General features: G+C 40.3%; 2 protein-coding genes across 2 annotated transcripts; one reads left to right on the top strand and one right to left on the bottom strand.

Annotated features, from left to right (window-relative positions):
* Window positions 1-3,537: 3,537 nt before the first annotated feature.
* LOC139465314 (sialin-like) lies at window positions 3,538-27,653 on the top strand. The gene is made up of 11 exons (XM_071247009.1): window positions 3,538-3,609; window positions 4,549-4,676; window positions 8,772-9,067; window positions 9,477-9,710; window positions 10,304-10,391; window positions 11,556-11,651; window positions 11,831-11,964; window positions 13,827-13,970; window positions 19,246-19,378; window positions 23,119-23,363; window positions 27,313-27,653. The coding sequence occupies exons 2-11, from the start codon at window positions 4,640-4,642 to the stop codon at window positions 27,484-27,486; spliced, it is 1,581 nt and encodes a 526-aa protein (XP_071103110.1). The 5' UTR covers window positions 3,538-3,609; window positions 4,549-4,639; the 3' UTR covers window positions 27,487-27,653.
* Window positions 27,654-33,269: 5,616 nt separating this feature from the next.
* Window positions 33,270-52,608, bottom strand: LOC139465817 (sialin-like). The gene is made up of 11 exons (XM_071247751.1): window positions 52,326-52,608; window positions 45,536-45,683; window positions 44,913-45,148; window positions 42,667-42,900; window positions 41,943-42,030; window positions 41,083-41,178; window positions 40,535-40,668; window positions 39,750-39,899; window positions 39,064-39,196; window positions 38,002-38,243; window positions 33,270-36,231 (listed from the first exon to the last, which is right to left on the bottom strand). Exons 2-11 carry the CDS (start codon window positions 45,672-45,674, stop codon window positions 35,953-35,955), a joined length of 1,731 nt encoding a protein of 576 aa, XP_071103852.1. The 5' UTR covers window positions 45,675-45,683; window positions 52,326-52,608; the 3' UTR covers window positions 33,270-35,952.
* Window positions 52,609-60,948: the final 8,340 nt, after the last annotated feature.

Raw genomic sequence — 60,948 nt, 5'->3', positions numbered from 1 at the left:
CATTTTATGTTTCAACTTCGTACACCACTATCACACATGACAAACTTAAAGTAAACTTCATTCCTTGATCTAAGGGGCTTTTGTTACAATAGATACGGTTACATATCTATCTTCAGAGGTTCATGTAAAAACTGAAAGGAAATGCCATCGGACGTTTACTGGGGAAATGCTGGACTTCCTCATTGATAACATCAGTGTACATCTTGGGATAAAACATTTAGGTAAGAAGTAGGCATATCCATAGGCACCAATCGCGCACCGCGTCTTGCGGATCTGTTTCTTTGTGCACATGTATCAAAATGCCTGCTCTGATTGGCAGATTCGTATTTATGATGGAATAGGCCAACATGGACGAATCGGATTTCAAGGCTCATTCAACAAGAAATGCATCAACTTCTAAAGCACTGAAGGTTGGGTAAGGGTATGTGGCTACCGAAATCATCCAATGTGAACCTTTAAGAGATTTTATTGTTGGGAGCCAAATGGTTGTGATATCAAGACTGCAGTTCTCTCAAGATAAGCTTTACACTAACACTTGAGTATCTTGCCGAGATAATGAAATGAAATTGGAAATTTCTTCAACACTTGTGTGTGAAATGAAATCCTAATTTCATGACAAATGAATAGGTATGACCCTTTCCCTATTTTTTGTTCTTGTTCTCCCATTTAATAATTGCCTCATTGCTCAAAAACAGGTTGTTTTTGTTTCTTTCAAGGATTGCACGGGACCAGAAGTTCCCTTTACTGCGGAATAGTAAGTAGAGTGGTGACCCGTGAATGTCCGGGATAGAACAGGTCTTCAGCAACCCATGCTTGCCGTAAAAGGCGACTATGCTTGTCGTAAGAGGCGACTAACGGGATCGGGTGGTCAGGCTCGCTGACTTGGTTGATGCATGGCATCGATCCCAATTGCGTGGATCGATGCTCATGATATTATTCACTGGGTTGTCTGGTCCAGATTCGATTATTTACCGTCATATCGCTGGAATATTGCTCGGTGCGGCTTTAAACAACCTAACCAACCAACCAACCGTAGAGTAGTGCGATTAAGAGACTGAACGAAAAAAGATCCAAACTTTGTGCACATTGTGCAAGGAGACCCAGTTAACAATTTCGGTTTGGTTTTGACTCAATGAGCCCAAACTGTGCCAGGGAAGCCCTCTTGTCCGCTTTGATAATAAAGTTATTTTCTTCACACTTGATGTGTTGTAGTTTTTGTCTCGATATTCTTCTTGCTGGCACTTCACTGATAATGGAGAATGGCGAAATCTCGTTGAGCCTCGCGAGACTTTGAATTCCGCTGGTCTTGCCTCAATTATTTTTAAAATTAGGATCTCATTCGTGTTTTGAAGTAATCTCCAATTATTGAAAGTCTATCCTGACCACATCATTATACGTGTGCTTCACTCAGACGAAATTCTCGTATTGAGATGACATTCACACATTTGTGCGCCACGTAAAGAAAAAAAGACATCAGGGGAACAATTCGCTTTGGGCGATGAAGACGTTTTATTGCAGTTCATGGGACAGAGGTTTGGACGACCATTCTATATGAGAGAATAATAGTCTCCTCCCACCTCTGCCGGTATCTGCCACATGGTCAGTCCTACCATGTTTGTCTGTTTGTTTGTTGTAATATATGACGGCGGTCTGTAAAGGGATGATCTGTGCCTTGTAATGTCCATGAGTGTATTTCTTAACCTATATTTCGCTGGTCAATATCAAAATATGACATTGTAATTTTCGAAACATATGTCGAAATATATCCTCTCCTTTTCCATACAACACTGAATCATGTTACAATGTAATTATGTTTGTACAAAACAAATGTTTTGCCAGTGATTAGGGCATTATAACCGCTAGTCTTGGGTTTGGATCATAATGTGTGATTCCAGGGTTACCGTACCTAGTATGGTGACCTACCTTTGGCTATTGGTGATCTTTAGCCCATTTTTATTGTGTACTGTTGTGAATTGTTACGAATTTTATTATGATACGCTGGTTTTACAATATACACCTGTGATAGTCTAGTGTTTTTACTGTCCTTTGTCGACAGATTTTAATGTCTATATTTATGTATTATTAATGTAAAACTTGATTTAGTCACGATATGGCTGAAATATTGCCGATGTGACTATAAATCTTAACTCACTCACTCACTCACTCACTCACTCCAGGGTTATCGGCACCATCCCAGTTGTCATGGTTTCACCAAGATGGTAAACGACTCAAATATCTGTTCACTTTCTAAAGATCTTCCACATTCGAGTCGAGTCTGAAGAGGTTTGAACCTGATTACGAAGGACATATAGTACATCTTTAACAGTTTGCATGTATACAGTATTATCCTTTTTTCAAAATTTTGCCGATGTGACTATAAATCTTAACTCACTCACTCACTCACTCACTCACTCACTCACTCACTCACTCCAGGGTTATCGGCACCATCCCAGTTGTCATGGTTTCACCAAGATGGTAAACGACTCAAATATCTGTTCACTTTCTAAAGATCTTCCACATTCGAGTCGAGTCTGAAGAGGTTTGAACCTGATTACGAAGGACATATAGTACATCTTTAACAGTTTGCATGTATACAGTATTATCCTTTTTTCAAAATTTGAGAAGAGTAGAGGGATTATGTTAAACATTAATTTAGCAATAAATTCGAACAACACAATCCATCATAGTTAGACTCAGAACTCTGCGTTAAAAAGGGGATCTGTACTTAATGTTTTGGCATTTTTTCCGGTCTACGTGTATGCCTAGACATTGTGTGTTGTGACGGGTGTCAAAATGACCTCTAGACTTCGTCTTTATACAAACAGAATAACCACTAACTATCAGATTGATATGGAAAATATACTGTAAAATTACAAACAAAAGATGATTTTGTGGTTTAGATGGTTTGAACCAAACATACCAGGTCTGCCAACTAACTCGAGTCTAGTCTCGCCATTAAACCCAACTCACAGGCTATTTGCTTTCATCTGGTGGGTGCGGATTACATGCCTTCGTAATCGACCTATACAAATCCGTACGATACAGAAAAGTTGCGACAAAGACTATGCACCTCAATAACGGATAGCAAATGCATTCAACGACATTTTTTATTAATTGTACCGGGAAGCATTGTAGGCACCCTGACTAAACATATTTAGTTGTTTGAAAGAAAATGAGAAACATATTCCTTAACCGAGTCACGTACATGTCTTGCACTCACCCACCCCTGTGATGGTTGTGATGTGAATATATATGATATTATTGTAATCACCACCATACGCTCTTTCGGCTTGTCTTTGGGCTGTCACAAGACTTAGTAGTGTCCGCTCCCACTCACAAACACTCGGTTTACAAGGTAAGTTAAGTCATCCATGGAGTGTACACCAGCATAGGTGACCTTCACACCAGCGTCGTAAAGTTCAGAAGCAATCTGCTAAGATTACCAGGCACCTAAGTGACACACTTGATAGTCAGCACAAGCTTATGTGACTCCTTCACACAATCGTCATGAAGCTGAAACACGAGCGACTGGACGTCTCTCACACTCAACTCAAAGCCACAATCTGACTAAAGGATCAGTTAAGCAGTGGACATAATTCCCACGAGCACGTGAGTACAACGTGGGGAGCCTAAACGTCGTGTATCTCGCCAATGTCAATAAGATCTTCACAATTATACATTCACCACACTCCGTAGATATTATGGTTTAGAATAGATACCATGCCACAGTTTAACAAGAATACCCCACTCAGACACAGTATTCTGACCCTGAGCAGACCAGGCCTTGTTTTATCCCCTTAATGCCGAGTGCCAGACAGGGTAACAACAAGTACCACCGTTTAACGTCTTTTGGTATGACGCGGCCGGGGATCGAACCCCGGACTTTCCGCTCTCTGGGCGGACGCTCCACCACTAGACCACTTATACGTAGGCGGTCTATTATATATATGGACCACAATTATTTGCTGTAAAGCACTCGCGATGGATCGTGCATTCTCTTATTGCGTACGCACGATTTCACTACACTTAAACTGCCGGGCAAAAGAAAGTATGCTCTTGAAAATTAGTTTTGACAAAAACATTACGACCTTTATCAAAACATTACTTGGCTGAAATCGGCGTGTAGCTGCGAAGTTCACGATTCAAGCATTTCTATGGCTCACCATCTTACATTTCCACTTTTAAAACGATCAGAAGTGGTGTTTTACTAAATTCTGCACTCATCAACGAAGATTGCATAGAGTGGCATGGATATGGGAATGGCTATGTCCTTTTAAAGAGAACATCTGATACAACGTCATCAGAATATCACTCAATTCTTGTTTCTTTGAAACATTTTCGCTGGTTCAAATGCAAAACATTTCTATTATGTTTTTTAAAAGTAAACACAAGTCTACGTGACAATACCTTTTACCTCTGAGTATAATGTTACAATGCCGACCACCCGATCTCAATAGTTGACAACAGTTGTGTTTCCATACGACTCACTTTACATAGACTTAAGCTTGTAGGGTGGCCGTGACTCTTACTGCGGGATTTTCTACATAGGGACAATTCGGTTCATGTCTGGCAACGGGAAACACTTTTGATAGAATTACAATGATGAGCTCTTACAACCTGAATACCTGTGTGTGAAGAAATGGCGACGGAAGGGGAACGAAGATACACAAACAAAGGTACGTTCACTGTTCGCTTTCAGAATTACCTTGTGTCAGTGGTCGTTTCGCAAACAATTGTTGTTGGTGGGTGAGTGAGTTGGGTTACACACATGCCAGCTGACACGTCTAAGGCACAAAGCTGACGCCTCTAGGGCACACAACTGACAAGTCTAAGGCACAAAGCTGACACATCTATGGCACAAAGCTGACACGTCTAAGGCACAAAGCTGACACATCTAGGGCACAAAACTGACACGTCTAAGGCACAAAACTGACAAGTCTAAGGCACAAAGCCGACACATCTAGGGCACAAAGCTAACACGTCTAAGGCACAAAGCTGACACGTCTAGGGCACAAAACTGACACGTCTAAGGCACAAAACTGACACGTCTAAGGCACAAAGCTGACACGTCTAGGACACAAAGCTAACACGTCTAAAGCACAAAGCTGACACGTCTAAGGCACAAAACTGACACGTCTAAGGCACAAAGCTGACACATCTAGGGCACAAAACTGACACGTCTAAGGCACAAAACTGACAAGTCTAAGGCACAAAGCTGACACATCTAGGGCACAAAGCTGACACGTCTAAGGCCCAAAGCTGACACATCTAGGGCACAAAGCTAACACGTCTAAGGCACAAAACTGACACGTCTAAGGCACAAAGCTGACACGTCTAGGGCACAAAGCTGACACGTCTAAGGCACAAAACTGACACGTCTAAGGCACAAAACTGACACGTCTAAAGCACAAAACTGACACGTCTAAGGCACAAAGCTGACACGTCTAGGGCACAAAGCTGACACGTCTAGGGCACAAAGCTGACACGTCTAAGGCACAAAACTGACACGTCTAAGGCACAAAGCTGACACGTCTAGGGCACAAAGCTGACACGTCTAAGGCACAAAACTGACACGTCTAAAGCACAAAGCTGACACGTCTAGGGCACAAAGCTGACGCGTTTTGGGCACAAAGCTGACAAGCTGACGCGTCTAAGGCACAAAACTGACACGTCTAGGGCACAAAGCTGACACGTCTAAGGCACAAAGCTGACACGTCTAAGGCACAAAGCTGACACGTCTACGCAACAAAGCTGACATATATACTTACACTTAATCAGTGTTATTTCTTTCCCGAAAACAAACTCAGTGCGAATCATTTGCGTCTCATGTGAAAGACACGAGCGAGCTGAACATCCATAAATAATAATGCGGTCCACTTAGTTATCTCCCTTTGTATCACATTTGCCCCAAAAGAATTGCGTTCTCGTCATAACCATTTTTAAGACGTGTATATTTAATCTGTCTCCTAACACCTTACCTCAATACACATGCTAATAAGAAAAGATACATAAGATCAATATTAAGCCCCATGCCAGGAAATATGTGTGAGCGTGCCCTGGCATACTGATAGCAGTTGTCGCGAGAGAGGGTCACCGCTCAATGACGCCTATAAATAAAAGCGACAGATCCATTACCATACCTATAAGAAATCTCTGGACCCGTGAGCTTTTAACATTATTCCAGTTATCACGGCGTGTCAGCTTAATGTGGGAGGAAAGCCCGAAGTGATGCAGGTCTCAGACGTTTACCACTTCGGTGACCTCACGAGCACTCGTATGGTGCTGACAAACCTCGAAACATAATCGGGGCGAACCGGGATTCGAACCCGCCTTAGACGACTTGGCCACCTGTGCCCCCCTCTGGACCCGTGACGATACGAGTTAGAATAGGTCTTTCTTCAACAACCCATGCTTAAGGAAGAGAATATATGGATGTCAACTTCTTTATTATAAGGAACACAACGTTTCGGAGTATGTTTACTCCTTCATCAGTTGAATGTATGCTATGAGGCAGAGAGCATATATACTGAACCGCAAAATAACGTCACCCCAAGTAACATTTTGCCTGAAATGTTGGCATTTAAATATCTGGGTAATTTCTGTCAAAGTTTCTAAAATTTAACATTACCTTGTCAGGAAATATGAAATTTGTTGATAAAAAAACAAAGCAGATGACCGATTGCCCAAACGCATCACGGCAACGGCCATGGTAACCCGATGCACGTGAGATCCGTGCAAATTGAAATGCACATGCGTTCCCACATTTCTTGCCCAATAAAAATCCACCCAGATCGGATAACATTCATTCGTTATTGAATTTCTACCACATGCCCTTGGGCGATTGCAAGCTGGACAAACCGCCTGGAAAGTAGCCAATGCATTTCAAGTCCACGTAAGGACCATATATAGGCTCCAGCAACGGTACCAGACCACCGACACTACAGATGACCGACCACGTAGTGGAAGACCAAGGGTAACCAACCGACGTCAGGATCGTTAGATTGTGCGACAGCATCTTCAAGATCGCTTTGTTACTGCTACGGAAACTGCTCGACAGACCATGGGGACACAACAGCGACACATAAGTGCGGACACCGTGAGTCGACGAGTTGAGAGGCTCGTGGGGTGGTCCAAGCATCATGGTGTGGGGTCGGCCCTGTGGTCTTCCCGAACCTCGGTCCAGGGAGAGGCAATGGTGTCACAGCAGATCGGTACATTGATCAAGTCTTGAGACCACACGCCATACCTCATTTGGCACGTCGCCGCAACCACGAGTTTCAGCATGATAACGCCCGTGCCCACACTTCGAGAGCAACAAGAGACTTCCTCCAGCAGAATGGTATCAGAACCATGCAGTGGCCTGCCCTCAGTCACGATTTAACTCCCATTGAGCACATGTGGGACGAGATTCAAAGACGGCTGAATGGCCTCCGACCAAGGCAGACAACTGCAGCTTAACTGCGTCAGGCGTTGCACGGCAAGTTTTCAATATTATACTGACTTACTCCGGTGATACTAAGATAAAGTTATTGCCTAGGGTGAATGGTATAAAACCTAAGGAGGGACGCATAAAACTCCATGTACCCCGAGAGATCCTGCGACAACGAATTTATCTTATCGACGTGTTTTAATGTAACAGTGTAAAAGAATTAACATAAATTCCAAATTGATAGAAAATAGCTGTTCGATTGTGCTGAGGTTCAAATGTGCTATGTCATGTGACTTCCATTGAATCGCGAAACGCGAGCGGCTTTTTGCATTGAAACTAGGTATAAAAGATGTATTCTTCCTCTCAGATATCCACTTGCAGCTTGCATTGCTCGTGGCGGGGTATAAGAGATGTATTCCCCTGCTGAGGCACAGTATTTTATCAAGATCACGTGGACCAATCAGATCTCATTATTCTGACATGTTTTCTAGTAATCCGTTAATAACCACTTTTTCGAGGGATTGCCTAGTTTTGGTCAGAAACTTTTTTACAACTGGGAGTCAAGTTACACTTTCGGTCACGTACCTTTTTATTGCCTTGAGTCTAGATACTCTGTAGGTAAAGCACCTGCATTTTGGAAGGTCTAGAATGTTCTTGATCAGTCTAAGCGACTTTAGCCTGTATTAGGGCTATATTGTTTTCGTTGATCTTATTTGTTCAAGGGACAATGTTTTAGTGGTAGGCCATCAGTGCTTACATCTCCCTGTCCAACCAAGCCGAGGTTGTTCACTCATGTGAGACGTTAAGTGGTCAGAGCCAATGTCTATGTGTCTTGTCAGAGTGTTAGAATTAAGCTGTCCAATGTCATAGCTGTTATGTACAGCTACTTAGCCAAACTGCTTGTATATTTGTTCATGATTATGAACCAGTGGTCATAGTCAGTGTTAATGGGGGTCCTGATACTTTAGATCTTTAGTTACAGTTAGCTGATAATAATAAAACTGTGAACTTTAACCACGTTTTTCTTTTATTACTATATTCTTATTTAATGACACACTGGTCTCAGGAGCAGAGCTCCCCGACAGTGCTTACGTCTCATACTGCAGTATCGACTAAACGTAAGACGTGCAGTATTTTGGATAGCGGATAATATCATGTACATTGCTCCTGTAAGAGTCTTCGAGTGTTACAGTAGTATCTGGCAAACGTAAGACATACACATGTACGCTAACACACACACGTGTACCTTGTGTCGTTGTATTATTACCTCAACGTTTTAATATTTAATGGTCAAAGCACATACTCGAAATATATATTGTTCTATTATAATTCATTGTTTCAGAATGTCCACGGGGAAAGTGTCGCTACTATTTTGCCGTACTTCTGTCAGTTGGAATGGTTTTAGGGAGTTGTCTGCGAGCGAATCTCGGCTTAACTATTGTGTGTATGGTTCGCCATCCGCACAGCAACTTTAGCTACTCTCAGGATCTAGGAGGAAGACCAACAAACAGAACGTTATCTAACTTGATCACACGTCATTCAAACAATATATACCTACGCGATGATCACTCAAACTACAGCTACGAATCTGGCAATTCTAGTCAGATTGGCAGTTGGATTACCAATGATGGTGCTGAGGTAAGAATCTTCTTCAATAAGTTATATACAAGCTGTAAACGTTTAACACTTATCTTCTTATGTTCAGACACAGTCAATTAAGTCTAAATACCATCAACATTAAACATACATATGACCTGTGTATAGTAAAAAGCCAAAACCACCTGATTATTCAATATTACTATACCTGATCTGCCATAGCAGACCAGCACAGGTGTTTGTTGTCTTGCACAAGATGTCGATGTCAATCCTTGGTTGGGCCGGCAAAATAACCGCTTAAATGAAACCTGCGGCAAAGGGTCTAGCAGACATATACACGTGTCAGTCAGGTTTCTAGCAAAGCTCGCATCCTCCAGGGCATTTAAAACATGACATATAAGCATCTTTACGCCCATTTAAGCATACAGTGATGTCTTGTTTGTATTTATAGATGGGGGAGTTTGATTGGAGCAAAGACATGCAAGGTATCATTCTCGGTGCAATGTTCTGGGGATACCTGTGCCTCCAGATTCCCTGTGGGCTGCTTGCCGAACGATTTGGTCCCAGAAAAGTCATGGGCATAGGATTTATTCTGTGCTCTGCATCAACATTGTTTTCACCCGTTGCTGCCCGAAACAACGTCTACATCCTGGTTTTTATAAGGATTCTAACTGGCGCATTTGTGGTGAGAACCGTCCTGATTGGTTTGATATATATTTTAGATAGAGCTACAACTTTATAGGAATTAGTTGTGATTATATTTGTCAGCATAAATTGAGAAAAGTTTTATATTTTGATTTTAAGTAAGTCTATATACAGGATATTATTAAAACAAACAAGGCAAGTAAACCGGTTCTTGGTTCTACATCCTGATTGCTATAATAAAGTTCCTAACTGGAGCAGCTGTGATAAAAAATCAAAAGATTGGTTCTGGGTTTTTTTGCTTTTTAGAAAATAGATGCTACGTAAAACACTCGACTTATAATTATGATAGTCAAGGAAACGAAAATTTACACATGTACTCTGTATTCTACACAATTCATTATTATACAGAAATGAAAAATGCAAATAGTTGATTAAATGTATGGGCTCGATAAGCTATACCAAGCTTGAAATGTGATGGGAATTGACTAATAACACTCGAATTGTATGACGGCGGATTGTGCGTCACTGTACACGGGGCGCATACTGCTGCTCATGCTATCAACCTCTGGTAATCCTGGCCCGGGCTTGGGTTATAGTAGTGATTTCAAACATCCATGTTCATCTGTTTTTAAGTCTGTATTGTGCACATCGCTTCCTGCATTCTGGATACACTGGGCACCCAAATCAGAAATCTCAACGTTACAAGGTATAGCATTTGCAGGTAAGCAAAACGACAAAACCATGTCCATAACTATGACGGTCGCGTGGTCGCGTGGTCAGTAGTGATTTCAATCAACCCATGTGCATCTGTTTTAAGTCAGTATTGTACACATTGCTACCTGCTTTCTGGATTCATTTTTGCACCCAAGTCAAAATGACAATGATTCAAGGTATCGCATTTGACGATTAACACATGGGCATGTTTTTTTCAATTCCATAACGACTACATCAGTTTGCTTGAAGAATCTATTGTTCCTAATACGTTGGTATCAGAAAGGTATACTACATAAGGTGCTAGCCAACTTTGAAGCACCATTACCATTGCTGCTCCTGCTGATAATTAAGTGTCATTTCCCACTAGAACAATGCATGTGTTACTGCTATTCACACTCGAGAAGATAAAGGTCGGATTTGTCTTCAGCAACCCATGCTTGCCGTAGGAGGCGAATAAGGGGATCGCGTGGTCAGGCTCATTGACTTGGCTAATGTATGGCATCGTATTCCAATTTTCTTAGGCCGATGCTCATGATGTCAGTTACTGGATTGTCTGGTCCAGACTCGATCACTGATAACCATTATGTAGCTGGAATATTGCTGAGTGCGGGTTAAGCAACAATGACACACACTGCTGCTCATGAACGTCATTCGCGTCCAGTGTGTTAACACAAACCACTACTGTTCTTGTAACTAATACTGCTACAGCGACTACAACATCTGACACAACTACCCCGACTTTAAGCACATTTCCATCATTAGCTGGATGTTCCAATATTCATTCCCAAAATAACACAAACAAGAAAATCTGATTTTATACCATTTATAATGTTATGTCGCAAACGGACTATTCAAACTGACTGAGTTATTCCCTAATGTTTGTGTCAGGATCTACTGCATATAAAGGCATTCGGTTTTATAAGTAGTGAGTTTTATATTTTTCGCCGCTTTTAGCAATATTCCGGCAATATCACGGCGGGGGACGCCAGAAATGGGCTTCACACATTGTACCCATGTCGAGAATGGAACCCGGGTCTTCGACGTGACGAGCGAACGCTTTAACCTCTAGGCTACCCGACCGCCCCGGTTTTATAAGTAAATCATATTTAAATATGTTTCATGTGTTGTTGAATTTTGGTTTATTTTTGTACATTGATGCAATGCGTGCTAGGTGGTGAAGTTGGAATTGCTTTGGTCTTCCCGCTGTCTGGAATCCTGTGCAGATCTGGTATTGACGGCGGATGGCCTTCAGTGTTTTATGTAACAGGTGCGTATTGGCAACGCATAGAAGATAATCTTTCATTGTGTATTTCAATTAAATTATAACATACGTAAAACTGAAGATAAACACTACGCTTCAGGTTACTGTATGTATGTCGAAGATTGTTCAAGGAATATCACGGATACATTAGTTCAGTGCAACATTTTAAATTTTCTACTTTCCAGGGGGCCTCGGGGTAGCATGGTCTTTATCATGGATGTTTCTTTCGCGTGATAAACCACATGACCATCCATGGATTTCAAAGGCTGAAAAAACGTACATAGAACAGACTACCAAATCACGGCTCCATGTGAAGAAGGTATGCCAAATTGAAAACAAACGAAACCAATTCATCGAACGCAATTGCTCTTTATTATCACCATCGCCATCTCAATCTCCATCACCGTCTTAATCTCCATCACCGTTATGTGCATTAATATCACAAACCTTATTTATTGTGATAATGTCAATATTGATGCACGCACATTGCACGATGATCCTTTTGGCTGTTTTTATAAGAGAAGGACCCTAGCCCACGTTCACGCAACAAATTTAGCGAATTGTACTCACATATATACCAGTAACAAGAGAAACCTTTCCCAAAAGATTTAGGTTTTCCAAAAAAAGGCCACCCTTTTCATTGTGGATACTTTGAACGTGTTGCTCTTCCTAGCACCAGGCAAACGCTTCAGATACCCCAATAATTTTGACGCATCACGGAGACTTGGTCCAACTACCTGCATGTTCAACCTGGATTCCGCCATAGAGACACTAGTTCTGTTATCAAACACCACATTTGTCCTCATGGATGAGTGACCAGCAGTAGTGGCGCGTGTCGATTCGAAGTCAGGTAATGAAATGAGACCATGTATAATTATAATAAAAGCTACACAATTCTTTTCATAATCAGAAAAATAAATTCATGGAAGTCAAATGAGCCTTAGTCAGTTGATGAACTTTCAGCGAGCCTGACCCAGTATTGAAGCAGTGCGTAGTTAGAGGTCGCAAGGTCATGGCTCATGTTGCACGAAACATACCACCGATGTAATCTGAGCACTGATTGGTCTGAGGGCCTGCTTGGGTCCCTATCGCTGTAACCAGCTTTATTCGGTCGTTATAAATACAGTAAACTACGGTTATAACGAACTCAAATGGACCACTATTTTTAGTTCGTAATAACCGTAGTTCGTTATAAGCATATATACAGCATATAGGCAACAAATGACCGGGACTAAAAAATAAGCGTGTTCGTTATAAAAGTACTTTAATGTAACGACTACTTTAAGGTATTACGGACGGTGTTTTGAAATAGGCATTTAGGAACATGGTGTTTACAGACTCATGATATACTGACGATAATTTCATTTTAACCATATACTAAATCGGACATACTAATTACTAAGGTGAACGTATCCTACCCCTCAGGTGACACCCGTCACAAACACACGCTAAGGCAAGTTGAATTAACAAAAGGTACACGTCAACATAAAGAATTATATCGGACATAATTTGTGTCACTCATGTTTCAAATTTGGAAATGTCCACCATAACATTTTTGAAATCTTTACTGAGGCCTTCATGTTGTCACCTTGATTAAATAACTTCTGAGCAAGAGTCGTCCGGGTCTTTTAATCTTAGTGGAAAGAACAGGCTCCATCGTACCTCAAACGTTGTAAAATCTTGGCACCAAAGGCTGGAACTGCAGGAATAATGCTCGACCTAATGGAAAGTTGAAGTAATCCCTCTTATCTTATACTGGAGAGTGTTTTGTCACACTCTTTATGCATAGATCTAAATATGAAACGTGAGGCGGTCTCTTATGTTTAGTTCAGGTACATCTTTGTTTGTTTGTTTGTTGTTTAACGCCGCAATATTCCAGCGGCCTGTAAATACAGCGGTCTGTAAATACAATGTAATTGAGACATGGCCAGACAATCCAGTGATTGATATCATGAGCATTGATCTACGCATTTTGGATACGATGATATGCATCAACCAAGTCGGCGAGCCTGATCACCCGATCCCGTTAGTCGCCTCTTACGACAAGCATGGTTTGGTGAAGACCTAATCTGATACGGATACATCAATGCCATGTAATAAACTTCAGCCTTCATTTCATAATGTACGTCATTCACGTGTTTTCTGATGTACTAGTCCCTTTTTCTATGTCTGTCTGTGCAGAAGATGCCATGGAGTGATATGCTGAAGTCGAGGGCGGCGTGGACGTTAATCTGCACCCACACATTGTACAACTACGCCTACTACATGCTACAGCTTCAGCTTCCAAGTTACTTCAATGAAGTCATGCATTTCGACATACAATCGGTAGGTGGAAATATTATACACGACCTTACAAAGATGATGACTGGCAACCATAAAATGACTTAGGAATATCATAAAACTGTAAGTAAAAGAGATGAAGTAGTGTTTGGGAAAACGAAGTTTGAACTCATTTCTGTATGATCAGATCTGTGTATCATAACCCCCATGGGGTCCCGGGGTAGATAACAATCTGTCCTCAGCAAACCATTGCTGGTCGTAATTGGCGACCGAATTGGGCAACCCGTTTGCTGTGGGTTGTTGTGTCGGGATTCTTGTGGTTGAGGGCACTGGAGCCAGGAACAGTGTTCCCTTGCCCAACACACCACTTTGACCCTGACTTCACCTTGACAGGTGGTAGAACTGGCCCGGTTCTATCAATCAGCTTTTCATGTCAAACCCTGTGCTAGAATCTTCCTTGTTTAATTTTCTACATGATTTTGTATTTGGGCTTTGAATGTTAAACTTTGTATGAACACGTTTGCCTTGAGTCCTATGCCAGAAGGCGGTCAGAAATGACAAAACAAGCGTTTAGAGGCTGATCATCTTTCATTTCATGATGATGTTTCAGTTTCAAAGCAAAGAAACTTGGACAAGGTTTATAGCTGTGAATCTACAAATGGAGAGACACTCGAAATCAATCCTTTTGTTGTATCAAAGACAATTCATTCTATCTGTCTTCCTCCAAATCCTGGCCTGATTGGCAAAGCCATCTCCTACTATTATTTACAAAGCTTCTGTCACAAGAAAACCTCGAACAAGTTCTATTTCATGATCAACTGATTTCACTTGGATAAAGTCTGAACAACCAGTGAACACAGTTACCATGGAAACTGATTTTGACAGTCAGTCTACTATGACAACATCTTCCTCCCAGACCGTTTGTCAGTCACAGTTGTTCAACTAGCGGTTGCTGTTGATGTACATGTTGACATGCCAAAGAAACAGCGAAAACGACTTAATCTTAAACAGTCGTCCAAGATCTGATCTCCTGTAGAGGTACCCATAACTGTTGAGGTTCATAGCTCCTTTGAAATCTTGAGATGGAGATGACTCCATCTTCAGAACACAGGAATAGGAGTCCATTATCCTCACGTACATGTGAAAGATACCCCACAGAATACCCATGAACCATCACCTAATTTAATTCAGTGGAACTGTAGAGGACCCAGGAATAATTTTAATGAAGTACAGTTATTAGCACAAGATTATATATTTGCATTCTGCAACTGGAACATACTCCAGCTTTAGTTCTGTCAATCACAGATTCAAACAGATATAATGAATTTGAATGATCGGTCCATGGTGACCTTTGTGGGAGTGACCATTACAACTGGAAATCCCACTGATGATCCACCTTCAACACGGTGGAAATTTTCCAAGGCAAACCGGCCATTATTTTTGACCATATGTACTGACAAATTGAAATCAAACCTTTTCATGGATGTTCCTGACCCAATTCAAATGTCCTCTGACAAACTGAAACCACATATTCGGAAACCATGGTTTGGTGACGAATGCAAACAAGCTAGAAAGCGTACTAGGAAGATGACAGAGAAATAATCCTGTTCATAATTTAAACAATGTGAAAATCAGTTCTGCCAAGGCTCGATGAACTTTTAGACACAATAAACGTCAGTCTCGGAAGGATATTGTTTCCAAAATAAAATCACGCACGCCTATGTCAAAGGTATGGAACATGATACAAAAACCAAAGGAAAAGGTTCCAAAATTAGCATTCATCATCATTCATTCATAATTTATTGATTGAAAATTTGATATATTTAAATAAATTGGGTGAAACTTTAGCTAAACATTCTTCTTCGTCAAATTACAATCCAAAGTTTCAGAAGAATAAAAAAAACAAGAGACAAAAAAAAGTTAATTTTAATTCTAACAATGGCGAAGATTATAATAAGGTACTTTCTCTACATGAACTACACACTGCTTTAGCACAAGTTCATGATACTGCAACTGGTGCTGGTAATATCCATTATCAGCTCTTAAAACACTTGCCTGAAAATTATATCGCAACACTACTAAATATGTTTGATGATATTTAGACAACAGGACATTTTCCTCCTTCGTGGAGAAATGCCATAGTTGTACCCATACCGACGCCTGGCAGGGATCATACAAATCCATCAAATTATCTACCTGTTTCGTTAACTATCTGTGTTTTAAAAAAACATGGAGCGCATGGTTTTTAATAGATCAGCTTGGTTTTTAGAAACCAACAATCTGGTCAATAATTACCCAATGCGGTTTTCGTAAAAACCGACGTACAATTTACCATTTGGATCGTTTAGAATCATTTATTAAAAATGCTTTCGTAAATAAACAACATGCTGTATCTATCGTTTTCGATCTTGAAAAAGCTTATGATACCACTTAGAAGCATGGTATTTTAAAAGATTTACATGACTTTGGTTTAAGAGGCCGCTTGCCTCAATTTGTGTCGCAGTTGTTAACAGACAGACAATTTCGTGTTGGATCTACCCTGTCTGATAATTATAACATTATAATCAGGATCAGGGGGTTTCCATGGGGCAGTATTTTGTATTGTTTCGTATAAAAATAAATAGTTTATTTAAAGTGTTTATTTTTTATTTTTTATTGTTTAGTATAAAATAAATAGTTTATTTCAAGTGTTTTATGACTCAAAATGATGGGTCATTGTTTGTGGGTGATTTTAATATTTCATGTCGTTGTAAGACAGTGACAGTTGTGTCTAAATAGAATTCATGAATGGTGGCTTGAGAATGTTTTTTAGTTTTCGCAGACCAAGATCAATTGTATATATTTCTGTCATAAAAGAACCCATAGAGACTTTAGATGGCACTCCAATTACGGTTGTAAAAGAAGCCAAATGTTTTGGATTGATTTTCGAAGATCCATTTGACGTTTTTGCCACATATTCAATATTTAAAGACTAAATGCCTGAGGGTCATAGATTTATTAAAAGTCGTCTCAAATTGAAAGTGGGAAGGGATCAGACCACTCCCGTTCCTTTATATAGATAATTTATCCGCTCTAACTTGGACTATGGCTCCATTGTGTATGCTGGAGCTTGCAAGAGTAATTCAAAACAGCTAGATTCAATCCACCATCAAGGAATAAGACTATGCCGTGGTGCTTTTTGAACTTCCCTAGTTGACGTCCTCTATGTCGAAGCTGATGAACCTTCTTTGAAAAAACGCCGTATTATATTGTCTCTTCAATAGATCACTAGATGACACTCCCATCCTTCGAATCCTGACTATGACTCCGTTTTTCATCCCCCCTATGAAGATTTGTTTCAGAGGAAACCAAAGCTGGTTCAACCACTTGGAATTCGGATCAAATCACATATTATTGCTGCTAATCTAGATCTAGATGTAATCTGCCCATATCAGCTCTTGTCTGCTCCTCCCTGGCAGCTGGTGAGGCCAGAAGTTGACGTTTGCCTAACCCTATTTATTATATTTGACACAAATCAACTTATATATCAACATGAATATGTACAATTAAGAAATAAATATGACACTCACCGTTCAATCTTTACTGATGGATCTAAGGACAGTCGCAAAGTAGCATGTGCCACTGTCGTTGGATCGAAACATTTATCACCTAGAATATCAAACAATAGCTCTGTTTTCACTGCTGAGGCCAATGCTATTCTTCCAGCCTTGGTACATTCAAAGACAGTCTGCAACAATTTATCATCTTGTCTGATTATATATCTTGTCTTCAGGCACTGAAAAATGTCTCTTCTAAACATCCAATTATTTTAAATATTTTAGAACTTTATAATGATCTTTCAACTGGCCAATGCGACATCGTTTTTTGTTGGTTGCCCAGTCATGTTGGCATAAAAGGCAACACACTTCCACTTCCTTACAGTGATTATAAACCTGTGGCCAGATGTTACAACCGAGATCTTATGCAAAAGAAGTGCGACACCCAAGTAGGTATCAATAAATTACATCAAATTAAGTCAACTATCGGCTACGCCTCCTTGGGTTGTCAGTCTAGATTTAAAGAGATCATGTTACGACGATGTCATATTGGCTATTCACGATATACACATGAATATGTATTAATAGGTGAGGGTCCTTCGTTTTGTTTCCCTTGAGATGAGAGAATCACAGTCAAGCACGTACTGCTTGACTGTATTAATTTTGTCATGACAAGGGATCAATATTCAAAGTGTCATCCATGAAGGATAATTTTAATCTAAATTCTCATTTAATCATAGATTTTTTTAAAAGAAATAGAATTAATTGATCAATTTTGATGTACATAGTTATTTTTACGAAATGGTAGTGTATAATTGTTAACCGAGATTGTTTGTGGCTGTGCCCTCGGAGGGGGATGAAGTAGCGTAAAATCATTGTCCCCCCCTGAGAGGGTTTAATACGACTAAGTCATTCAAAGTTTGTTATTCCTACCGTAATTTTTAATCGTAGTCTATTTGTGAATTTTAATTGAGGACTAAAATTGACTACAATCGCCAGCAGCTGAACCGGTGGTGTAAATCCTGCTGCAGTTAGCAAGTATCGTAAGTTATTGTAGTTGGTGAGTATTGTAGCGGGTGCGTATTGTACCAGGTGTGTATTTTAGCGGGTGCGTATTGTAGTTGGTGAGTATGGTAGCGGGATACACAATTCTATAAATATTGCCATGCATCCTTCTTCCGATTGTTAGACTTAAGACTGGTTTTATATTTGACAACTTCGTTCTGTTAAACGGTAATGCGCGACAGGGTCAGAACATAAAGTTCGATATGTTGTGGGTCATCTCCAGAGAGAAACAACACAGTGTATTGCTTTACAAAAAAACATAATAATTTTGAAAATTGTAATCAATATCTGTGAACAAACACGCAAACGTTCCCGCTAACAATCAACGACAGTAAAGCATGATTCACTGGTCTAACACATTTTGATCATTATATTGTCCATTCAGGGAAATACTATTTGTCACAGTGCTTCCCAATATGAACTCTGAATGTTCTCTGTGTATAATATTTGTAGCTCTGATGGTGCTTCATTAGTTCCATTGGACAATTATTTTGATCACATGGTTGTTTCCTTTTGTTCCTGTATACCAAATGGCGCCTTTTATAAAAACCTAATACCTTTCCTCTGGAAACTTACGACAAAAACGTCAAAAAAAAGGAACACCAGCGCAAATTGTTCCACATGTTGACGATCAACAATACTTCTCCATTTGAGTGTTATGGCGATTTACTTGTCAACAGTTTCTAGGATGCTCATGTATTGTGTTGCTTCACCGACAGAATGGTTTGCTTGTCATGCTGCCGTACACCTGCACTGGTCTGTCGATGTTCCTGGCTGGATGGCTAACTGATGCAGTTATTCGGAAGCAATTTCTGTCACGCGACAACGCAAGGAAGCTTATGAACACTCTAGGTACTAACTGATGTTTAGATTTTAGATGTAGGTACTGTAACTGTTTCAATATAGTTGGACACAAACATTTATAATGAACATATATAGAAATCATCTGTGGGCTGGTGTTATGTACTAATACGTTCGTTTAATTGTGGAATCCAATTAACATTGGAATGGATGCAGACCAGCTAAAATGCTGAAGCATATACATAGAAATATTGTTCGAGAAAGAATATTGATTTTACGTTGTGTATAAGACGGCGGACGTATGAGCCCCAACTCAAACTCCGGTGCTACTCATTTAAGAGTGACGTGAGCCTAGGCTGAGATCACTCTGGAGGATCTTAAACCTCGACTCAGATCACTTGCCCCTAGGTTCAGACCACTCCACTCTTTTAAGCCCACATGACTCCCCGGGCTCAAATCACTTCCCCTAGTAATTTAAATGTTTATATATCATTGTACGTTTGTGTATATATTTTTAACTTTATTGGTGGCGTATATAGTTGGTGACACACATATGACTGTAGACCAATGATCTTCGCCCTCCGTGTACGATGTCACACATTTAAGTCACATGTGACAATCATCCAACCCGCATGACACGACAGGAAAGAGTCCTCGGTGACCGATTCTGCACCGAAACACTCACGGCACTTGTAACATGGTGCATTAGGCCATTCCGTTAACATTCTTAAGGCCAACTCAAGACTATAGCTTCTTCCAGTCTTAACATCAAGTGAGCTACATATTTTCAGGTATCGTGATGTAAGCATATGACACCAATAAACATAAGATAACAAAAGGGACTGACAATACGAATGCTTGGTACACGGGGAAAGGGTCGACAATGATTTAAGGTGACAATTAGGGCCGTTCGGATAAGAGATTGATTAACCGACCTGGAGGTGTCGTCCCAAAGTTACATATGCCGAAACGTCTGTAGGCTAAACCATCGACCTAGTGCACAGCTAATCCCTGCATTTTACCTGTTACCTTGAATAATGGGTAAATGTGACTGTGTCCCAAAACCTCTACAAAGGAGGTGACAAGAATATTACTGGACACGATGGTCCATACCTGACACTAAAGACATAAAACAGAATATTAAAAGCACTCGTTCTTAGATCGTAATGGAATACGTGATGGAGTATGTCAGAGTAACTAAGGTTTATGACACGTGCAACTGCATCCATGTAGCTAGGAGATTGTGTTTTGTCACTGCTCCTTTAGCAGACACAATCGATTCCTAGTCTGCAGTTGTCTACTACTTGGGTGAGTGAGTGAGTTGGGTTTTAACGCCGCTTTTAACATTATTCCAGTTATATCACGGCGTGTCAGCTTAATGTGGGAGGAAAGCCCCACGTGACGCAAGTCTCAGACGTTTACCACTTCGGTAAAACCCACGAGCACGGGTATGGTGCTGACAACCTAGAAACATAATCGGGGCGAACCGGGATTCGAACCCGCAATCATAGATTTATGGCGTGCCCAAGGACGCCAATCTGCACAGCGAATGACGGCGCCCTAGACGACTGGGCCACCCATTCCCCCTGTATACGTCTTGGGGCTGAACCAATATAGTGAGTCTGAAGATGTGGGGAGGAGGATAAAGCAGCGTCCCTTTTGGGTGGTTGTGGAGCCATCTCATTTGTTGTTTATTCTGGGTCCGGCAATGCCATAGAGATTCAGGTGCACAGGGATTCTGTCGTCATCGTTGACCGAGGTGACAACAATAAGGTAATTTATGAAGTCGACGGCATCCGCCAGTTACATGTTTTATGCAGAAACCATGGCTTCAATCCATCTGTCCTGAAAAATATCTGAAGGAAGGTAGGCAGAACCTTTCTGATTAGCACATCGCCCACAGAAGGAGAGTTCCCCTTTCATGTTGACTTGATACACAATGCCTAGTATCATACCCAGAAAGTAGACATTGTTTTCAAATTTGATTCATTAGCCTTTATTCGGGTGACCATAACCTCTTTGCTTGAACGGAACTCCCACCATTTGTTCATCTGAAAAGGCGAACCCTCTTTGTGTACATCATTGATTTGCTCCGTCCAGGGCTGACCGGAATTGTTTTACAGATTTGAGAGATATCTCTGTGTTTTTCCACTGATAGCAGTCCGTCGTCAGCGAATGTGTAGATTTGGATAGTGTAATCGAATTCCAATTATTGAAGTAATACACTAAAATTACCCAGAATTTGTTAGAAATAAATAATTGTTGCCAGGGGATTTATGTTTATTACATGGCCACCCAGAGTGATTATAAAGCAGACAATGCCCAATAAGTTTGAGATAAACTATTAGAGTTGCTTTTGATTGTGCTGAGATTTACAAGAAAACACCGCAATTACAATCACACAAGACTGGTTTGTATTCTCATTACAAATCGCATATAACATGCAAGGTTTCTTTGGGATTAAACCCATCAGGCGTCATCTTTGTGTAAAACATTTTCGAATATTTTCATGTGTGATGCCAACTACAATTGCAAAAGAGGTATCAAACATCTGGAAAATATGTGCTGGCTTATGAATTTCCAGCCTCTTCTTGTTCATCTTACAGAAGACGAGTAAACAGCTAACCATAGTTACCTCATTGCCATTTGTGGTGAAAGATCGTATAATTTAAACCACTAATCATGTGCTAACAGAGACAAAATACAACATAAAATACGTTAATATTGTCAAATATATTATTAACATAAAACTTGTCAGCCTTTATCGTGATTATGAAATATTTGTTAATAGACAAGCATGTAATGAAAATCACTTTATCAGGACCATGACAGATATTCACTTTGTAGTTGAATTATTAATCATTCAGGAGATAAACATACTGTATTTTCATTGCAGGGCTAGGTTACTTGTAGATTTAACCGCGCTAAATTGAATTTTGAACCGAACGCGCAGCGTCAGGTTGCAAATGTAAATGTTAAATGTTAATTTAAATTGTTAAATTGTCTTTAAAGATTTCAATCGCTTTTACTGCAGGAAATATATTGTCACACATCCTTTGAATATTGATATAATTATTTAACTATGCCTACCGGCAATGACTGAAAAAAATACTATTCTATGAATATTAGCTACCGCGGTGATGCGGCCGTCAAACCAGTTGTTTCAATCAGAGGGGGTGTACAAAAAAATAAGTTACACAATGAAATGCACACATGTTTGTGATATTGTGCACAAGAGTATTTTCTAAAAATACTTGTCGTTTATGACGATTGTCATTCTGTAATGAAGGACAAACGTACACATATACTATAGCTGTGTTTATTCTCTTTTTAAGTGCTTGATCTCTTTTGAAATTGGTTACCACAAGTTTGTTCAAGCTGCTGTGTAATATATGCTTTTAGTGTCATCAAAAGTGATAAAAGATGACAATCTTCCACATACTTTGTCTTCACATAAAGCAGAAACACAATTATATGGGTAACAAACCCATTACTCGACATCATGGATCACACACTTTTGCAGATGTCATCAACACTTTAACTTCAGTTTATTTATGATTCAAACAATATTTATTTCCAGGAAAAATAAATGGGATTGGTGGAACAGGTTCAACCTATTAAACACCTCTCCCTACAAAGAAATTTAACAATTAATAAGAGTAAACTGTACATGAAATAATAAATTTAGATTGATTGTGCCTACTGTTGCAAATATTATGATGATATACAAGTCACACACAAATACATAAATATGTCATGATGTCACCAACAGTTTATTTGTGTGTCTGTAGGGTGCGGATTGCATGCCTTCTTGATGATCATCCTGGCACAGCTAGACAGTAGAAGTCAAATACCTGCAGTAGTCTTGCTGTGTTTAGCAGGGGCATTAAATGGACTTGCCTTGACTGGAGGGTTTAATGCAACGTTTCTAGAAATCGCCCGTGTCCATTCTGCTACTCTCTTCGCCGTGTCCAACACCATTGCAAGTATACCAGGGATAGTGGCGCCCTACGTAGTGTCACGACTCACGCCTACAGTAAGTATGATTAGTGACCCGTGAAGATCAGGGGTAGAATAGGTCTTCAGCAACCCATGCTTGCCGTAAAAGGCGACTATGCTTGTCGTAAGAGGTGACGAACGGGATCGGGTGGTCAGGATCGCTGACATGGTTGATGCATGTCATCGATCTCAATTGCGTGGATCGATGCTCATGATGCCAATCACTGGATTGTCTGGTCCAAACTCGATTATTTTACAGACCGCCGTCATTGCTGGAATATTGCTGAGTGGGGCGTTAAACAACAGAAACAAACAAAAGTATGATTAGCATTGCATTAAAGGGACGACTGGAGCTTCTGGACCTTTTGTTCGTGTCAACTTATGTTATTGGGCCCGTGAAGATCCTGTGTTGAATACGTCTTGAGCCCATGCTTGCTGTAAAAGGCGACTATGCTTGTCGTAAGAGAACGGGATCGGGTTGTCAGGATCGCTGACTTGGCTGATGCATGTCTTCGTATCGTAATTGTATGAATCGATGCTTATGATGTTAATCACTGATTTGTCGGGTCCAGACACCATTATTCACAGACCGCCGTCATAAAGCTGGAATATTTCTGAGTGCGGCGTTAACAAACCAACAAACAAAATATTGGGCCTTAAACGTTTTCTGATCTCTGGGAACAGCCGGTTTATGTGTAAGGTAGACACACTTTTATGGATAACAACTTCTATGATACTGTAAAAAAAAGCGACGCTTTCGGTATAGCTGTCTGATATCGTTGTCAAGCCTTACTTACTTACTTACTTACTTACTTACTTACTTACTTACTTACTTACTTACTTACTTACTTACTTACTTACTTACTTACTTACTTACTTACTTACTTACTTACTTACTTACTTACTTACTTACTTACTTACTTACTTACTTACTTTGGAGATTTAACGTGCGCTTTCCGACTGATGCGTATTTCGTACACGGGCCCGGCCAGGCCATTTAATGTGTTCTCGAAAGCGGCGAAAGTGGTCTGTGCACCCCAAAAGGGGGCTTTAGGGGTTGCTTATATAGAATTTGGGAATTTTGAGATTTGGAATAGATGGGGTTGGGGAGGAGAACTAAGGGAGCTGGGTATGGTGGATGTTTGTTTGTTTATGTGATTTTGATTTGGTAGATTATTGTGTTTTTAGATGCGTTTTATTAGTTCCGTTTTGATTAAGAATACGCCTAAGGCCCTGAAGTTTTCTAGTTTATTTTGTGGGTTTAGTATAACTTCTAGAGAGAGAGACTTGTTTAGATTGAGGGTGGTTTGTAATGCGGTTCGATGTGTTAGGTAGTGTGTGCAGTGGATGAGTGCGTGTTCTGGGGTTTCTAGTTGTTTGCAGTGTGGGCAGTTACCTGTAGTGTGGTTTTTTTTAAATTTGTTTAGGTGGTTATTTAGGTTGGTGTGTCCTGTTTGGCGTTTAGTGATCACTCCGTCGATTTTTTGTGATGGATGGAGAATTTTTGGTTTGGTTAGTGGTTTGCTGAGTACTTTTTTGATTTGGCTATTTGAGTTTAGATATAGGTTATGCCATTTTTTTGGTGATTTTTTGCTTGTTTACACTTTTAATTTCTGATTTTGAGATGGGTAAGTTTAAGCTTATTTCTGGGATTTTGAGGGATAGTTTAGCTGCTTTATCGGCGTCTTCATTACCGTATATTCCTACGTGGGCGGGTATCCACAATAAGGTTTTTTGTTTAATAAAGTATTTGATTTATTAATTTAGGTCGGTTTTTGGTATTTTTGTTTTGGAGGGTTTGCAGTCCACTTAGGGAGTCGGTAAGTATTAGGATGTTTTTGTGGTTTTTGGATCCTTGATTATGGAGGGTTGAGGCCATGCCCATTAGTTCTGCCGTGAATATTGATTGGTTGTTTGGGAGTCGGAAGGATTGTGTGGTTTTAGTTGGTTGTGTGGTATGGACTCCGAAACCTGTGTGTTTGGAGATCGGATCTGAGGATCCGTCCGTGTAAATGTGACACCAATTTTCGTGTATGTATGCTAGTGTGGTAGTTTTAGCTATGTTTGGGTCGGTTTGTTTATTTATTTGGCTAACTAGTGTTGTGTCTATTTTGGGTATTTTAAGTTTAGGGGTGAAGATATTTGATTGTTTGCAGTTTTGTTTAAGATTTTTAATTTGGTGTTCATTTAGGCAGTTTGTTATTCTTTGGGATATTGGGGTAAGTAAGGGGTGTTTACGATCTAGAGCTTGGTTTTTGGGGCTGATGTTTTTGTTCATTAAGTTTTGGATGAGAGGGTGTGTTTGGGACGCGGCCCAGAAATGTAAGCTTAGCTGTTCCCTGCCTAGACTTAGTGGCATTTCTCCTGTTAAGTCCTGAAGTGAAGTGTAGTGTAGGAGTCTAGTTTTGATCTAATTAGTGATATGTAGAGAGAGAGGAGGGTATCTTTGGAGGCTCCCCAGTTGGAGCCAGTTAGGCATCTTAGGGCGTTTAGGTCTTTACTGCATTTAGTTGTTAGGTTTTTGATGTGAGCATCCCAGGTGAGATGTTCATCTAAAATAAGTCCTAAGAATTTGGTTTGTTGACTGAATGAGGGACATAGTACAGAATATATATAGAAGGTGGAGGATTAACAGTAACAACAATTGCATACATGAGTGGGATAACATAGGTGGGTGTTGACATCAAAGGGATAATACTGTCACAACACGATGGACAGAGAATACATAGGTGGGACATGAAGCCAATTTAACAGGATAGGTGATTATTGCTTGATGAGTTCATAGTTGGCGGATGGGATGAAATAGCCTTGATCTCTGTTGATTGATGGCTTGTGGCGGCGAATGTGGACTGCTTCTGTTGGTTGTATGCTGCTGAAACATGAATGATCAATGCATGATGCATGCATGACCCACCCATGTCTAAAAGTATAACATACACTGATCCTGCACTTCCGTCATCTCTGACGATTATTTTTTAAAGTTTATTTCCCATAAAACCAAGCGATATTGGAGAGAGCTCATATTTTATTACACATTTAATATTTTGATTACAGTATCAGCGACCGTTATTAGCAATAGAAATGATACGAGGAAGACGAAGTACAAAGTTAAGAGAGAAGTGTAGTGTACATGTACATATAATTATGTATTTAACGAAATACGTAAAACTTCAAACTTAGGCCAAACCAAGAAAAGGCAACTTGTCCTTATATGTACTTTCGCTGTCTCTGTGAATGTATTTCTGTATCGAGACAGCATTTTATTTTGTGCATGATTGAGTCAAAATCAAAACTATTTCAGCTCATTTACATTCACTGTATGTAAATATATTCTTTGATTATGAAGAGGAGATGTATAATTTTGGTAGGGGTCTCCAAGCAGGACGGTGTGTTGCATTGTCATTATACAGATTTCATTTTACCGTTGTATCAATTTTCAACGTGACAATAATTTGACAACCATGATACTAAATAAATTCATTTGTTTCAATTTCAGTTTGGCTAATTCTCTGGTACTTGTGTTTCTTGGGTGTTATAAAACATAGAACCTTGGTCGTGCTTTTAAGAACATACATGACAAGTTCATAGAACGCCTTTCCTATGCTATGACAAAACATGTTAATTTTGCCATGCATTTAATAACACAAGTGAAAAGTTGATAGAACGCGCTTCCTATGATAAAACATAGAACTTTGGTCGTGCAGTTAAAAACACACATGACAAGTTGATAGAACGTGTTTCCTATGTTTTGATAAAACATAGAACCTTGGTCGTGCATTTAAGAACATATATGATAAGTGGATAGAACACGTTTGCTATGGTGAAACATCTTTGGTCGTGCATTATATCCCACTCATGACAAGTTGATCAACGCGTTACCAATGATAAAACATAGAACATTGGTCGTTCATTTTATAACATACATGGCAAATTGATAGAACATATTTCCAAAGGCAAAATGTCGTTATATCCCAATGTTTCCCCAGGGTTCCCAGAGTGAGTGGCAGTCTGCGTTCTACGTAGCAGCGGCTTTGCTGCTCATGTCAACCATTGTCTTCCTGTTTTCTACGACCACCCCACAACCCTGGGCTCTACCTCCTGTTGAGGATACAACCACAGTGGACAGTCTTACCGAAGATAGCACTGAAGATAAATTATAACCCTGGACAAAATACATATGTATATTTGAAGTTATATTACGCCAAATATATGACATACATGTATGGCAGTATTTCACAAGGAATATTTGAATTTTGAGAGGATATGTGTCTGATAAAACCGTGTATGATCTTAAGTTGTTTGGAGACCACGTTTTCCGTCTTGAAAGTGGCCGGCCAAAAACACACCATGTCACATACTTTTATGTTAGAGTATCATTGTGTTATCTTTTTTATCACGGCCCACTCGCCACAATGATGATGCTCACATGACCTGCCACATCATAAAAGGTCTTAACCTGTCGTCTACAGACGGGTCTGCGGCCAACATTGAAGGTTAAATTAAAGCCAAACTCGGGGGCACGGGTGGCCCAGTCGTCTAAGGTGCCGAAATTCGTTGTGCACAGTTGCATCCCTTGGGCACGCAAGAAACCTATGCTGGTGGGTTCGAATCCCGGTTCGCCCCGATTATGTTTCTAGGTTTGTCAGCGCCATACCCGTGCTCGTGGGTTTCACCGAAGTGGTAAACGTCTAACACCTGCATCACTTGGGGCTTTCCTCCCGCATTAAGCTGAGACGCCGTGATATAACTGGAATACTGTTAAAAGCGGCGTTAAACAAAACTCACTCACTAAAACCAAACTCATCACAGAGAACCATATGTGTCCACCTATGAATACCCCACGTTTAATATTGTGATTCCAAGATTTCAAGGAGCGTCGTACAACACCTGCTAAGAAGTTGTTTGATCAAGGTTACAACAATCAAAGTTTTCAGAAAAAAAACTTTCTAAAAGTTGTATGGTGTGCTTTTGCACGTGTTTGTGACGACCGCCAGTCGTAGGGCAGGAAACGCCCACCTCACCGCGAACAACTTGTATCATGTGTTCAATAATTCATAGTGATTTATAAGCACGCGTTTATTATATCACCGGAAGCAGCTTTTGGCAGAGGTTTCATGGGATTACGGAAATTGTTTTGTCGCTTTAATGAACAACAATACTGACCCGACTTTAGGGCAAGATGGAGCATTATACCAATTGTTCCATTGTTTTCACTGTTTGAGAAGAGGCCCTTAGCAACGTGACGTAATATAAATGAATTATCGTAATAATTGAAGATGACGTAATATATTGGTCATGATATCATGTCGATTTTATGTGACGTCGTTCCAACAATACAGTGGCTGAGCTCAGGTCTCATTTTGATTTGTCTACATTTTCTCTGACAGAATACCATTTGTAATATACAAACTAACCTATTCGCAGCTCGTAATTACCGAATATTTATTCGTCGTGAATTAGTTGAAAATTGCAGGATTAATTCATAAGGGACACATTATCCGTGTTGCGGGTTATTCGTAGTTTTTTTCCCTATGTCTTTACAGAACACAGTTACCCAGAAAGTGATGTTATTACTTACGTCACCGGATGCAGTATCGATATCTTCTATCTAACAGACATCCAGGGGCATGGGATTGTCAGTCGTTTGAGACGGCGCAATTCGCTGTACAGAGCTGCTTCCCTATGATCGGGTGTAAATATCCCGGTTCTCACTGATCACATGTCTATGAATGTCAACACAATCCCCATACGGTTTTACCAAAGTCTACTACCTGCATCATTCTGGGCTTTCCTCAACACTAAGATCTCGTATACAACAACGTTTCATTTATGTCATGGCGTACACATAATGTAAAGCGCGATCAAGGGCATTGTGTTGTCAAACCCGGGATGATAATCTGTGATTTGAATCAACGGTCTGCGGATCCTTGCAAGACTAAGGGACTTTACTCTGCAGACACCAAATGGCGTGTCTCAATATACATGCCTTTCACCATGCTTGTCTTTTTGGAATACTGACACTTATAGCTTTACTGTTGAAAAAGCGACCATCTTCTAGCTGAATCAATCATTTTGCTTGTGCTTGTCGACTTACTTACTTACTTACTTTGGAGATTTAACGTGCGCTTTCCGACTGATGCGTATTTCGCACACGGGCCCGGCCAGGCCATTTAATGTGTTTGCGAAAGGGGCGAAGGTGGTCTGTGCAACCCTAAGAGGGGGCTTTAGGGGTTGCTTATATATAATTTGGGAATTTTGAGATTTGGAATAGATGCCGATGGGGTTGGGGAGGAGAACTAAGGGTGCTTGTCGACTTACTTACTTACTTACTTTGGAGATTTAACGTGCGCTTTCCGACTGATGCGTATTTCGCACACGGGCCGGCCAGGCCATTTAATGTGTTTCCGAAAGGGGCGAGGGTGGTCTGTGCAACCCAAGAGGGGGCTTTAGGGGTTGCTTATATAGAATTTGGGAATTTTGAGATTTGGAATAGATGCTGATGGGGTTGGGGAGGAGAACTAAGGGAGCTGGGTATGGTGGATGATTGTTTGTTTATGTGATTTTGATTTGGTAGGTTATTATGGTTTTAGATGCGTTTTATTAGTTCCGTTTTTATTAAGAATACGCCTTGTCGACGAAATCTGATTATTTTATAGCAAAGCCAAACAATACACTAATTAACCAACCAGCTCGGGGGCGACCGCAGAGTGGTTAATGTATTCAGGGTCGGGCTAAAGCCGATCAATCATTCTGGATGTAAAAGTAGTGTTTTCAATGTAGAGCTAACGTAAGGTTACATGTAGATTTAACCACTCCAAAACGCATTGGGTGCTGAACGCGCAGTCGGATGTGGAAATGCGCCTAACTCAGAGCTCTTTGTTGTCTGGAAGACTTCATTGCATGTATACACTCTCGTTGTCTATTTCTGTTTTCTGCCCAATCTGTATTCTTTCCTTGTGTAACTTATAATTGTAATTATGATTTATTTATTTCAAAACAATTTACCGACAATGGTTGACATATGGTATTGAAATTAAATATAAGTTTCCGCGGTGATGTGGTCGTCAAATCGTATACAAATCAGAGGTGGTTATTTAAAATGTGAAACCTGATAGACAAATCAGAATCGAATATTTTACAAATTCATGGTAGGATTTATGTTACTTCCCCACAGCATTCCTTCAGCATAACGTACAATCTTATTTAATAGCAATTCTGAATATTTGAAATATATGACGCCATGATAATATAAATAAAATAACACAACGGAACGCTTACACCTGGCGTATCATCAACTCAACAAAGATTCCAATCAGTCATAATCCTTTTGTTCATATTACTGGCTTCACCCTTTTGTTTATATCACTGACTTCGCCGATCAATATGTTTACTACGCTTTTTGTTTACACAACAGGCTTCTCCACTCCAGTGTAACTATATATGATTCCAGTCTATTGTATAAACACTGCCTCCTACCTGTATATACACTTGTCAACCATTCATCGAACCTAAATAAGGTTCCTACTCTAGATGAAATACTAAACCCTAAAAAAAAACCTAGAAAACGTCAAGGCCCTAGACGTATTCCTAATCAAAACAGACCTAATTAAGCGTCTAAAAATTAATTAATCTACCAATCCAAAATCCAATAAACATACAAACACCCACCTCACCCGGCTCCCTTACTTCCCTCCTCCACCCACCTCGGCATTTATTCCAAATTTTAAAAATTCAAAAAATCAATATAAGCAACCCCTAAAAGCCCCCTCTTGGTTTGCACACACCACTTTCACCCTTCTCGGAATACACTAAATGGTCCGGCCAGGCCCGTGTGCGAAATACGCTGTAGTCGGAAAGCGCACGTTAAATCTTCTATATCAGTCAGTCAGTCAGTCACCGAACCTACACCGAAACGTCGCTCCGAATTGTAATAAGGAAGTTGTTCATTCATAAATCTTATCCTTACGTAGCCTCTCCACATGTTAAAAGAGTTTTTCATGTACATGTATGTTAGTGTTGATCTTGATTTCAAATTGAGCTAACGTAAGGTTACATGTAGATTTAACCACTCCAAAACGCATTGGGTGCTGAACGCGCAGTCGGATGTGGAAATGCGCCTAACTCAGAGCTCTTTGTTGTCTGGAAGACTTCATTGCATGTATACACTCTCGTTGTCTATTTCTGTTTTCTGCCCAATCTGTATTCTTTCCTTGTGTAACTTATAATTGTAATTATGATTTATTTATTTCAAAACAATTTACCGACAATGGTTGACATATGGTATTGAAATTAAATATAAGTTTCCGCGGTGATGTGGTCGTCAAATCGTATACAAATCAGAGGTGGTTATTTAAAATGTGAAACCTGATAGACAAATCAGAATCGAATATTTTACAAATTCATGGTAGGATTTATGTTACTTCCCCACAGCATTCCTTCAGCATAACGTACAATCTTATTTAATAGCAATTCTGAATATTTGAAATATATGACGCCATGATAATATAAATAAAATAACACAACGGAACGCTTACACCTGGCGTATCATCAACTCAACAAAGATTCCAATCAGTCATAATCCTTTTGTTCATATTACTGGCTTCACCCTTTTGTTTATATCACTGACTTCGCCGATCAATATGTTTACTACGCTTTTTGTTTACACAACAGGCTTCTCCACTCCAGTGTAACTATATATGATTCCAGTCTATTGTATAAACACTGCCTCCTACCTGTATATACACTTGTCAACCATTCATCGAACCTAAATAAGGTTCCTACTCTAGATGAAATACTAAACCCTAAAAAAAACCCTAGAAAACTTCAAGGCCCTAGACGTATTCCTAATCAAAACAGACCTAATTAAGCGTCTAAAAATTAATTAATCTACCAATCCAAAATCCAATAAACATACAAACACCCACCTCACCCGGCTCCCTTACTTCCCTCCTCCACCCACCTCGGCATTTATTCCAAATTTTAAAAATTCAAAAAATCAATATAAGCAACCCCTAAAAGCCCCCTCTTGGTTTGCACACACCACTTTCACCCTTCTCGGAATACACTAAATGGTCCGGCCAGGCCCGTGTGCGAAATACGCTGTAGTCGGAAAGCGCACGTTAAATCTTCTATATCAGTCAGTCAGTCAGTCACCGAACCTACACCGAAACGTCGCTCCGAATTGTAATAAGGAAGTTGTTCATTCATAAATCTTATCCTTACGTAGCCTCTCCACATGTTAAAAGAGTTTTTCATGTACATGTATGTTAGTGTTGATCTTGATTTCAAATTGCAGTTTCTCTCGAAATAATTTCAGGGTCTTGTAAACACCTTCCGTTCAGAAACTGCAAGACTGGTGAAGCTATAATATGGTATGCATATTTCTGTGAAGTCCATGCTTCTATTTCTCAGAACATCCAGCGCACAGTGAACGTTTTTTTCTTTTAGGGAACAAATAATTTTTAAAAACAAATCCCAGGCCCCCATCTAGAATATCATATCAACTGACAATTATGATGATCGTATTTGCAACGAGGCTACCACATAACTAAATCGACTGAAAATAAATACGTGTCCAACTCAATAATCGTAAAGGACCAGACCAATAGCCAGCAATCGCAATAAACAATGGACACCCTCGGAGTCCTGAACGATCCCACATCAGCATGTTATCCCATCTAGATGACAGCGGCCTGTTAAGAACCGTGTCTGGGCCAGACAAACGAGTGAATGATATAATGAGCATCATCCAACGCCTTCGGGGTACGAGGACACTCACGTCACCAAACCTGACCTCCTGATCCACTCAGGGCCCTCTTGCCACAAGCATACGGTGCTGTGGACATATTCTATACCGGAATCCTGACTAATCCTGGCATCTTTTTCACCAAATATTACAGTTATATTATTTACTGTTGTGTTGCGGTTAATAGTGAAATGACGCTTCAAGAAAATACTTTTTTATTTCAAGTCTCTGTCTTCATAACACTCATATCTAAAGTATATAACACCACTCAAACCACACATACGCTCTGGGAGCAATACAATACAAAGGTTTCTTGGACAAATAGCACCTTCCCGACATAAGGCTTCATACATACGAGGCTAGACCCCAAGCGGACTACCGATGTCCTTAGTGTCGGTAGCTAGCAAGTAAACATTACTGGAACTTTACTATCGCATATCTGGTAGGAATGCTGCGCAGTTTCACTGCTATTAGGCACGTTCAGAGACAACCATATAATCTCATCAATAATTGTGCATAGGAGCATTTAACAGGCACGTGAGACACATCGTCCCGTGGTAGAAAGTCAGAAAGCATGTACATGGACATATATTAGCACGAAGCACTACATTGTTACAATTGGTGAATATAAACAGCTTTAAAAACAGTTGTACACTTGCTTCTGGATAAACGGTTAACAGCCTTGACCAATCAGGAAGCCTAGTTTTGTCATTATTGCCATGAAAGTATTGGTTGGAAGTTGGTACGCATAATACTGTTACAGGCTACATAATCACACGTCATGGGGACGCATGCCTTGGAATACTCAACAAAGAGAATGCCGCTCTACGGCTAATCTTAATGTAAGAACCTTGTACATATTTTCTCGACTTTGGTCCTCTCCCATCGCTTAACATTGACTTTCGCAATCGAGGAGCTAACATCGTGAATTTCAAACGACCCCTAACTCCCGATATTTATCATAGACTTATTGCAATCTTAGAACTAGCATGAGTGAACATGTTATGAAATAGTAAGAATCATAAAACCGATTCTGCTTTCAGCAGACATTTCTCAAAATGGGAAAAAGTTTGATCGCTTTGTTAACATCGACAGTTGTTCGCCACGACAATCGCAATTCCATTTGTTTAACATCGACTCATAACAGTTGTTCGACACGACTATTGTCATTCCCAGTGTTTAACTTCGATTATTGGCATTTGTGCGCCACGACTATTGAAAATCATAATCTAAAAGCATCGACTTATGACAGCTGTTCGACACGACTATAGCAATCCCCATTCTTTACCGTCGACCCATGACAGTTGTTCGCCACGACTATCACAATCCCCATTCTTTAAACGTCGACTCACGACAGTTGTTCGACACGACTATAGCAATCCCCATTCTTTAACGTCGACTTATGACAGTTGTTCGCCACGACTATCACAATCCCTATTCTTTAACGTCGACCCATGACAGTTGTTCGCCACAACTATCACAATCCCCATTCTTTAACGTCGACTTATGACAATTGTTTGCCACGACTATCACAATTCCTATTCTTTAATGTCGACCCATGACAGTTGTTCGCCACGACTATCACAATCCCTATTCTTTAACGTCGACTCATGACAGTTGTTCGGCACGACTATAGCAATCCCCATTCTTTAACGTCGACCCATGACAGTTGTTCGCCACAACTATCACAATCCCCATTCTTTAACGTCGACTTATGACAGTTGTGTGCCACGACTATCACAATCCCTATTCTTTAACGTCGACCCATGACAATTGTTTGCCACAACTATCACAATCCCCATTCTTTAACGTCGACCCATATGACAGTTGTTCGACATGACTATCACAATCCCTATTCTTTAACGTCGACCCATGACAGTTGTTCGCCACGACTATCGCAATCCCCATTCTTTAACGTCGACCCATGACAGTTGTTCACCACGGCTATCGCAATCCCCATTCTTTAACGTCAACTCATGACATTTGTTCGCCACGACTATCGCAATACCCATATGTAACGCCGACCCATGACAGTTGTTCGCCACGACTATCAGTATTATCTCCCAATGTTTAACATCGACTGAAAACAGTTGCAGCAATCCGATTATTATTCAACATAGAATCACTTCAGTTGTTGTGCAATTACTACTGTTACCTACCCCCACTGCTCAGCATAGACACAAGACAGTCGTAGAGCTGCGAACGCCTTGAAAACGTGCTTTCCCAAAGAAGGATTGATTTAATTCAGGGTTGTACATGACGCAGAAATGTGCGTGCAGTAAGCACAAATATATAAAATGGACGCCGAAAAAATATATATTGCATCCTGCAGGACGCATAATAATATTCATTATACTTAATTCTGGGCAAGAAATATAAAGGTCCTGCAAATAACGTAATTATCAAATCTCACAATACATTACACAACACCATGTCATTACTTGTCAGGGCCAACATATGTCCTTTAAGGGACCCTTGAAAACAATTATTAGGGGTCCCCCGGAGCCATACTTCTGTAGGCCATGGTAAAATCCTGAATTCAACATGTGCCCCCTTCAAGACCATCTCAAATCTTCAGCACTTCATAAACAAACAACATTCATCAAACGTCTTTCACGCGCAACAGTATGAAAACATTTATATAAGACACTGTTCCATTTACATTGCAAAAATAAAACTATTCCGTAAAATAGTCCGAATAATGTGCATGAAAAACATCCATGAAAAAGTATGTTCAATAACCTTGGTAAAGGATAGTAACAAAATATAATATACATATAGATTTCATAGTGCAACATGTTGTGGGCAAGGACTCCGAGCATGGTTGCAAGGAAAAATATTTTCTTCATTTGGTCATGTGTCATTTGGTCAGAGAGACAGTTTATACAATGGCAGATTCGGCGTAGCTTTCTCCTGGATCACATTCAATGGTGACGTGACTCTCTTCATTATCAAAGTACGTACCACGCTGGCTCGTCCTTGATTTACGGTGTCCATTTACAATTGGTTTTCTAAGAGATACGTTCTCATCCTCGAGTTTTTCAATAACTTTGGCCCAGTGTCTTATCTTCCCGGAACCAAACACCAGATACACAAGGGCACCAAATATGTAAACTCCTGCACATATGTAGAACGCTGTTTGCCACTCTTCTTGGCTTTTCTGAAAAAGAACAGTCACTTTATAATTGATGTTAAGTTGCCTATGCTATATGGTTGTATATAAACATCATATATGGTAATCTATCTCTGTACATAATTTATCATCCAAAACAGGCTCCCACAGGAGATATCGCTTGGATGAGATCAAGCGATATCTACACTGTAGATATCGCTGCAATGAAATTACATCACAATGCTTTGCAGACCATTGTGACGTCACTGGTTACCATGACGTCACAATCAAATGACATCACTAATGGCTCTGCTACTGAAGCTGTTAGCTGTACTTTTTACACTGAAGACACTGCTAATTACTGTCTACAAATTGAAAAAGGTGGAAGAATGATGTTGAATGATAAATAAAATCTCACCCTCGTGTCTTTTGATATCAAATATCAACACTCGTTGATAAAAGTGGCAAAAATCCTCGGCAAGCCTCGGAATTTTTCCACTTTTATCAACTCGTGTTGATATATTCGATATCAAAAGACACTCGGGTGAGATTCTCTATATATGCACTACAGTCAAAGAGAAAACGCAATTCGTCTTTAGCAGTATTGCTGGTACACGTTCTATATAATCTATTTATACTTTCGCCATCTTCACATCTGGCATCACCATGTAGAGGCATTGCATGTGTTCATGAATCACTATGAAAAAATCCCAGGCCCACACAGGAGATGGTCGGGTCCGTACGATCTATTGATCGTGTCTATGAAACATAGAAGGTTGTTTTTGCGGTAGTTACATCAGATATATTCCAGTTATATCAAAGCTGCCTGTAAATATGGGATTATCGGTCCAACAAAGTTGTCTGCATGAGAACTGATGCACATCGTTGAATTGACACACATTCAAGAAACCGACCCTTAGTTGGTCTTACGAGAAATGTGTGAAGCTCATGTATGGCGTCCCCGGCGTGATATTGCTGGAATATTGCTAAATGCGGTGTAAAACCAAACTTACTCACTCACTCTTATGAGTACGGAGGGGTGGGAGCTAGTCTGCCCTGGAATCATTCGAAGGTAATAGAATATACATATTGAATCATTAAGAAATCATTGCGATTTGAATTAATATGTGTAGAAAACATTAGTTAGATTACAATGTTGTTCTCTGTGATTGATCTGCAAGTGGTCAGTTACATACCAGTTACATGCGTTTTCATCTTTATCAATACACAGAAAGGCAAAAGGGGCGCAACTCTGCACAGCATGTTTCATGTGTGTTTGTTTAGGTGCACTGAACGACATTTAAGACATTTGTCGAGCATATTTCATCACTAGAATCTTAGTTGCTGTGGTACTAGACCTCGGCAAGTTACTGTTATAAAACTAGCATATACCTCGTGTGGTTATACACACACCTTTCCGCGAACACCTGTTATCATCGCTATTTGATAATGATTCATAAACACATGCTCATGATATAGTCAGAATCGTACAACCGACCGCTATTAACTGATATTCCTTATGAATATGGAAAGGGCTTTGTCGCTTTTATTTTCATAAGGGAGAGATACACGTTTTCGAATTTGTCATACACGTACATTTAGTTGTATAGGTACATCCGATGACAGTAAATAATTAGCAATTTTCTGCCTGTCAGGTGACATAGAATCGTTTGGGTTTGATCCATCAACGACGAAGAAACGATAATGCATGTGGTATCTCCCTTAGTCACAATTCTGACTTGCCTGTTGCACATGATCTTGGGAAATAATATATTAGTAACGCTATATGTTTCTTTTCTGTCTGAAACTACCACTTACATTGGGAGTTATAGCACCAACGATGTAGGGGGCCAAGATTCCAGGCACAGTTGCAGCCGTGTTGGTGATGCCGAACAGGGTGCCGGCGTAGTTGGGGGCGATGTCGCCGTGGTTGATGAAGTAACCGGAGAAGTGAAAACCACACAACCCCACAGCCCCACACAGCAGTATGACAGCCCCGACGTGCTGTGTGCAGTCCATGTGGGCCACGCCTATCAACGACACCGCCGGCCCCAGCATTCCTGTGCGATGTGAAATAGTTTGTGAGCTGTAAGTCTGCATTGGGTAAGAACAGGGGAGCAGACATTCACTGTACTACACCCACTGACGTATCATATGTTATCCTTATGTTGCCTTTGAAAGGCATTTAGAAGTGATACACGGAAGAATGAGAATTTATGGATGTCAACTTCTTTATCATGAGGAACACAACATTTCGGAGTTTATACTTACTCCTTCATCGGGTGAATACTGCCATGAGGCAGAGGAGTATGTACTCCGAAACGTTGTGTTCCTCATAATAAAGAAGTTGACATCCATAAATGCTCTTCTTTACCTTCTGTTGCTATTAACATTTACTTTGATCCATGTTTCTATACTTAGAATTTACCAGTGTTAGGGCTATTATTGTTTGGGTAGTTGTTTTACGCTTGTTGTATTTAAACGTGTTACTAAAAAGACAGGGTGGTGATCGAAAAAGCAATATGATTGCAAATGAATACTTTATAACGTGATCAGTAAATAATGACGTCAGTACACAAGTATTAATTAGGAACCACTATTTATCACACATATACTCTCGTATATACCACTAACGTTACGGACCGAGACGTTGAGCCCGTGCCCGCGATATAAATAATATTAACAGACACGGCGAATATTATAACAAAATGTCAATTGCATTCCATTTTTTTTAATTTAAGGATAGCATGTCTGCAAATAAAGTATCAAAAACAAACGCCTAATCGAAGTATTATCATATTAATTGTCGCACAGAAATATTTCCTTGAAAATATATCTTATGAACTCGCATTCGTTTAATCATATGGCCATCTCACCTACCTATGAGAGACAAAACTTTCCGTGTCCAAGTTACGGAGAGTATTTTCCGTAATATGAGAAAGTCCGCAAGCAATCCTGATATCGATATGCATGCCCAGAAACACAGGTATGGAAGCATGGAATACACTCCGTTCTGAAAGAGAAAATGCGTTGAAGACAATGAATTTAATAAAATTTAAATTATCAGATCTTCATACGATTTTCTCTGCCATTTGGCATTAGTAAAAATTTGAAACGGAAGTCGTGTTAAAAGTTAACCAATGGGAGAAGGTATTCAGAAATATATCATATCACATAAAGTAGATACGATGATCGTAGTACAGTTTTGTTACTGGCGTTTTGTTGTATAGGTATACAGTCAGTCGAGTGAGTAGTGAACAATATTATAGTTATATCACAGCATGTCATCCCTATGTTGGAGGAAAGCCCCAAATGATGTAGGTCTCAGACGTTTACCAGCTCGGGTAAAGTGCTGACAAACCAAGAAACATAATCGGGGCTAACCGGGTTTCGAACCCAAAAAAAATCATAAGTTTCTGGCGTGTCCAAGGTACGAAGCTCTGAACAGCAAATTGCGACGCCTTAGACGACTGGGCCACCCAAAGTCCAACAATCAGAATAAAAGTTCAGTGTAAACAATATATCAAGATACATAAACATTTATAAACTCTTCAATATTCACGTACCTGTTTGATATCAAATTTGAGCACCTCCTTCATGTATGTGGGTATCTGTGTCAACAACATGTATATCCCATAGTTGCCACAGGTGTGAGCAATGATGATGGCCCATACAGGGCCTGATGAAAATATAGCCCGCCAAGGAGTTGTTCGAGCCTGGAAACATGACAAGCAATATGTAAAACTTAAGACCTCCTATAGTGACTGAGTAACTTGGAGCTAGCGCCGCAAGTATGGGTATGCATTCATCTGTTTGGTTCACTTGGACAGTTTGTAGGTATTCGATCACGGACACGAAGTCAAAAACTCTGGTCTCTTCAAATTAAGTTTAAGATTGAAGTGTCTAAATAACCGGAAACAGCGCTTCTGTATACACGTATATTCGTGCTAGGAAGACCCAATGGTCTCTCAGGAATGTGAATTAGTCCGTCAGTGTTTACATCAGTGTTTACGTCTTGCTCTTAGTTGTATTAAAGAAGTTGTTCATCCATAAATTCTTATCCTTACTTGTTGTTAAGGTCATTTCAAAAATATGTTCTCGTGATAAAACGTATGAACGTCGTTCAAACGCATATAAACGTCAGCATCGTGGTCAAATAGCAGAATGAATTCAAAAGCAGTGTAAACGACACATTTACAAAACATCGAACAATGACTCTTTGTTACATCCCTTGAGGGTTTTGAGACTTAAATATCATACTACTGATACATAATGAACTTGTCTGCGCCGTTTGTTAGTTACTTCGAGGCCCTGTGCTATCTGTGGAAATGGTGGAAATGTCTGACCGTACCTTTGGTTGTTTCTTGCTCTCTTCGAGGCTTTTTGAGATGTACTTCCTCTCCAGGTCTGATATTCCGGGGGTCGAATCTGGCTGATCGTGAGCAAATATCGTCCAGATAACACACCATAAAAGCCCTAAGCTTCCTGATGAAAAACAATAAAAGATTTCATTAAATATTATACACTTGGTCAATATTCGCTATTCTCTTCATAAGTGATGTGTCCCTTAGAAATGCCAGTATGATGATGAATACCAGACAATGATGTTTGGTTTGTCAGCACCATACGCGGGCTCGTGGAGGTACAGGCATATTAATTTTTTTTCAAATTGTTTTTATTCATTCCAGAGGGTACATACATACTTCCGGGACTACTTCCCATAGTTAGCTGACCCATCGTGAAATGATTTTCAAAGCGGCTTTGAACTCTACAAATTTACTCACTCACTCAACCACCCAATACGGTTTACAATGTTACTGTAAAATGGGGTTGGTAAATTGAACCTTGTCACACAGTCCACTCCAGTAATAAACACATGCAAAAGCAAGGCAAAGTTACCTATGACATAGAAAATAGACGCCCATCCACCGTCAAAACCATAACTGCATAGCAGGCCTCCTACCGGGAATATTAAAGCGTTACCAAACTGTCCCCCTGAAACAAATAGCACAGTATCAATAAACGTATTCTCTGGGTCCTCAGTCTTCATTGTTATAATCTCCCTAAAATTTGAGGAACCTAAAATAAAGTGTCATTGGAAAGAGAAGCAGGTCATATCTTTAGCATACCGGTTTTCTTATGTTCCTCTATGACACAATATCTATCAAGATATGAAGAAAACAGTAATAAGAAAATAATAACTAATACTTAATATAAATGTAACACTGCAACGCCAGAGAATAATCAGTCTCGATTATCTGACGAAACATATTACATCGGACGTAAAAGGCAAATTAGCAATGAAACTTATATAAATGGATCACTTAAAGTCAGTGATGACACCATGTGTTCAATAAAAGGCTTAGCTTGTCCTCTCCTACCGGTAGCCCTGACCAGTAACGCAATTATCATATAAAACGTAAGTGTTTGTTTGTCAGTCAAGCTAAATGTTTTGAATAAATTCTATAAAATAATTGGAGCGTAACATAGACAGATGGGAAATGATAAGCAAGATACAGTAAAAGTTTTACTTATGCGTTCAGTTAAATTGCATCTGATATATAAACAAATGCGTGTCAAAGCCAACATACAGGATAACTTATGAAAAACCCATTTCCTTAATTCGTCCTATCATTATAAGTCCTGCTGTGACTTACTCATTCTATGACTAAAAATGATATTTTCTCAGCTACCTTCAATGTGTTTTGTTTCGGACAAATCAAATGACTAGTTCTGTGAATGGTATTGCTTTTATTTACCTGACAAGGATATCCCAATGAGTCTGCTCCGTTCCCAAGGTGGTGACCAGTTTGCCCAGAGAGCCTGTGAGGCCGGATACATGACTGACTGTGAGAGAAAGATTGATTTAAGCTCAGGCATTACTGCACAAAACATATGAACTTGGGAATAAGTGACCAGAAGAGGTCGTTATTTCTACAACGAATAAAACACACAAAGGCACATGTTGACTGTGTAACCTAAGGGCGAAACATCATAACGGGTTCTCTCTCTTTTAATATTTATAAGATACATGATGTGGTTCGATACTGGCTAAAATAGGTGCCTACCCCGAGTACACATAACAAGGCCCCCATCAACAAAGTATTCGTAGCGTTGAGCCTATCGTACATAAAGGTTTCACATACTTATGACTGTTTGGATCTGAACCCACGTCGTCGAATGCTTTACAATATCGTTTCTTGTTCGGTCAAATTCCGATACATCCACGATTAGTAACAGGTTAACAGAGAGTTGTATTACCTCTTCCCGATACGTGTTTGGACTATCAATTGATACAAATGAAACACTGTTCAAAGAGACTTTAAAGTCACTCACTCAACCTCAACATAAATCAGCATTCCATTTGTAATGAGTAATTACTTTCTGGTGCTTGCAGAGATAATATGTAACATGGTTGAAACTTGTCGTTTATCGTAAGTCGTTAAATTTAGAAATTTCGATTATTTCTGAAAGTGGACTCACCTCCCCAATGCCCACAATGACGCGGACGGCCAGCAGGAGATAGGGACTTCCACGGGCCGCAAATGGAGTCAGCATATTCAAGATGGCGACGGGGAACATACCAGCAGCAATCACCTTCTTGGCGCCAAATCTCTCGCTCAGCATCCCCCCGGGTACTTGTAGGACTAAATAGCCCCAGAAAAACGCCCCCAGTAGCAACCCTTGTAGTGACTTGTCCCAAAAAAACTCCGCTCTCTGAAAAAGACATTATTACAACCTGTAGATTAATTACATTTTTCAAATCACAAGTGGGGTTGCGAAAAAAACTCTGGCAGAAGCATGTCTTGCAATATCTTACACCTACCGACAAACTAAACTCAGGAGCACATGACACGTGTCCAAACTCCGGATACTGTTACAACATCGTTGAGAATCAATAGAAGGTGCTAATACATGCACCCGCTACAATACCAAGATCAGTGGAGAGAGAGGGAGAGAGAGAGAGAGAGAGAGAGAGAGAGAGAGGGGGGGGGGGGGGGGGTATGATATGATGAGTAACGTATTTGGCTGTAAACGAATGACAGTCACTATCTGCTTTATACAGGCAGATGGGGTAGACGAGGGACAGGCTCTTGAGACCTAGTGCCACCAATCCCCAAGGGAGACACCGCTACTGTTTCCTACGGTGACTGGCAGGTGGCTGGTAGTCACCTCCCTGTGAGCCGCTGGGAGGTTTGCTGAAAAAGGCCACGATACAAGAGCAAGGCTTAGAGACCACCACGAGGCGCAACGCTGATACCGGAACACCGACGTCGCAGACATCGATGGGCTCGAACACAGCGACACTGGCAGAACAGAGTCGTGTTCACAGACGAGAACAGATGCCAGCTTTTCAGATAACATGGAATATTTCGTGTGTACCGCCGACGAGGAGAACGAACGTCACGTTGTTGCGTTCAAGACGTCCTACCGTCTGACCAAGGTCTTTGCAACAGAAACCGAGACCCTGTTTCAGCAAGACAAGACTACATGCAAGCCAATAACGTGGCCGTCTTGCCCTGGTCAGCACGATCAACACACGTATCACCTATAGGGCACTTGTGGGATCACCTTGACCCTCACATTAAAGCACGACCAGTTCGCCCTTGTAACAGGGATCGGTTAGCAGGACTTCCGAGACAAATGGCGTCGAATCCCATTTCTTGAGATCTGACTTCTCACACCATCTGCAAGTTGTCGCGTTTGGACGTGATATTGACGATATTGACTGACAATATGTGACATTCTGAAGGTTAAAGCAAGTTTCATGTGTTGATTTCATTCTTGATGGTCGATCGATTACTGAACAACTTATCCAGTCTTCCAAACTGTGGAATGACTTATTTCTTGTTCTTCTCATTCACGGCATAACGTGTAATGATGATGGTAATCCATGTCATACAAGAGTATGCCATGATATTGGTCCTGTTCTGTTTTATGAACAAACAATGTTGGCTGGTGACGTTTCTCCTGCTCATGCGTTCACAAAGCGGTTATTACTTGAGTGAAGGTCTTCAGCAACCCATGCTTGTAACAGGTCGGGTTGTCAGACTCCGTAATCCCGATCGTGGATCAATGCTCATGTCAATCACTGTATTGTCTGGTTCAGATTATATCATTTGCAGACCAATGTCGTTCAGCTGGAATAGTGTGGAGTGCAGCGATAAACAAGAAACAAACAAGAAACAACCATACAAACAGGTGTGCACCTGTCTCTCGAGGCGGTGAGATAGCCTGGTGATTAAAGTCTAGCTCGTGAAGCCGAGGAACCGGTCCCGTGCCACACATGGCTACGATTGATGAAGATTATTCCTAAACCCCGCCATCAATTCGTGCTGAGAAGCTGATTGGTTAATGCACTGCCGTCCCTAGCAACTTGACGTCATATTAGTACATTCTTCCAAATGATTTGAACCATTCCATTTAGTTATATAAATAAAAGGGAACCATTTCCATATTTATAACCAAAAAAGTCGATTGTACGATTCCGACTATTTAATATTAATGTGTTTATGAATCACTATCAAATAGTGATGATAGAAGATATTATAAAATATCAACGCTAGAGAATAACCAGCCTCGATTATCCGAAGAAACAGGTTCCATTGGTCATGTAAGGCAATATGGCGGTGAAAATAAAAATACATTCGGACAACTACAGCAAAAAAGAAATTAAATCGTTTCCCGTAAATAAAACTGAATATGAATATAGTGAATAAATGAAATACCTCCGTATGCGACGAGGCTTGAACGGGACATTGTTGTGCGTCAGCTGTTTTTGAGTAATGACTTGTTGTGTTAGACGTAGTGCTGTCAGGTGATACGGTATAAGTATTGTTATAACGGTCATCTCTGACCATGCAGACCATTGCTATACTGAGATTCACTCTGAGAGCATAGAGACACGCAAAGCCGAAGAAACACAGCACAGATAAACGGAAGCGCTTCGACGTCCACCATGGCACTGCAACATAAGAGTGGACGTGAATGTCAAATTAGATTTACAAGAAACTATACATTTGTTAATTAGTATATCTCATATCTGAGATGGCGATATAGCCTCGTGTTAAACCGTTCGCTCAGCGTTGGTTTGATTCCAACCATAAGCTTTGAAAACTATTTTAGAGTTGTGCATCTGGTTCCCCAAAGTGGTACACATCTCATACCTCCAAAGTAGCGCTAAACCAAACTCACTCACCCTCTCTGACAAGAGGTGTTTGTATTTGTATGATTTCAATAGTGAGTGTCAGCAGAGTAGAGCGATGGTACAATGGCTAGTGCACTCGATCGCCGTGCACAAGATCAGGGTTCAACAAAAGAAATAGATTAAGCTACGACGACATAGACTAACCTTGTCGGGGGTCGATACCCGCTGATTTGATACTTTCTTGATCTACTGACACAGGTCTTTGGTTGTAATGGTGTAGGTCCCAACTTGACTGACGCAAATACACCGTCTTCACAGGACCCTCTTCATCTTCTTGAAGCATCGTTGACCTCTGCAAAAGTTGCATTCTGATTTAGAATTAACACAACTTCACCACGTCCACAACTAGTCTAGTGAGGTGAAATAGTTTTAACGCCGCTTTGAACAGTATTCCAATATATCACAGCATGTCAGCTTATTGTAGGAGGAAAGTGATGCAGGTCTCAGACGTTTACCACCTTGGTGAAACCTTTGTATGATGCTGATAAACCTAGGAACATAATCGGAGCGAACCGGGATTAAAACCCACAATCATAGGTTTCCTGCGTGCCGAAGGGATGCAACAGCGAATTGCGGCGCCTTAGACGACCATCTGTGCCCGGGGGTCCTGACTAACAGGGTCGGTACTCATAGGTTTCCTCTGTATTTATCATCCAAAGCAACAAACCACTCTTTGCCAATTTGAAATACTATACCGCTACTCATATGTAACCGACAAATACTACCTCGGCAGACTGGCGTACTTCATATGGAAACATCTGCTTCTCACAACATCAAACTCGATCACTGCCATACAGGCGCGTATGCCGCCGCTAGAGATGTAGTGAATATATATTGATAATTCATGACACTATATACATGTGTTCGTAACAGTATTTATACTGTCCCCGATACTTATTTCTGTCGTACTTGTCGTTCTTTAATAATGTGGTTGTTTGATGTTTAAAACCAGCAATATGACGGCGGCCGGTCAATAACTGATTCTGGACCAGCAACCTTGTGATTGATATTATAAGCATATATATTGAACAATGACAAGGCCCGGTCATTGGCAGCAAGTTGAATTCGTGTCAAGGACACAGCACTCATGATCAGTCGTGTCATTCCGGGTCAAGCCGATTGGGTTACGGAAAAGGGCGAGTGGTGACGAATGAGAAACAAAACATTTGTCCTAATTCATACTTCACGTGGCAACCACGCAGTCAAATATTACTCTATGTAAATAGCGACATTATATCCGTGTCTAACAGGACAGGCGACAAATTTAAAACCATAGCAGATTATTGACGCATAGCATTAACCCAAGCAATCATATCATTGTATAACGTGCTACATCTCTAATAATGTGATGCAGATACTGACAGCTGGATTGATGGATCGTGTGATCATGTTAAATTCACATATTTCAAAACAGGAAGATATTGGCGCGACGTACTAATGATAGGTTTCCTTAGCTCATGCATGTGCGCATAGCTGATACCACATACAGGCGTCGTGCACGCCGAGTTACAGGATCCTGTTGATTCCTGTTCACATGACCTTACGCCTTATTAGGGAGTATCCCTGTAATAATAATAATAATAATAATAATAATAATAATAATAATAATAATTGTTATAATAATAATAATTTCTAGGAGAAGAGGAATATTTCAGGGATATTCTTTGAGCCCTTTGCTTTTCTCTTTGCCACTAAATCCTTTAAGCTTTATGTTCAGCAAAGAGGAAGGTTATCACCCGGGACCTCCTCAGCACAGATCCCCAACACCCCTTACACACCTCCTTTACATGGATGACCTTGAACTTATTGCCAATGGAGGATCCACACTCAAAAACACAGACTCTGCTTGTCGAGTCCTTCTCTAATGATATCGGCATGTCATTTGGACTCGACAAACGCAACACTCTTCATTTGAAACGTGGCAAGGTAGAAGAGGGAGGATCAGTCAGTTTACTTGGGGGAGGAGTTATTGACCATCTCGTGGACGGTCAGGCCTATACGTACTTAGGGATGCAGATTAGGGATAAACTCCAAAATGCCCATGCAAGGGCGAACTTCGGGCAGAGTACAAATGTAAACTTAAGAAAAAGGATGTGGGACATAATCTCAATGTCAGTGTTGATGGGTCTGTACTGCTGGTCGGTGCAGAAATGAGTGTCAACCAAGACAAACGCCATATAAAATCGGCCCAGTCCAAGTTTTTCAAGGAGAGGCTATCTGAACGACCACTGCATCGAGTTTATGTGCAGTGTGTTGAGAAGGTAGGGAACCCTGCAGAGTCCTCAGCTTGGATGAGGTCGGCTGGCCTGAAAAGTGAAACAGAAGGCTTTCTCTTTGCTGCTCAGGACCAATCACTTCCCACTCGAAAACTCGAAATTTTGCATTAAAATGTAAATATGAAATGTCGATTATGTAATGAATTTAGTGAGACTTTCCAACGCATTGTCAGTGAATGCCCCGCTTTGGCACAAATGCAATATCTTAAGCGACGTGATGGAGTGGCTCGATCATTTTATTACCGTCATCGCCATGTTGGGGTTTTGACACAGAGGTCCATCCATGGTACGACCCTGAATACGTTGGGGGCGTCATGCAAAATGATAAATACAAAATCCTTTGGAATAGGCCCGTATACAGCCGCAGACATATCCAGGCCAACAAACCTGATCTTGTCCTCTTTGATAAATCCAATGAAATCATTTATATCATTGAATTTTCTATCTCTTTTGACAAGTTGAGGAAAAACATGGCAAATATGCAGACATCGCGTTCCGAATGTCACACATTCCAAGTACAAAGTTGTCCGACTCCCCATTGTCCACGGTGCCGTAGGTTTGGTACCTCCAAAATCTGTTGACTGACAACGGGAGAGTACCTGGGTTTGCTGCCAGGAATACAGGCCTTCTGACAATCTTGGTAATGAAGAAGGCTGCAGTGTTGGGGAGTCTTCACATTCTCTGAAAAGTTCTGGGTGGGTTTGACTAGGCAGCGCTTCCTGGGAGAAGTCCCATGCGCTGGACTGCGTGTAAAGGGTGGCGAGGGCCCTGAGCAGATGATGAGCCTGACCAGCCTGACTGTGCCAGGATCACTCAAACCCTCTTTGCTGCATTTTAAATTTTAATCTGTAAATAATAATAATGCCTTAGGAGAAACCACATGTGCTACATGTGCTTCAGAGTTGGGGCTGATGTTGTGCGTTGTACCCTGGACCAATACTAAGTGTGTCCAAGGATCACAACACATTTCGAGATATGTCAAGACGACAATATACACCAGGGAAGACAGCTTTACAACACTGCTAACTAAAATTAAAGAAAGCATTCCGAGTTCGTTTTTTATGTAATTGATAATTGAAAGAAATGTTGTTAAATTTAATTTTGTCCATTTAAGCATCACTCGATCTTGAATGTGTTGGGAAATAGTAATATGTGGCTGGATAACTTTGTATAAAAATACATTAGTTCAATGAAGTCTGTGGTAAGAAATGAATTTGCAACCACATATGTCCCCTTCCACGTATAAAATGTATAATGCAAAAAGCAAACTGATCGATTTCCAAAGACAAAATATCTAAGATACCTATCAGTAATTGTGTATAATGCGAAAACATTTCTTTTAATTTCTAAAAGTTTTAAATTAAATCATATTTAAGAAAATAAAACCATATAGAAGTTTTCTTCGGGTGCTGTCTAAGCGCCAGTACAGTTCATATTTTGGATATAATAATGCTAACTATAATTATTTTTAATTGCAAATCAGACATTTGATAAAATCACCTGAGAGGTATAGTTTCTGCTGCCCTTAAGTTAATAATAAGCTACAAGCTCTCAAGCTACATAAACTGAAGCCAATACCGTTCACAAGACAATTGTTCAGATTTACATATTTCCAGATTAACAAACCGTGGGTGTTATTGTTTCAAAATGAATACACACTTTCCTTCAATAAAGCATTCGAAAGACACGGTGTCCCGGACAAGCGAGACCGCCTCCGTGGTCTAGTGGTAGAGCGTCCGCCCGGAGAGCGGAAGGTCCGGGGTTCGATCCCAAACCGCGTCATACCAATAGACGTTAAAAGATGGTACTTGTTGTTACCCTGTCTGGCGCTCGGCATTAAGGGGCTAAAACAAGGACTGGTCGGCTCGGAGTCAGTATACTGTGTCTGAGTGGGGTATTCATGTTAAACTGCGGCATGGTATCTCAGTGTGCTAGTACTATAAATCGGCATAAGTCCGAACTAGTACAAGCAGCCACACACACACACACACACACATACACGTGCATGCACGTCACTATATAAGTGCAATAATTTTGGACGCGACGTTAAACCCCATTTCACCTCACCTCACCAAACCCGGACAAGCGAGGTTTTACTGTGGAATGTGGCACTACTTAATACTCATCGGTTGTATTACACGAGCAATCTTATCACTTTACACTACCGCATTACATTATATCTACTACTTGCACTCCCGACAGGATGGCTCTCAAAGGAAACCCAACGCCATGTTCCGCCTAGATTATTACAGATTCGAGACGGAAGAACATTAGTAATATTTAACGCATTATCCGACGCTCATCACAGAAAGCGGCAATACGTGCTTTGCCTGTTTGTAAAGTGCACAAGCAACTTTGACTATAAAAGAGTTGTCACTTTGCAATCGGACAATCCATTGCCTCTTATAAACATAGTTATGCAATTTCCAAAATCATAAACTCATTAAACATATCTGATAGTTGTAACTTAACTGATTCGGTAGTCAGTGCGTCAATCGTCTCCATTTCCCCCCTTCTGTGCGTTTGTATCAGCCTCGCCACTTATTCACTTGTCATGCGTGCATATCATGGTATTAGGTAACAGTTAAACGCATGTATAGAATTATCTGGTTGGATTAAGATCCCACATACAAATGCAAGTGACGACAGGGAAGGGAATTCGTCTCGTCATTCGACTTCCTCGTCCGTCACATGCTGTGATTTGTTTGTTTGTTTGTTTGCTGTTTAAAGCCGCACTCAGCAATATTTCAGCTATATGACGGCGGTCTTAAAGATAATCAAGTCTTGACCAGATAAAGATGGATTCTCTGATAATAACTGTTGCGTATTGAACTGTTTTCTATTTCCCTTCCTCAGCCAAATGACGCAAACGTATGCTGGTTCTTATCAAAAGCTTTTTTATGCAACCTGCTTTCATACGTTAAGAAATGTGCATAGCTTATGTAAATCACCTGTTAAGTGATATTATAATTCAGGATATAATTGTATAATATAAAGTTGCAATGACCCATGTGAATAAATCAATCGATGTAAGCCTTTATCTGAAAATAGCAATGTATTATACAATGTATGTAGTATAATAGAGTAATTTGTTTGTTGTTTAACACTGCACCCAGCAATATTCAAGCTATATGACGGCGGTCTGTAAATAATCGAGTCTGAACCAGACAATCCAGTGATTGATATCACGAGCATCGATCCACGCAATTTGGATACGATGACATGCATCAATCAAGTCAGAGAGCCTGACCACCCGATCCCGTTAGTCGCCTTTTATGGGAAGCATGAGCTGCTGAATACTTCTACCCCAGATCTTGCTATGTACATACCGTTGTTATGTATAAACATGCAAGTCACAACTACAGTGAACAGGTGAAGTGATTCATTGTTACGTATATAATACCATGGTAATCATGATCTAGGTACATTCTGTATAATGTAACTAGTTTATGAGTAATATATATATATATATATATATATATATATATATATATATATATATATATATGTAACCGTGCGTATAATACCATACAGTTGAGTTGTCTGTATATATATATATTGACATACCAGTGAAGCAAATGTTCAAAATTAGTTCTGCAGTTCTTAAAGTACATATCAACTCTGATGCTGACGGCACTGTATACCTATCAAATTAAATGAATAAAACATGAAGCAGAGCGCGAGCGTGATTTATGCTTACAGCGTACGATTTATTGATCCAGTTTTGAATTTGTTAGTGTGGCTGCCAGTAATGTTCATTTGAATCTGAGAACCGTGACACACACACACACACACACACACACACACACAGAGAGAGAGAGAGAGAGAGAGAGAGAGAGAGAGAGAGAGAGAGAGAGAGAGAAAAACACAAACACACGCATACAATACACGTGTTTCCAGTTTTGTCTTGTTCGCCAGGGGAGTAATTAGCTAAAAATGAAGGTCACGTTAGTGCGCATTTTGCTCACCATTTCAACACAAAATAATACATCGACTGCACGTCCAGGTTTGTGCCTATGCCAAACGTGTCACACTCGTCTTACAACTGATACCATCGTTTATGAAATGATTTAAACAGTTTGCTGTATGTGGACCGAACACTGCACTCAATAAGACTATACAGCCAACTGCTGATGTTTCGTTCGGGTCATGTCTATCCTCCCGAAACTACCACCAACGGGAGGGTAAATGTTAGCATGCTTGCTCAGGCAATGTGTGCTGGCGATGAGTGGACTTCGTCTTTTCAACATGTCCTAGATTTCATTACTTTTGTCCAGACATGTGTACATTTGTGTTTCCGGTACTCCCTTCAATGACTCCACGTGCAACCCTCGTGAATATAGGTTAGTATACGTTAACCCTGCACTCGCGCTATAACGAGATTGATTGTATTGATCGAGGAATTCCCCTGACCTCATGTAGAACGTTGTGTGTTTATCAGGTCATTGCTATACGGTGAAATACACATAGCCTACCAGTCGACTCGAACCATACGTTTTGTATACTCAGTATCTGTAGGAAAAGTTGGCCTAAGTGGAATACACACATTCTTCACGGTCTGATAAACATTAAGATCAGATGAAAGCGTAACACCTGTCTGGCCTTGAAACGGTGAAAGTCCCTGTCCACAGGTAAATAATGGAGAATGATGGTCTTACCTTGTTCACAACACTGACACCATGGGTAGATATTCAAAGGAAGTAAATTGCTTCTTCATTAAGGAGTTGCCGACTCTTATCAGCTTTATACGCCGAGAGTTATTATGAGTCAATTGTGGGTTGTGTTGCGTGCCGTACTCGCGCAACAACCCTACAGCTTACAACAGGAATTAGACGCGCGATGTTTGTTCAAGCATGCCGCAGATATCCTTGTGCGCATCGGACAATTGAGGTCGCTGTGCCCGGTTCGTTTGACTTTAGTGCTATCAAGGGGAGGAAATGTGTTTGTCACTCGGCCCTGGGGTGCTCACAGTCGGCACGCGCCATGCTCCGTGACGTCATTGAACGTGCAGTGACGCACTCGTCCCGCCCACTTCGTCGTCAGCGCGTGCTGTCGGAGGAGAGGGGACTCGTGCTGGACCACGTTTGACTGGTCACAAAACCTGTTGGGCTGGACTTTCAGTACTATACCGGCAGTAGTGACCCACATATTGAATCTTGTAACTCGGAAACTTGATAAGTTGTAACGGCACATATTGACACGGGAGGGTATTGGCTAATTACATCCATGAATGTAACGCTCTATATAGTAACTGCCGAGGAAGTGGAGGCCGGAGAGACGGGATGTCACAATTGTTTCGCCTAGTTTATAATTAGAATTGCGCGGAGTTCATGAAGCCTGCATCCTTATGAGAGGTTTAGAATATTGTGCCATGTTTCACCAAAACTGAAGGGATTAATAACGTGTTGCAATTCTAGACACACTTTCATCGACATGATTGAATAACACATCCAATCTCCACCCCACGTGTACTCATAAGATTATCTTAATCCATTCAGTTATCTTATCAATTTGTATGTTTGAATCGTTGGTATAACACTAAATCTTAATAAGGAGATGTAAGGGAAAAATGCATATCTCAATGTGTTCAATTTCATAGGCCGGCAAAAGTTCCTTTGCAAAATGTTTAGAAAACGGGTAGAGTAAATTTGTTTGATAAAAAAACCTGTATTGCAATATGTAAAATGGTTTGTCAAAACAAACCCACATATAAACAGTAATAGCGTCACAAATTATTTCTACCTCCTTATCATTCCTTGCATTGGTTGAAAACAGACAGCTGTTCCGTGTCTGTGGAGGTTGTTTATTCGCAATAGAACACACACGCAAGTAATTAGTAGCCAAGGAGGCTCGCGTTATTTTCGCATACTTAACATTCATGCACTGTACCAAATGATGATGTTATTCTTGTTGTCAGACCTTTCCAAACAACGACTTCGTATATGAAGAAACCGGAACCGACAACATTGTATGATACACTGAATCATCCCCAGACAAACCTCATTTGTGAAGATACTAGTACCTGGATACCTGCGGTATCTAAATGTATACTTTGAAAAAAACCCACTGTATTCATAAAATGATCAACCTTTTATACCTTCAGGCAAATTGTCATCGTATGATGACTTTCATCGTAATTGTCTTGCTATCACAGAAAGTTGAATATTGATTGGCCTCATTAAATGTTCTCAAATGTTCTACAAACATCTACAAGGCAAGTCAGATCTGATATGTATTGTGACCGTGTTTATATTTATTTGAGAATTGACTTTCAACTTTTGGAGTGTGAACGTTCATAGAGTGAGGACCAAACTGTATGAACGTCGGAGCTTCGCCTTGTCGTTTTAAACTGAGTGTAAATGAAGGAACATTTATTTTCATTAATATCATTTCGAGATTAGATGATGAATCAACAACATGAATTCTCAGAGATCCATTATCTTACCAACAGGTGTTATTAAGATGTTGCAATTGATGAAACCATTGTTCGCGAAAAGGGAGAGCGTATCATGCCCCAGCAGTGACACCCGTTACAAACACGTGCAAAGGCAAGTCAATTGTTCACTGGAAAAAAAACACGAGAACATATGTAGTCAAAATAAGGAATTTTGTCACTGATGCTTCACATGTGGAAATGTCCTCCACATGTCTACCATAAACATTTTCAAACGCTTAACTGAGGCCTTGAATGTAGGGTAATAATTGAATCCTGATTGCATAGAACACATGTATGAAGACACCCTTTAAATTTCTTCGCTGCTATTATACAAGCATTTAATTCAAAATATTTGATTTATTTTGCACCGAACTCGACTCATTCCAGGGTGTGACTTGAGACGCCTAGAAAGTGTTGCTGACAGTGTTCATTCTCGCCGCACTCGGCAGTGTGTTACACCGCACCGTGAGGTCAGTGGCTCTCCGAATATATGTTGACTGGATAAAGTCCTCTATTGATAATAACTGTTGCGCATTGCACTGTTTTCTATTTCCCTTCCTCAGCCAAATGACGCAAACGTGTGCTGGTTCTTATCAAAATCTGTTTTAGGCACCCTGCTTTCATACGTTAAGAAATGTGCATAATTTATGTTAATCACCTGTTAAGTGATATTATAATTCAGGATATAATTGTACAATATATAATGGCCCATATGAATAAATCAATCGATGTAAGCCTTTATCTGAAAATAGCAATGTATTATACAATGTATGTAGTATAATAGAGTATGTTTATTTTTTAACGCCGCAATATTCAAGCTATATGACGGCAGTCTGTAAATGATCGAGTCTGGACCAGACAATCCAGTGATTGACATCATGACCATCGATCAACGCAATTGGGATACGATGACATGCATCAACCAAATCAGCGAGCCTGACCACCCGTTAGTCGCCTCTTAAGACAAGCACTATTACGGAACGCATGGGTTGCTGAAGGTCTATTCTACCCCGGATCTTCATGGGTCAGTATAATAGAGTATAATTGCCAAAGCTACCAAACAAATTATAGACCCCATTTAGGTATGTTTATGCTTGCTTCATCATTATCACATACGGAACCCAGAAGTGCAACTTACCAGCAACTTTCTGTGAACACAAAAAATATTGTACTGTCATCTTTGGTGACAGACAAAAACGGACTTCTTGTTTGTCCGTTTTCATGGTGAATTGAATGGAAGATCGTAAAGATCTGTGAATTTCTTTCACTTAATGTCTGAGTCCAATGATTATCCAAAGGGACAGAACTAAGGGGCGGACCATTTGATTTCCAGTTGAACCCCAGCTTATAATTGTGTGTAAATAAATAACTCAGCCTCCATCTTCTTTTAAAAAAATCTCATCAATAAAAAATCTTGACCGCAATATGGCAATCCTCATCAATACGGAGTATTTCATAGGAAAAGCCATAATCTTTGACATCAAGACATGAACATGAGAAGTAGTATGCGTGAAACACTTATTTATAAGTAATCATTTCAAATCTTCCATTTGAAGAGGCCATATCATGCACGTCAGTACCTGTGTCAGGAAATATACTTCTATTGTCAAAAGACATGAATTATTACACCATTACATTGTCAAGTTAGCCGTGAATAAGAACAAAAATGGAGATATTGTGTCTACCTTTTGGAGGATGGGGTGAGACTGAAATATGCACATGGAACTCTCTTTAATCCTTCAGTATGCCACAATTGTCAGTCAATGCACGCCCTATATCGTCGACGGGCAGAAGATGTAAGACGTCTGAACACAAGAAATGGGATGCAACGCCATTTTCATTAGAGAGTCTGTGCTAACTGTTTTAAGGGCGACCTCATATGTAATAAGTCTGGTGATTATGCTGGCAAGGTAAGTTTTTTTTTTTTTGTGGCTTTGTGTCTTGTTGTTAAATCAGGGACAGGGGAGACTGTTTCAAGAACGGTAGTGCAACAGGGTGGAACGATCGGTCAAAGTAACGTTGTCCAGTGATGTTTCCTTAAAAAACCTCAGATCTGTCTTGACTTAGCTACATATGCCGCCTTGACAGGTCTGCAGATGCCGCCTGGACAGGGCTAATGAAGCCACAATGACATGGAACACTGACTGTAGGAAAGATGTGAAGTGTTCAAACTGCGGTGGGAACTATGCGGCCTCTTCTAAATCCTGCCCTGTGTGGCACCATGAATTATAAATACTGAGGATTAAGCATGAACAAAATATCTCCTTTAAGAATCTATTTCTCACTCTGCTGCAGTCACCCATCCTGTTTTTACAACTGCTTCTATTGTCTGCCAGACTGATCTGACATGTGTCAAATCTGTTCAACCACTCCCTTCCCTTCACAAGTAAACACACCTTCGACACTTTCCAAACCAAAGACTGTCGAGTCTCAGACTCCAGAACTGGTACCTGCACCAGTATAAGAAAATGTTCAACCAACAAAGGAAGAAAGAAAATTATTTACACATAAGCAACATAAAGAGCAGCTGCAAACACAACCACCAAATGCAACTTCTTCTTAAGAGGTCCACATAGAGGTACATAACGAATGTGGTCCCCTGGACATGAAGGTTTCTCCATACCCATACGACACTTATAGGAGTACTACAAAGTCTTCCACACGTTAGCGGGATATAGCTCCTGTGGAAGCACCATGAATCCACGAAACACAATAAAATAGAACTGCAGAGGTCTTAAGAAGAATTTTCATGAAACAAAGCTATTTGATTCAACATTTTAAACCATCGGCATTTTGTCTCGAAGAAACATACCTAACAGATAAATGTGATATCCGTCAGTACAGTTCTTACCACTCGTTTTCCCCTCATGGTTATAAAGCTACAGGAGGTTCTTCTATCCTGGTGAGGCAGGGCGTAATCCATAGCTTAACACTTAACACACTCCGTCCACTTAACACTAATCGTCAAACTGTTGCTGCCCGTGTAACTCTGAACATAGTGTTTACATTATGTTCACTGTTTCTTACACCTTCCTCAACTGTCCGTCAATTAGATCTTTCGACTTTGTATGATCAGCTCCCAAAGCCCTGCATGATCATGGGCGATATAAACGGTCATATAACCCTACTGGGGAGTACTGATACAATAATAACCTTGTTTATCTCAAACAATGTTTATGATGCATGTTCAATGATGGAGCTAATACTTATCTGCATCCTACCACTACCACATACTCTGCCCTTGATTTCTCACTTACAGATTCAAATATTTTAAATGAATTTGAATGGTCGTTCCGTGTGGAGGTGACCTTTTACCAGCAATCCCGCTGATGTACCACCTTCAACAAGGTGTAAATTCCAAAGGCCAATTGGTCGTTATTCAAAACACTATGTACAGAAACACTAAAACCTGACAATTTCAGGAATGTTCCTGAAGCTATACAACTATTTTCAGATCAATGTAATGCTATTGGAGACGAATGCATTCTGAAGTCCTCTGCAAACCCCCATATACGTAACTATATGGTTTGGTAATGATTGTAAATTAGCCAGGAAAAATTCCTAGCGTCCACAACCTGAATCACATTAAAATCACAAGCGCCAAGGCGATACACACTTTTAAACAAAATAAATCCTGGAGGAACAATCAATTCTCGCACACCCATGTCCAAGGTGTAGAACATGGTTCAAAAGATAAAATACTACGGATCAAAATCTGGGGTTCACCATCTCAAAGATGGTACTACACATTTAACAACTAAATCTGAATTGCCAACAAGTTTGATGAACCATTCTCCATCATCCAAATATAACTATCAATTTTAGAGGTTTCAAAAACAATAGGAAAAGAAAAAGGTCAGTTGTAACAATGGTTTGTTTGTCTGTTGTTTAACAATATTCAAGCTATATGACGGCTGTCTGTAAATAATCGAGTCTGGGCCAGACAATCCAGTGATTGATATCAAGAGCATTGATCAGTGAAACATTTTCACTCAATGACTTGCATACTGCAGAAAGGGGCCGACAACATTTATTATCACCTCCTACAACACTTGCTCGATTCATGTATGGAAACCCTACTTAATATATGTGATGAAATATGGACAATAGGACATTTCCATCCTTCGTGGAATGACGCCATTGTCATTCCCATTCCCAAAGCCTGGCCGGGGTCATACTGATCCATCCGATTACGGGTAACGTCAAAACGACCTTTCATCCGACCAATCAAAGCGTTGCTTACCAGATCATGAAAGTGACAGTCGGAATGTGTTATCGAATCACGCAACCTCGAAAACGTTAACGTATTCCGAACGACAGTTACGGCCCGTACGACCGATTCAGTCAAAATTATCGTCTATCTCTCGCTTCCTTGGGACGTGGGAAGCACTCAACCATATATTAGACATTCAGGAATGTACGTTTGTTCAAATTTTTAATTTTTATCGAGAACTTTGTCAACATATTTTTCAAACGTAGTCTGAAATGGAAGTCGCCAGGTTGAAACGAGTGCCGTAGAGCTCGAGAAAGCTGCTTTCTAATTGGCTGATGTCGACTTCTTGTTTGTCATTTCAGTGGTCGGTCAAAGGTCGTTCTGACCCGTAATGGGATGTCCTCAGATCTTTGTGTAGTGACAGCGAGAACTCAGATCTGATTTTAATGAGATTGTAACAGCTTGGAACTATATTAAACAATACAATAAGAGTACAAATGTCATCAAACATAATGACTTTTAACCAACAATCGGTTACACCAACTTGGGTTGTCAGTCAATACATGATAAGGTCGTTTTACGACGATGTCGTATTGGCCACAGTCGTTTTACCCACGAAACTCTGCCCAAAATAGATTAGGATATAAGCATATCCCTTGATGAAAGGTTCACCGTCAAGCTAAATTGCTTGAGGTTGTGGACGATGCAAGGGATTCGTATTATCAAACAGTAATTCTTAAAGATCCGATTTCCCGTGTAAGCTACTTGTAAGAAATTGGTCTGTATCACAAATTTTAAATATGTATGTGTATAACTAATTGCTTGTTCTTAAATGTGATGCTTTTATAAAAGAAAATTATCGAAGGATCTGCAAAGGAAGGTAGAGTACCGGAAGATAATTGTCTCTCTATGTGACACGCAGTTTCTATCATAATCGATGTAACTATCATCAACCACTGTTTACAGCGAACCCATTGCTGAGTAGTTTTTAATATCGGCTATTATTGTTCAGTGGCTAAAGTGATGACGTAAATCCTGCTGGGGTATCGTGCAGGAAGCTATGGCAACGCAAGTCCCAATGATCACCAGCGAGATGGCCATGCTTTGGTTACTGGTGGCTTATAGTCAGTGTTTAAAACAGTTGTAAATAATATTGTTATGCCAAAATATGTTTGACAAATTCAGGACTCAATTGTATATTATCAACTGGTTCTCTTCGCTATATGGCTGAAATAATACCGATGCGACGTTAAATTGTAACTCACTCACTCACTCACTCACTCACGCAGGGACATGGCTCCAGATGCTGCCACCTCCAAACTGTTCGACATCTTGAACGCAACAACGTCACGTTCGTCCGCCATGTGGACCAAAATTCTTCCACCTGCTTGAAAAGCTGGAACGTTCTCTTCCCTGTGAACGTGACTCTTTTCCAGTTTCTGCTATACCAGCGTTGCAGTGTTCGGGTCAATCGATGTATGTATGGCGGTGTCAGTGTTACGTCTTGAAGCGGTCTGATATTGTACCGACGCAGTCTTCTGGACACTGTCATACGACTGCCAGGATGACGTCTGATGACGTCACCGTGATAATATGGTTCCTCACCTGGTTGATACGTACATGTATCTAGCGTTTTCCTGGGTGGTGGTGACAGAAGCTCGTCCGCCGTGTTCCTCTTCTCCCCAGTTTGCCTAAAGCAGGCCATGCCCCTGGTGACTGTTATTCGGCTACAGCCAATACTCCGAGCGACGTGGTCATACGTTGCTTCTTGATGTATCACACCAACAGCCTGTTCTCTCTGTTGTAGCGTTCACCCTAGCATGTCATTTGTCACTATCCAACGTTTAGGGTGTAAATGATCATGAACAGTACATCGTTCCTTCTATACCCATTTCTTTGTAGGTAAGTGCAGCCAGAGTTTCACCTCCAACTACGACTCAAATTGTTTTGGTTGTGTTTGGGGCGATTGATTCTCAACCATTTCGTAACACTATTCGGGGCGTCCAAATTTCAGATTTACATCAAAAGCTATGCTATTTATGTCCATCATCCACAATCTTAGTGATTGAAAAGCTCTGGCAGTTGTGAGTACAAATATGTCCTTTTGACCAGTTTTCCGACAATTTGAAGAAAACTGAACACTAGGCTTTTGCAACAAATGGTGCTAACTGTTTGATTGGCATTCTAGGACTTGGCAAATAAGTACGAAACACGTACGACCTTATGGATAACAACTTTAACTGGTTTATTGCATATAGCGACGTTTCGATGTAGATTCTTACACCGTTATCAAGTTAAAGCTTGCAATAAATAAGAAGTTGTTGTACATAAAGTTGTACGTTTTTCTTACTTTCTTTCTTCACAAAGTGATGCATAGATTTCTTATATAACCATGCTTTATTATAGTGCCTTATTATATTCATTGCTCTGTTTTAAAATCTGCAATGTTTCAGTGAACAGTGAGGATGTTAACGTTATTTCAATATGTTGAAGTTGAAATGTGACGATGCCTTGTTCTGGGTTTGCTGAAAATAGACCATGCATTCTGAGTGCGTGAATGAGTATGGTTTTACGCAGCTTTTAGCAATATTCTAGCAATATCAGGAGGGGAGACACCGGAAAAGGGCTTCAG

This window comes from Haliotis cracherodii, unplaced genomic scaffold, assembly GCF_022045235.1.
Source record: "Haliotis cracherodii isolate W230 unplaced genomic scaffold, xgHalCrac1.p SCAF_18, whole genome shotgun sequence".
In the NCBI taxonomy this organism is placed as follows: Eukaryota; Metazoa; Mollusca; class Gastropoda; order Lepetellida; family Haliotidae; genus Haliotis; species Haliotis cracherodii.
Note: the sequence above shows the minus strand (reverse complement) of the source record. Positions and strands in the feature narration are given on the sequence as shown.

Coding starts and splice junctions, on each gene's coding strand:
- LOC139465314 (XM_071247009.1), top strand. CDS start 4,640: ATGGCGACGGAAGGGGAACGAAGATACACAAACAAAG. Junction 9,711..10,303: donor TTCTAACTGGCGCATTTGTG/GTGAGAACCGTC, acceptor TCTGTTTTTAAG/TCTGTATTGTGCACATCGCT. Junction 11,652..11,830: donor TTCAGTGTTTTATGTAACAG/GTGCGTATTGGC, acceptor TCTACTTTCCAG/GGGGCCTCGGGGTAGCATGG.
- LOC139465817 (XM_071247751.1), bottom strand. CDS start 45,674: ATGCTTCAAGAAGATGAAGAGGGTCCTGTGAAGACGGTGTATTTGCGT. Junction 39,900..40,534: donor AGAGCAAGAAACAACCAAAG/GTACGGTCAGAC, acceptor TCATGTTTCCAG/GCTCGAACAACTCCTTGGCG. Junction 39,197..39,749: donor TCAAATTTGATATCAAACAG/GTACGTGAATAT, acceptor TTTCTCTTTCAG/AACGGAGTGTATTCCATGCT.